This window comes from Acomys russatus, chromosome 30 (assembly GCF_903995435.1).
Source record: "Acomys russatus chromosome 30, mAcoRus1.1, whole genome shotgun sequence".
Classification (NCBI taxonomy): Eukaryota; Metazoa; Chordata; class Mammalia; order Rodentia; family Muridae; genus Acomys; species Acomys russatus.
The window spans coordinates 24,383,920-24,455,759 of record NC_067166.1 but is presented as its reverse complement, the minus strand read 5'-3'; the positions used below and the strand labels follow the sequence as shown (position 1 = coordinate 24,455,759).

Genomic DNA, 71,840 nt, shown 5'->3' with positions numbered 1-71,840 from the left:
GGTGGGAATGCAAACTAGTACAGCCACTTTGGAAATCTATCTGGTGCTACCTTAGAAAAATGGGAATAGGGCTTCCTCAAGACCCAGCTATTCCACTCCTTGGAATATACCCAGAAGATGCTCCAGCACACAACAAGAAAATTTGCTCAACCATGTTCATAGCAGCCTTATTCATAATAGCCAGAACATGGAAACAGCCTAAGTGTCCCTCAGTAGAAGAATGGATAAAGAAACTGTGGTACATTTACACTATGAAATACTACTCAGGTATTAAAAACAAGGAATTGCTGAAATTTGTGGACAAATGGATTGAACTAGAAATGATCATAATGAGTGAGCTAACCCAAAAGGAGAGAGACTCAAATGGTATATACTCACTTATAACTGGACACTAGCTCAAGGGGCAGGTCTCATGAAATTCTGCACCTACCAGGAAAGTGGGATAGAGGTGAGAACATCCTATTGAGACTCTAGGTGAGAAAAATATAGGGGATAGTGAAGTAGGTGGATCCAAAGAGTCCTAGAAACCTACAAGAGGAACATTATGATGGGTGGATCTGAGCCCAGGGGTTCTGCTTGATCAAAGGCACTAACCAAGGACAAAACATGCAGCCATCATCAAACCCCTACCCAGATCTAACCAAGGGACAGAACATTCTCCACAGTTAAGTGGAGACTGGGGACTGACTTTCACAGGATCTCTGGTGCCCCATATTTGGCCATGTCCCTTTTTTGGGGAGGCCCAATGGCACTTGGAGGAAGGATAGCGGACTACCAAGAAGAGACTTGATAACCTAGCACCATATTCAGGGGGAGGAGGTCCCCCTCGGTCACAGTCATAAGGAAGGGGGATTGGGGTGAAAGTGGGAGGGAGAGCGGGATGGGAGGATGTATGGGATGGGATAGAAAATGAGATGTAATATGAATTATTTTATTTTTCACTAAAAATGTGTTTAAAAAAAGACACTGGGCAAAATCAATTTCTGTTGAAACTAAGGAGGGAAGGTTCCACTAAGTTAGTACATTAGGAAAACTAGATACTAATTTATTATTTGACCTTGATAATGAGCAGATAGCTTTCTGTTTTGCTCAGTAACAAAACTAAAAAAAAATTCCTACATTCTAAAAAATCTTAAAGAAGTTTTATAAAATAAAAAATATTCCATATATTTAAAACTAGACATATTTTAAATCCAGTGTTGTCTAGATTGTTTTAAACTCTAGTAAGTGTAAAAAAAGATAAGGTGAGATGTATGTTAGAATTTTGGCTTGTTTTCTTTTTAACCTTTGTGGTTGTAGGGATCGAACCCAGGGCCTGGGTGTGCTCAAGAGGCATTCCTCCATCTACCACTGAGCTACATAACTAGCCTAGAATATTGACATTTGACCTGGCTATAACCAGAGGGAAAGGAAGGATTTCTGTTGTCTTTATGTCTTGCAAAGTTATTTTAGTCTTCAGTCCTTGGCAGTACTGTATTTAAAAGCTCTCAAACCGGTAGCCTCACAAACAGGTCATGATAAGAGAATAATGAGATATTTGATCTGTTGCATAAACATTCTCAGTGGAAATTAGGTAAGTAAAGAGACAATATAGAACAATGCTTGTGGAAAAACAAGGTCAAGTGGAAACAGCATTTTGTTTGCTTGTTCTTTGTGTGTTAATGCTGTGTTTCTGTTGGCAAGGGTGGTGGTGGGTTATGCATGACACAGCATACCTGTGGGAGGCAAAGGGCGACCTTGGGTGTCAGGCCTCTTCCGTGCACCAGGCTAGCTGGCCCTTTCACCTCAAGACTCTCTTGTTTCTATCTCCCATTTCACCAGAGGATCTCTGGAGTTGTTTCTGAATCCATCTTTTTGTGGGCTCTGTAGATGCGAGCCCAGCGCCCTGTGCTTACTTAGCAAGTGCTTTACCCACGGGGGAGTCTCTGCAGCCTGAAACCAGCACTTTATACAAATATAGGTGCGTCTCTCTCTCTCTCTCTCTCTCTCTCTCTCTCTCTCTCTCTCTCTCTCTCTCTCTCTCTCCCTACCCCAACCCCACAGGGTCTTCGTATATGCTCTAGATTAGCTTCAAACTCATGAGCTTTCTGTATCAGTCTCCCAAGTGTTGGGATTACAGGTGTGCACCACCATGCCAGGCTCCAAATCTTTTCTAAAGGTCGCGCTTTCTAAATGTTGAGGGGGGGAAAGTAATCTTAAACACAGTCATTCTTGAAAATGATAGCAGATATTTATGCACCAGCAACTACTAGGGAAGTATACTTTTTCAAACACAGATAGTTCCTGTCTCTCTTTCCAACCTTCTACCATAGGTGTTGCAAGTACTGCGCTCAGGTCATTGAGCAAGGCAGCAGGAGCCTTTACCTGCTGAGCTCTCTTGCTGGCCCCAGCAGAAACGTTTAGATGCAGACATTGGGTATAACTCAAAACCAAGTAAGACATTTAAAAAGCTTGACGTATCCTATAAACACACCTCTGAACTCACTACACCTCAGTTATTTTTTTCATAGTAAATGGTTTCACTTGATTTTGCCAGTCCTATATTTTTACTTTGTCAGCAGGCCTATCCATGTATCTAGTCTGGAATTTAACACTCTGTGATGCATAAGGTGCCCTTCAGTCTCTTGCAGTCTAATTGGAAGCCTGAGGGGGCTTGCCATATGCCACTGCAGAGTTGTTTCTCCTTTCATTTCTGTGAGCTCCAGAGGCCAGTGATCTGACGGTTAAGGATAACATGCTATGGGGAAGTTTCTAAGCAGAAGGTTAATCATGTTTCCACAGGACTATATAGCATAGCCAAACACTGAGCCATGGACTAAACTCTGAAAAGGCTCAAGTTAACAGCTTTTGTGTCAGGGTACAATGTGGCACTGTTCCATTTCTTCATACTGAGCTCAGCACTGTGCACAATGACCGTGACCTTCACAGGTATGGTGGGGACATGGAGTCTGTTTCCATTTCGATTAATGTCAATAGTAAGAGAGACGGTGACCACTTCCTGTATAATAATGGCAGAGACAGTTTCTGGTCTTTTCTTACCTATAGGTGCAATAGATGATTTCCAAGTCTAGCAAACTTTCCTTTGAGAAAAGGTTTTCCAACAAATGTACTGAAATTGGTTAAGTCATGATCACAAAAGGGGAAATTACTAAATGGCGAGTGCCTTGAGATTAGAGAGTTAACTTACTTTCTGTTATTTCTTGACAGAAGCGATTAATAACCCTAACTTGGGGTATGTCTTTGAGAAAGGTTTCGTTCCTCAAGGGTTATGTTCCTGGGGCTGGAAAGATGGCTTAGCAGTTGAGAGGGCTTGCTACTCTTGTGGAGGACCCAGGTTCAGTTCCCAGCACCTGTATCAGTGGCCCACAACTGCTTGTAACTCCAGCTCTAGGACATGTGACACAATGTTCTGGCTTCCTCAAACACCTGCACCCAACTGGCATATCCTCACTCACACATGTATGCATAAATAGAAAATTCTGAAGGCATGTTATTGTCTAGCTTGACACCCTTATGTAGGAATTACTGAAATTATGGACAAGTTCTTTGTGGCTGGAGAGTATCATAGCTGGCAGCTGCACGTGACAGTTGAAAATTGAAATGTTGCTAGTATGAGAAACTACATTTTAAAATGACATTCAATACGAATTCATTTGAATTTAAACAGTCCCATGAAGCTAGTGGTAACTATATTGACTAGCACAGATCTCATGAACGGAAGAGCTCTTCCAAGTGCTGAGTATGAGTGGGAAAACGCTGTATGGTGGTTTGAGTGAAAATGGCTCTGAAAGGCTCATATATTTGGATGGTTGGTCCCAGGCGATGGAACTGTTTGGGAAGAATTAGGCCTTCTTGGAGGAGGAGGTGGAAGTGAGCTTTGAGGTTTCCAAAGTGCATGCCATTCCTTGTTAGTTTTCTCTTTCTGCCTGGTGGTTATTGTCTTAAGATGTGAGCGAGAGCTCTCAGCTACCGTTCTGGCACCATGGCTGCCTGCCTTCTGCTATGCTCCCTACCATGATGGTCATGGACTCACCCTCTGAAACCGTAAGCAAGCCTCAATTAAATGCTGTCTCTTATAAGTTGCCTTGGTCATGGGGTCTCTTTACAGCAACAGAAAAGTAACTAAAACATGCTGTATGTCTCTTTCTGAAACATGGTTTTAGGATGTAGCTTGGTCCTTTATGTTTAAATTGGCATGTGGCCAACTCGAGCATCCAACCTACAAATATTTATCAGCAATTATGTGGTGTGCACTCTGCTGGAAATGAGAAGTACAGAAAACAAGCAGGTCTCTCTCGCACGCAATGTACATTCTAGTTGGTGGAGAAAGGTCTAGTAAATAAGTGCCGTAGAGATGGTGCTGGGCATTGCTCAGATGGCTGGAAAAGGAAAGAGCTGAGGAAACTCTGAAGGATCCAAGGGTGCCAGAGCTCCTGAAAAAATGAGTAAGCGTTTTCCAGATGAATAAATAATGGATTAAATCCTGCATCCCTCCCAATTTACATACTAGAGTCCTAACCCCCATCATGCCATAATGAGACCTTATTTGGAAATAAAGTCATTGAACATGTAATTGGGTGAGCTCATAAAAAGGGGATAATTTAGAAACACGCACACATACATACATGTCTATTCATATAGACACACACATATACATATGTATATCCAGAGAGAGGATGTCTTATGAAGACTGGGAGGCTCTCTGGAAGGTTCTCTGCCACAAGTCAAGGAACTAGCAGAAGCGCAGTGTGAGACCTGGAGCAGTCCCTTCTTTGGTGCCTTTATTGGCAGCGTGATCTGGCTGGCACTGCGTGCTCAAGAACTGGAGACAACAAGTCTCTGCTGTTTAAACTGGTTGATCCACAGCTCTTCATTACAGGCCTAAGCAACCTGAGACAGCATCCCAAACCAACAGAGCAGTGCTGGAAAAGCAAAGCAAAACCGCAAGGAAGATGATCTTCACCGAAGTCCTGTTTTATAAATTGTCTACCTCGGGAAACTAAAAGAAAGAAAATGAAGTGAGCCTCAGCCTACGTATAAAATTTTGCTTGACTTCAGATCAAAAGCTGGCCAGGTGCCCTGTCATATGCCTGTGATCCCAGGAGGCAGAGGCAGGGGAATCTCTGTGAGTTTGAGGCCAGCCTGGTCTACAAAGAAAGTCCCAGATGGCCAAGGCTACAAAGAGAAACCCTGTCTTGAAAAAAAGAAACAAAAGATTAAAAAAAAAAAAAGCACGGAAACTGTATTTTAGGGTCATATTGATGCAATTGTGGTAAAAGCCTATATCCCAGCATGCAGCAGCTTACACAGACATAATAATAAACAAATAATTGTGGGGCTGATAGATGAGTTGGGTACAGACCAATTTAAACACAGGAAAATGTTCTGCTTTTCCATTGATCATCACAATATCTGGGCTGCTGGAAGGTGCCACCCACATTCAGGGTTAGTCTTCCCCTTCAGCAAATGTAATCAAAAAAATCCCTCCCAGCTATGCCCAGAGGTTTAGTTAGTCTAGACAGTCCCTCTCAGATATGACCAAAGGCTTGTCTAATGGATCAAGTTGACAATCCGTATTGCCCATGACACTTATGTAGTACAGTCACTGGCCAACAAATATGACTAATAGCATAGCACTCTGGAGTAGCTAGCAACCTGACTAGGCTGGGGTACAGCATGCCCTGAAGATGAGGATTGAAGGAAGAGATGCAACTAGAGAACTGGCAAGGGCAACAGGCTTCATATGTGGATCAGGAAATGACAATAGATCTCTTTGGAGGTGTTTTGAATGTTAATAGCATGGGATATCTAGAGGAGGTGAGTAGGGGTGACTAGATATTCAAATCTGGGTCAGAAGCACTGATTGTGAGATGTTGGTATCAATGTCAAGACTGAAGAAATAGGAAATAGGTGAAATGGAAAGCAAAAAAGTGCCAACACAAGGAGAGAGCTAGAAAGGTAAAAGAAGAGAGAGAAGGGGGGAAGAGGAGGAGGGAAAGTAGTAAGATTTGTTGAGTGGGCCGGGCGTGGTGGCGCATGCCTTTAATCCCAGCACTCGGGAGGCAGAGGCAAGTGGATCACTGTGAGTTCGAGGCCAGCCTGGTCTACAAAGTGAGTCTAGGACAGCCAAAGCTATCACAGAGAAACCTTGTCTCGAAAAACAAAACAAAACAAAAAAAGATTTGTTGAGATCAGGAAACTAGACAAAGACAGTTCCCAATCCTGCAGAATAAGCATTGCTAATGTTATTTGAAAAGAGCTGTTAAGAGTCTGGGTGAGTAGGACCTTCCTTCTGTGACACATGGGAGCTGAAGTCCAATTGTAAAGGGAGAGGAAAAAAGTGGAGTTCAAAAACTCCAAATATCAGTGACTATGAGGAAATTGAAAACTGCCTAGTACAAACACTAAGAATAAGTCAGTGCAAGACATCAAAAATGGCAAATGCATAACTAAGATGCCATCCCTCTGTCCTTCAGTCTCTCCCATATAAACACACAGGAAATAGTAATTAACAACTTCCAGACGTAGAGAAGGAACTGAGAGTTGGAGAGAAAATAGAGCACATACTGCATTTGAGTAAGTGCTTGTCTCAAAGGCTAGGGCTTCAGAGACTAAGGGGAGGGACTCCAATATCCAGATTTAGGAAATCAACAATGCTGAGGGAGGAAAAGTTATAAGAAAATTACAGATAAACTCATCACAGTGAAGCTTCAAAAAGGAAAAAAACTGAAAAATTAAGATAAAAATCTTAAAAATATCTTTTTAAAAAGTTACCTTCGGGCTGGAGAGATGGCTCAGAAGTTAAGAACACTGATGGCTCTTCCAGAGGCCCTGAGTTCGATTCCCAGAAACCACATGGTGGCTCAGAAACATCTATAATGAGGTCTGGTGTCCTCTTCCGGGATGCAGGCATATATGCAGGCAGAGCACTAAATACACAATAAATCTTAAGAAAAAAGTTACCTTCAAAAGGAGCCATAGTTTGATGTACAACTGACTTTAAAACAAAACAAAACAATAAACTCATAGACAGTTGAGTCACAGCCAGACTGACACAAAACAAACAAAAATAAAAGCCTACAGAACTACAAGGAACAAACTGTCACTATACATAACCATATAGGTGAGTCTCAAATGCATTATACCAGGCTGTAAGCAGTCTCAACATGCCACGCACTACACGGGTTGATTGCCATGACGTCCTAGAGAAGATGGACCCGTACAGAGGGAAACAGATGAGAGAGTGTCAAGGACTAGAGAGGGGAGTCAGGAGTAGCTACAGATGGGTGCATGATGGATACAGATGGGGGCATGATGGATACAGATGGGTGCATGATGGATACAGATGGGAGCATGATGGGGGCATGATTGATACAGATGGGTGCATGATGGATACAGATGGGTGCATGATAGATACAGATTGGGGGCATGATGGGTGCATGATGGATACAGATGGGTGCATGATGGATACAGATGGGCGCGTGATGGATACAGGTGGGGGTATGATGGGGGCATGATGGATACAGAGGGGACAGGATGGATACCGATGGGTGCATGATGGATACAGATGGGCACATGATGGATACAGATGGATGCATGATGGAATATTTTCACACATTGGGTGGAATGGTGCCTCCATGAAACTCCCCATTTGTCAAAACTCTTTCGTGTCTATTCTAAAAAGACAAAGGCATCATAAGAAAACTATTAACCAGTATCATTATTAATATAGATGCAGAAAGCTCCAGAAAAAAAAATACTAGTACATTGAACCCAGAAGCATAGTAAAAGGATAATAATTATGAACCGCTCTTGTATTCCTGGAGTACCATTATGATTGATCTAGAAAAATCATTTGACAAAACCCAACAGAATTTTATGGTTTCCTGTGCTGTGCTTGTTTTACAGATGTAGGGTCACCCATCTGACACTGTCCATGTAACAGGTTCTGGCCAGCTACTGCAATCGGGTAGTGAGAGTCCCTTGGGATTCAACTTCCTGCTTCATCTGGTCAGGGAAAACCGTTTTCCCACTCTCACAGGACAATTTCACAGGTGGCAGGTTCACTCCGTTGGCTCCTCAGCCATGCACATACACCACATGTTTGGACCTGCAGCACTGAGGTCGATTGCCATGGTAACAACACACTATCACATCACCTCACTATGATCTAAATGAACTAAGGTCTGTACATGACTAATTGATCTCAGCCATCCCTAGGGTCTTGGGACCTGTACCAGCAACCCTGTATTTATTTCAGGAACAAAAGATAGTTCTCTTTCCGGCATTTTGTCTGACAGTTGGCTCACTGCCTTTTCAACACTGGTGACCTTCAGAAGGCTATCCTCTATACATACAAAACTCTAAGAAGATTTTCCAGTCTCAGGAGAGACCCGTGGAGAAATAGCACCACTTATAAAGCAGGTTAAAAATCACACCCTATACCAGCCCCTCTTTAATGTAAGGTGATGACAATCACAAGTTATATGACAGTTGTGTTTTGTTCTTGTTTTTAAAAGAAAAAGAGTAAAATAATCAACAATAAAGGGGAAAACAAATAACATTAAGATGTTTTTTTCCAGTTTTTCAAGTCAGGGTTTCTCTGTGTAGCTCTGGCTGCCTTGGCACTTTACTCTGCAGACCAGGCTGGCCTCGAACTCACAGAAATCTGCCTGCCTTTGCCTCCTGAGTGCTGGGATTAAAGGCGTGTGCATATGCCCATAAAGTGTGGAGTAGCAGAGCACTGCTTTGCTTCTCACTCTGAGTTCAGCCTTGATCCCTGCAAAGACCTTGGCCTTTGCTTACTTGTTAGTGAGTTCTTGCTTTTAGGTATCTGTCTCTCTATTTTATATTCAGTATATGCTAATGAGATATCAAGGACTCCTTGTCAGGCAGGCGTGGTGGCACACGCCTTTAATCCCAGCACTCAGAAGGCAGAGGCCAGTGGATCTCTGTGAGTTCGAGGCCAGCCTGGTCTACAAAGGGAGTCCAGGCTAGCCAGGGCTACACAGAGAAACCCTGTCTTGAAAAACCAAAAACAAACAAACAAACACTCATGAATTAGGTTATAGCCACACACTTCTTCAAAGGAAGTCACACAGTCACACAAGAAAGGGTTAGTATAAGGTAGGTTGGTTGTCTCAGATTTCTCTCGATTTCTGTTATTGTTTGACACGTGTTCCAGCTCTGATGCCACAAGCATCTCATGAGGCCTTCATTAGAGCTGAGCTGGTACCATGTCCTTGATCTCCCACAACCATGAGCTAAATAAACCTCTTTTCCCTGTAAAGTACACCATGTTAGTATGTACGTTATAGCAACACAAAACAAAGATGTTACTGAAGACGTTGTTTTCAAGAGATAGGGATTCCACATGAGGACACTGGACACTGGTACATATGTAAAGTCATGGTAAGAGGGTTGGAGAGATGGCTAAGTGGTTAAGAGCACCAACTGCTTCTCCAAAGGGCACAGGTTCAAGTCCCAGCACCCACATGGCAGCCCACAATTATCTGTAATTCCTATCCCAGGGAGTTTGACAGCCTCTTTTGGCTTCTGAGGTTACCAAGCATGCATCTGGTGCACAGACATACATGCAAGCAAAACACCCCTACATGCAAAATAAAATTTTAAAAAATTCAAAAACCAGTGTAAGACTAGATAGTATCAGGTGTCAAGACACATTTAGTGGGGCTGGAGAGATGGCTCAGAGGTTAAAAGCACTGACTGCTCTTCCAAAGGTCATGAGTTCAATTCCCAGCAACCACATTGTGGATCACAACCATCTATAATGAGATCTGGTGCTCTCTTCTGGTGTGCAGGCTGAATGCTGTATACATTAAAGAAAAAAAAAAAAAAAACTATCCACTGACCTCCACATGTGTCCTGACACAACAATAATAAAAATTAAAAAAAAAAAGACACATTTATTGGAATGGCTCTCAGAATGCTTATTTAAAAACAAAACAAAACAAGCCTATTCTACTTGAGGAAATTTTCTTTCTGTCATAATTTGCAGTAAGCTGTTGGACTTGGGAGTTGTTCCTGTAGGTTACGGTTCTGGAAATACATTGTCTTAACTGTGAGGCAGTATGGAATCTGCCAAGAGCACCGCAACAAACAGGGTTTCTGCATATGCGTATCTCCTATACACATACAGTCACGTATATGCTTATATAGACATGTGTATACACTGCAGTTATAATCAGGGATTGGAATGTGCTGCTGGAATATTAGTGGAGCCATTCTGCGTCTGTTGTATTGCGCTGATAACAATAGGTGCTCTGCGCCTTATTTCCTAGCAACCTGTAAGCCTAGTACTTGAGATTGGTCATGCAGCTGCATACACAAACAGCCCTGTGCTTATGCAGCCGTGCTTTTAACAGCGGCAGCAGAAAGATACAGGAACATGGGACATCTTCACCTCCGTCTTCCAAATCTGACAGTGTTCCTGCTCCGGGTCCTCTTCTCTTCTCTTCTCTCCTCTCTTCTCTCTCTTCTCCTCTTGTCCTCTCCTCTCTTCTCCTCTCCCCTCCCCTTCCTTCCTTCCTTTCTTTTCTTTCTTTTCCAGTATTGGGAATTGAAGCAAAGGCCTGGCACACACCAACTGACTATTCTACCACTGATCTATATCTCCAGTTATAATCATCTTTTTATTAGTCATAAGAATCAGAGATTCTGCTTCTTCCAGGCACTTAGCCAAGACCACATATGACATCTTATCACCAGTGTTCTTAAATATTGAGACTGGATATTATACAATACAACCAAACAGTTAAAAAAAAAAACTTATTAATTGCCAGGCACAGTGGTACATGCCCGTAATCCCTGCGTTCGGAGAGGCAGAGGCAGGTGGATCACTGTGAGTTTGAGGCCAGCCTGGTCTACAAAGTGAGTCCAGGACAGCCAAGGTTGCACAGAGAAACCCTGTCTCAGAAAAACAAAAACAAAACCAAAAAACTATGAATGTATTGTTGTTGTGTGTCTAATGTGAGGGGAAGGGGCACATGTGTGCTGTGGTGCATGTGTGGAAGTGAGAGAGCAACTTTAAAGGCTCAATTTTCTCTTTCCACCTTTGTGTGGGTTCCAGAGGCCAAATTCATGTCATCAGGATTAAAGAGCAGGTGTTTTTTTCCCATGGAACCGTCTCCCCCTCCCTCCATATATATGTACACGAATATCCAGGACAGCCAGGACAAGGAGAAACCTTTTCTTAAAAAACCAAAAACAGAAAAAAAGAACAAAGAAAGGCAACAAAGCAGAAAGAAGTACATCTTGAAAAATGAATGAGACTGCTTAGATCCTCTGTGAAATTGGGGAATAAAGAAAGAAGGTGGTACATGCCTGTAATCTCAGCATTCGGAGAGGCAGAGGCAGGTGGATCCCTGTGAGTTCAAAGCCAGCCTGGTCTACAAGGTGAGACCACCACAGATTTTTCTTTCTTTTTTAAATTTATTTAATTAATTCAGATTACAACTAAATTGTTATCCGATCACCTGTATCCTCCCGATCCTCCCTCCCTCCTGCTTTCACCCTTTTCCCCTCCCCTATGTCTGTGACTGAGGGGGACCTCGTCCCCCACTATATGGTCATAGGCTATCAAATCTCATCTTGGTAACCTGTTTATTCTTTCTTTGAGTGCCACCAGGCCTCCCCACCAAGGGGAAGTGGTCAACTATGGGGCATCAGAGTTCATGTCAGAGTCAGTCCCCGCTCTCCACATAACTGTGGAGAATGTCCTGTCCATTGGCTAGATCAGAGTAGAGACCACTACAGATCGTTCAAACAGAAAAATCATAAAGTTCTGATCTTGGTGCAGGCCTGTGTTGCTAGCAATTCTTGCAAGTTTGAGGCCAGCTTAGTTTACATAGGGAGATCCTATCTCAAAAGCCTAAGAAAGTAAAATGAGCCAGGCAGTGGTGGCTCATGCCTTAGTCCCAGCACTCGGGAGACACAGGTATGTGGCACTCCATGAGTTTGAGGCCAGCCTGGTCTACAGAAAGAGTTTGTGGTTAGGCAAGGATACACAGAGAAACCCTGTCTTGAAAAACCAAAAGCCAAGAAGAAAAATTGACAATATCATAAAATGGTTTTATGAAAAAGTTCATGTAAGGAAAAAGCGTGTTCAAATACTCATGTTTGGGCCTTCTGTTTTATTCCATTGATCTTCATGTCTGCTTTCCTGCTAGCAAGATATTGTTTTTATTACTATAGCTCTACAGTAGGTCTTGAAGTAATGGCAATACTGCCAGTATTGCTCTTTTTGCTCAGGATTGCTTTGACTATCTGCTCTTTTCTGGTTTCATATAACTTTTGGAACTTTTTCCTATTTATTTGAAGAATGTTTTAAGTGTTTTGTTGAGGTTGCATTGAGTCTATAAATCATTTTAGGTAAAATGCTCATTTCCTTTCTTTCCTTCTTTCTTTCTTTCTTTTTTCTCTTCCTCTTTCTCATCCTCCTTTTTTTTGTCCAAGACAGGGTTTCTCCTGTGTAGTCTTGATTGTCCTGAATTCGCTCTGTAGACCAGGCTGGCCTCAAACTCACAGAGCTATATCTGCCTGCCTCTGCCTCGCAAGTGCTGGGCTTAAAAGCATACACTGCCACCGCCACCACCTGGCGAAATAATCATTTTCACAGTATTAATTCTACCAATCCACGAACATGAATGTTTTTCTCAATTTCCTTTTTTGGAGAGTTGAAGTTTTCATTGTAGGTGTCTTTCACTTCCTGGTTAATTTATTTCAATAAATTGTATTGTCTTAGATGCTGCTGTAAGTAGCAATGTGTCCATGATCTCTTTATTAGTGTTTTTGTTGTTTTATAGAAAAACTACTGATTTTTGTAAGTTTATTTTGTACCCTGTCACTTCTGTGAATTTGTCGATTTTTTTTTCAAGAAGTTTTCTGGTGGGACTTTTGGGATCTTTTTATGTATAACAGCATATCATTACTAATAGCATGGTTTGACCTGCTATCATATTTGTATCCTTTTAGTTTTCTTCTTTTGCCTTATTGCTTCAGCTAGTGCTTTCAGCACATTATTGAAAAGAAGGAGGGATTGTGGCAGCCCCGTCTTATTCCCGATTTTAATGGGGTTGCTTTCTTTCTTTCTTTCTTTTTTCTTCTTTTTTCATTTAGGGCAATGTTGGCTATGAGTTTGTCATATAAAGCTCTTTTATATTGAGGTATGCTCCCTCTAGTTCTACTCTATATTATCATTCATCATCTAATATTTGATAAAAGGGAAAAATACATGAGAGAAAAGACAGCGTCTTCAATAAATGGTACTGTGAAAATTGCATGTCAATATGCCAAAGAATGAAACCGGACCTTTACCTGTCACCTTGTACAACAGTCAGCTCCAAGTGGACCAAAGATCTCAATTTGAAGCATAAAATGCTATAAGTGCCAGAAGAAAACATAGGCAGCAACTCTGCAAGATGTAGGTCTGAGAAAGGACTTTCTGTTTTGTTTTTTTCTCTGTGTAACAGCCTTGGCTGTCCTGGACTCACTTTGAAGACCAGGCTGGCCTCAAACTCATAGAGATCCACCTGCTTTTACTTTTTGAGTTCTGGGATTAAAGGCGAGCGCCACCACACCCAGCTTCCTTCAAGTACATTCTTACCTCCAAAGGTAGAGAAACTTAATTCCAATTTATAGAATAGTTTCTATTTCCTTAAGTTACAAAGGGAAAAGAGCACATGAAATTTGGTTTGCAGATTACTTTTTAAATTTATATTCTATACTTAAGAACCAAGTTACTAGTTAGGTCTAGTGCTAGACAGCAAGATCCCATCTCAAAAAGCAAAACAGGACTAGAAGTGGCACAGTGGTTGATTGCAGACTGGTGTTTAGTTCTGAGACCCCTCACAGCAGCTCCCAATCTGTAACTGTAGTTCCAGGGATTTAATGTCCTCTTCTCTACCGCCCCCCACCACACACCCCATACCCCTGCATGCATGTGGTGCACAAACACACACTCAGGCAAAATGCCTACGCATATAAAATAACAATTAAAAACATTTTAAAAGGCAATACAAAACAAATTCACACAGACAGCAGAGAAAAGGACCTAGAAGACCCATCTCAGTTGATAGAGAGGTCCCTCACCAAAGCTAGCATGCGTTTCGCATAAATCAAAGTATGCATATCTAAGAAGCTTGGCTTTTATTTTATTTGTATTTCCACACAATATATTTTGATCGTGTTCTATTACTTCTTCAGCTCCTTTCAGATGACCCTCCTCGATTCCCTACTGATCCAAATGTATGTTTTTTCCTCTCAAGTAAAAACCAAAAAGCAAGCAATAATGCAAAAAAAAAAAAAAAAAAAAAAAAAAAAAAAAAAAAAAGAAAGAAAGAAAATCCTCATGCCTCCCCCTCCCAAAAAGAATACAGGCTAGGTGTGACGGTGCATGCATGCCTTTAATCACTCTGGAGGCAGAGGCAGGAGGATTTCTGTGATTTTTGAAGCCAGACTGGTCTACAAAGACAGAGAAACCCTGTCTTGAAAAAGCCTAAAAAACCAAACCAAACCAAAAATACAGAATCCTTTTGGCGTTGGCAACTTACTCCTGGGCATGGGTACTGCCTTGGGTCATGGTTGATATACCCAGTGTCACTCCACTGGAGGAAATTCGTTTTCCCAGCAGAAAGCGTGACTTTTAATGAAATCACATCATGCAGTGATTTCTGATGTGTGTGACTTCTGACATACACCTCAGTTAATGTCCTTCTTGTAAACTGAAAATCATTTTTGGGGTGCAGCTCAGTGGTAAACACTAAGACATGAGAGAAGCCCTAAATTCAATCCCAAGCACCTGGGGGGTGGGAGGGAGACTCCCAGTATTAATTCATATTATTTTAAATTACTTTTTTTTTTGTCTTTAGGATAAACACAATATACCCAAATTAAACTGAACTGTTTTAAAACTAGGTATCCTCTGTGTGACGGTTAGTTTCAATGTACCGAGATATGAAATGACGCAGGGACACAGGCCTCTGGACATGGCTGTGGAGGATTCCCTTGGTTAGGTCACCTGACTCGGGAGGAGCTGCCTACTGTGGGTGGTGTCTTTCTTTGGGCTAGGATCCTGGACTGTATAAAAAAAGAGGAAAGTGAGCTGAGCAAAACCTCTCACCTCTTTCTGCTCCTGGACTGCAGGTGTAAGGAGACCAGCTGCTCAGACAGCTGCTCAGACAGCTGCTGCTGTGACCTCCCCGCAACTCCGAGCCAGAATGAGTCCTTCCGTCAAGGTTATCTGTCAAGAGTATTTTATCACAGCAACCTGGAGAAAACAGGACACTTTATCCTTGGCTTATGTTTTTATTGTGATTTTTATTATTTCCTTTTTGTTGTTGGGCTGGGAATGGAATGCAGTTCTGGCCTCTAGACACCAGGCATGCATGTGGTACATTCATTATATGCAGGCAAATAAACAAATAAAACCAAATCTTAAAAAAATAAAGTTACCCTTGGGACACACTTGAAAACTGCTTCAATTCCCAGGGTCTCATACAGTGAATACAGGCGTGGGCAAAGACCGATTGCACACCTGACTGCCTTGAGTTGTGTACTTTTTTTCTCAGTCCATTTCTCTACCATACTATGCAGACAGAGGGACAAATCCAAGAAGCAAGTTAACAAGTTGAATCAAGAACTTTATTTTTAAGACTTCTATATTTTTAAATGTGTGTAAGTAGGAGTGTACATGGGAGAAGGAAGCCCACGAGACCAGGGGAGCTGGATCATTCTGGAGTTGGAGCTGCAGGAGATTCTTCTGAGCAGCCTGCCGTGGGGGACGGGTGTCTAGCTTGGGTCCTCTGAAAGAGCAGCCTGTGCTCCTAACTGCTGAGACGTCTCTCCAGCCCCCTTGAGTAAGAGTTTTAAACAATTACAGAGAGAAATTTAATGACCACATATAGTAAAGGAGACAAATTTAGTTGCTTTTCATGGCCAAATTCACCCTTGATTTTCAGCAAAATGTAAAAAAAAAACAAAAACCCGAATACCTGGTGGTGCAATATCAAATATGGTCAGCAGAGGGCGCTAGAGAATCAATAAGGCAGGAAAGACCCCTCTCCCCCCACATCCCCGATTCTAGGGCACTCCTTTGTAACATAAGGTTTCATCAGAAACTGCAGTGTACACAGTTATGCACCAGCATGCTTTCACAGCATGGGTGGTGTCTTTGGTGTAGGGTCTTGTAGAACATGCCACACAAGGAAACAAGTCCTGAGCAATAGCATCAACCAGCTGGACTTAAATGATGGGATGGCTAGTTTTGGCTATCAACAGGACACATCTGGGAAAGGGACCCTTACTTGAGGAATTACTTCGATCACGTGGACCTGTGGGCATGCTTGTGCATAGTTTTTTGATTGGTAATTGGTACGGAAGGGCCCAGCCCACTGTGGGCATTTAAACAGTTAAACAATAACACAGTCAGCGTTTTTTTTTCTGGAGAAAACTACTTTACCTGAACAGAAGATTTTTGTCTTTGTTTTACACCGATATATATATTTTTTTAATGCATTATGTGGCCAAGTGTGGTGGCATAGACCTTTAATCCCAGAATTTGGGGGGACAGGTGGATCTCAATGAATCCAAGGCCAGTCTGGTTTTCTTAGTGAGTCCCAGGTCAACAACAACGTCTTACGAAACAAAACAAAACAAAAAAATAAAGATACACTGTGCATTTGATAATGCTGTACTCTAAGGGAATTACTTTAAATCTACATTTAGTGTAGTGTGAGTGGATACAGGCGAAGAACATAAAGCACAGCAACTCACTTTAAAAACCACTGCCTTGCGTCCTGGTCAGGTGTCAGCCCTTTCACCTGCCATTATAGTCACCCATCCATCCACTGGCAGAATCTCATGCAGCCGACCCAGTCTGGCCTTAACTTGCTTTATCGTCATGGATGTCCTTGAACGTCTGATTACCCTGTCTCTACCTCCCCAGTGCTGAGATTACAGGTTTATGGCAGTTTTAGGTTCACGGGATCAACACTGAGCTTTCACTTTTACCAACGGAACTACAACCTCGGCTCTACTATTGCTTTTTTCACCATTAATACAGATGTGAAAAGGGAAACAAAATCTTAATAATTGTATATGTCTTGATATTGTGGGCCCATAAACTTTGAATACAGGTGCTCTGGTTGAAAGCTATTGTGCCATACGGAGGTGCATAGACCGTCTGTGTCTTACCTGCCTTTGCCTAACAGTATAAATATTAAGGCCTGTTAGTGACTATACTGCATGTTTTAAACGACTGCAGAGTCTTCCATTCACTCATTTACTTTAATCGTAATCTCCATACTTGGTGTGAAAGTTTACAAGAAATCTCATAATCAGGGTGCTTGCCAATTTTAAAGATAGGTTAGGTGGGCAGCAGCCTGTATTTAATAATGAAACTATGGTTTGGTCATGTATTTATTTATAAAGTCCAGACGTTAGTCACCGCCCCTTCATCACGGCAGCCCGGGCCTCTGGATTCCTCCGCCGGATTCGGAGGCGACCAGAAAGAGCCGGTCTTCCTAAAACTGACAGAAGCACAGGGGAGTGATGGAGTCTTGAGGACACAAGCTCCGCAGCCACCGCCGCCGTAGCAGCGGGGTGAACACCTCTGAAGACCTAGCGAAGCCTAGCCACAGCCATGGCCCACCAGGCCGCCGGGACCCGCGGGAGCCGCCGCGTTGCCAGGGCGACGCTTCCGGCCGGCGCGCGCAGCCCCCGGAGCAGGAGAGTCGCGCGGCGGCGGGCGGGGCGGGGCGGGGCGGGGCGGGCTAGACGTGTCGGGCGCCGCGAATTAAGCTGGCTGGCGGGCGCGCGCGCGCGCTCTCTCTCCCGCGGGCGCGCGCGCCTTCGCTTCCCAGGCTCCGTCGCTGACGCGGTCGCGGACGACGTTGGGGGAGCGGGAAGGCAGCGGCAGCAGCGGGGCCGGGATGAACAGCGGCGGCGGCTTCGGTCTGGGCTTAGGCTTCGGCCTCTTCCCTACGGCGGTGATTCAGGTGACGAACCTCTCGTCGGCGGTGACCAGCGAGCAGATGCGGACGCTCTTTTCCTTCCTAGGAGAAATCGAGGAGCTGCGACTCTACCCCCCGGAGTGAGTGCTTGGAGCCCGGCGGGCGGGCGGGGGAGGGGCGCGCCGCCATCGAGACCTAGGGCGCCGAGGTGGGGGGGGGGGGGGGAGGAGAGGAGCGCGGCGCGGGCGTCATGTGACCGCGCGCTTTGCCTAAGGCGGCCATGTTTGATGAGGGCACCGGGCCCGCTGCCCTTCTCTCCTCGTAGGGCATTTCGTTTGATTAATCTCCGTGCGGAGTGCCTGCGAAGGATTTAGGGGCGGCTTCCCCTTTCGAGCCTCCAGGACTGTGGTTGATGCCCGGTTTTCGAATTGGGTGCCCCAGACCTTAGGTTAACCCCCCCCCCCCCCCCCCCCCGTCCCCCCACCCCCGAACCTAAGATGGCCGCAGGTGGGCCGGCTGTAGTCCTCATGGCAAATGCTCCTAACGTGTTTTTTTTTTTTTTTTTGCACTGGGAGCATCGAAGAGGACGCCAGCAACGCCAACGCCCCGGACCTCTAGTCTTTAGTGTCAGGGTGCTACTGTTGACGAGAGTACGGGTGACAGCGTGGAATCGGGGCTATTTTTGTTCACCCAGGTGATCTTAGACATTTACCATCCTTCTGGTTTTTCTAACCGAGCCCTTAATAGTCACGATCTTAAAAGATCACGTCAATTCCTCCTTTTGGCAACGGCCTGAATTTTCCCTCCAGAGAGGTCACACTGGCCTAGACGTTTCAAAAAGTATAGGTCAGTGCAGAATTACCGCTACTGTGTGCTGCACGTGTTTAAAATCCAGATCTTAATTGGCATTTGTAAGTTGACATCACTTGCCAGCCAGGGCACTTGAAGTGGTAAATTTCCATTAAGCAATATTGACTAATCAGCTAACTTGCAGAGAAGTTGAAATAATAACACTGAATGCCCATTAGTTTTCTTTTCACTCATTGCTACAGTTGATTATTAACATTTCATTTGTTCTAGCTAGGTGTGGTATCACACTTTTTTTTTTTTTTTTTTTTTTTGGGTATTTTGAGACAGGGTTTCTCTGTGTAGCCTTGGCTGTCCTGTACTCGTTTTGTAGACCAGGCTGGCCTCGAACTCACAGAGCTCCACCTGTCTCTGCCTCCCGAGTGCTGGGATTATAGGCGTGTGCCACCACGCCCGGCGGTACCACACTCTTTTAATCCAAGCACTCCCGGAGGCGGAGGCAGGTGGATCTCTTGAGTCAGAGGCCAGTCTGGTCTACAGAGCAAGTCCAGGGCTGCCAGGGCTCTTTGTGCAGAGAAACCCTGTTTTGAAACAACAACAATCAAATTCGTTGTCTACTAGTGCCCCTCTTCATCTAGTGTGTCCTCAGAGACTGCCATGACAGCTGTCTCCAATCTAGAACAGGCCCCGGCACTTAAAAAATATTTAATGAAGTCGACATTTAGTGGTGTAGTTTCTCTTGTAGAATGGCATACAGTCTCAGTTAATACAGGTTATTTCTAGATGCTGAGATTCAAGCAATATAATTTTGACAATACTGCATAAGTGCATGAGGTTTGACTTAACCATTACATTAAAATTTGTAGTACTTTTTTTTTTTTAACATTTGAAGATGCCCCCCCTTCTTTCTCTGTTTTGGAGGGGTTGTTTTTTTCCCCCCAACACGGGGTTTCTCTGTAGCCTTGCCTGTCCTGGACTTGCCTTGTAGACCAGGGCTGCCTCTGTGTCCCAGGGTGTTGGGATTAAAGGTGCCCGGCTGCGTTCAGCTGTCTCTTCAGTACTCAACACTTAGTAATTTGGAAGAGGGCAGCTGTGTCCTGGGAGGGTTAGAAGCCAGTCAGTGAAATAAATAATCCACCCATGAACTCATGTAAATGAACTGGGGACAGTAGAGTGTCTGAAGAAATACATACCATAGAATAGTCTTTACTCCCAATGAAATGCCGTCTGTATGGTTGAAACTTGGGTTTAGGTGGTAATACACTGCAAGTTGTTAGCTGGCACTTGGGAAGGTGCATCGTGAAAGTCTCCAGGCCTGGCCTTGAATAAACCCAGTTTCCTTCCTGCATGAGAAAATATGTGGGGTTTAAAGGTCAAAGAGAGTTAAAAAGCTCGGCTCTTTGTGTTAAAATAGAGTCAGTATGTCACAAACAAATTCTTTGGCAAAATTGTTACCAGATAAAAATTCTTACCTAGTTTTCCTAAGTGCAGTAGAGCCTCATTCTGGTATTGTAGTGACACTGATACACTTTATTAGCATAACTCCGTAATGCAGTAGTGCTAGTTGGTCCTTAAGGATATACTTGCAGTTTGATGCTGAGGTGTATAAAATGCAGTCAGTAGTACTTTTGTCAAAAATAATGATAGTTAGCTGGGTAGTGGTGGTGTAGGCCCTTAATCCAAGCAGAGGCAGAGGCAGGTGGATCTCTGTGAGTTCGAGGCCGTACTGGTCGACAGAGCAAGTTCCAGGACAGCCAAGGCTACACAGAGAACTCCCATCCCTGACTTAAAAAACAAAAACTGATAGTTGTTTTGATTATCATATAAACATTGTTTTGTGATTAATATTTAGATATTGAGTAGTTACTGATTTAAAATTGGAAATCTGTTTCTTTAGTGAAATGTGAAAATAGGTCCACATCGGGTGTCTCCCTTTTTTGCTCTTCACCTCATTTTTTGAGATTCTTTCACTGACATAAAGCTCTGGCAGCCTGGCTTAGCTGCCTCACTCTGGGGATCTGCTTGGAATTCGAGTGCCACAGATGCACATTCCACACTTTAGGCATTCATGTAAACAGGCCAGTAGCATGGCTCACCAGGTAGAAGGCTAGCCGCTCAAAGCAGTATTGAGCTCAGTCTCTAGACTAGAACCCACTGAGAGAGGAGAGAGTTGGGCTCCTGAGAGTTGTCTTCTGCCCTCCTTCTACAGGTGCACCCCATGAGTACACACTTGCACAAATAATACAGAAAGGGAAAAAAGAATTTATGTAGACACTCACTGAGCATACTAAGAATTATTTGTCATTCTTTTTTATATTGCCAGATAAATATCCAGAATTACTGTCCAACGTTTTGCACAAAAGAATTTCTAGCCAGGCGTGGTGGCGCACGCCTTTAATCCCAGCACTCGGGAGGCAGAGGCAGGGGGATCACTGTGAGTTCGAGGCCAGCCTGGTCTACAAAGTGAGTCCAGGACGGCCAAGGATACACAGAGAAACCCTGTCTCTAGAAACCAAAAAAAAAAAAAAAAAAAAAAGAATTTCTTATGAAAACCTATTTATACAATTTCTCGATGAAAATCTATTTTTATGAATTGGTTTTTTCAGTAAACTTTCCATTACGATGTAATGTTCACACAGAAAAATGAACAAAATGGTGTGTGGCTAATGAATTCTTACAGTTTAAACATGGCGGTGTAGCAGGCACACAGATGGAGAGTATCTGCCCCTACAAGTTCCCCTGTGCCCTCCTGCAGTTGGCTAACCACCCCCTAAGGGTAATTCTGTTTTCATTTCTAACACCAGAAAGATTTTCACCTGTGCAGTTTTTCTTGCTTGATCTGGTTTCCTACTTCTCTGATTTTCCAAGTTAAAAGAATTAAACTAAAAGTCTGTTAACTTTTTAAATTTAAAGTTAACTTAGTTAATTTAAGTAACTTAAAGTTAATTTAAAGTAACTTAGTTACTTAAAAAAAATGCTGTGTTGAAAGATCACACTACACTGTGTCTGGTATTTTTTGTTGCCATGGCAAAAACACCTAAGATCAAACGGGGAGTTGCTTTGGCTCAACATCTCAGAGGCTTCCATCTGTGTTGGCAGCTCTGATGATTCAGCCTATGGCCAGGCAGAAATATCATGGTGCCTAGGAAGTAGAGACAGCTCCCAAGGAGGAGCCAGGGATGAGGTAAAATGTCCAAGGTGCTCTGCCAGCCTCAGCTCCTAAGAGTGCATTCAGCTGTATAACCTCAGAAACACCAGCCCCTGAGGACCAAGTCTTCAACACACCGGGGCCTTTTGGGGGCTACTTCATAATCTAATTATAACAGCCATTTTATATAGAGTAGCAAACAAGAAAGTTCACCCCACCAAACTCGTTTCATTAGCATGTTTTTTCTTCTAGTCCCCTATATGTGCTTAATAACACAGTGTAATCAAAGGAGTTATATACTGTGATTATAAGCTTTTTTCCTTAATCTGTAATAAGCACTTTTAATATTGCTGTGCTTTAAAGTAATATTTAAAGATGTGTGCTGTGTTGAGTGTTTTTGAAATTCTCCCACCCCTTCCCCAAGACAGGGATTTCTTTTCTTTTTTCTTTTTTGAGACAGGGTTTCTCTTGTAGTCCTGTCTGTTCTGGACTTGCTTTGTAGACCAGGCTGGCCTTGAACTCAGAGCTCCACCTGCCTCTGCTTCCTGAGCACGGGGATTACAGGTATGTGCAACTGCGCCCTAGACAGGGTTTTTCTGTGTAGCCTTGGCTATCCTGGACTTTGTAGACCAGGCTGGCCTTGAACTTACAAAGATCCGAAATTCTGTCATTATGTGTTGGTTATCTTTAAAATGTTTAGTTACAAATGAATGCGTTTAAACTAGTTGCATTTGGAAGTGTTGATCATCAGCAATGATTGGTAGGTCTGCAGGCAGTGTCAGCACTTGATAAGAAAGGCTTGGAGAACTGTGCCATCCAGAGGACCAATGGAGTCCTTAGTAAGTGTTGTGTTGACTAATAATAATTTTATGAGTAAAGCTACTTGTTCATGTTTTGGATTGTGTAATTTTGATAGGTCTTCTACAGCAGCTGTTTGCAACTGTGGGTTGAGACTCCCTTGGGGATGGAATGACTCTTCCCGAGGGTCACCTAAGACCACTGGGAAACATCTACATTATGATTCATAGTAGGATCAAAGTGACAATTATAAAGTAGCAACAAAAACAATTTTCTGGTTGGAGTCACCATAACATGAGGAACTGTATTAAAGGGTTGAAGCATCAGAAAGGTTGAAAGCCACTTTACATCTTTAGATACACTTTTAGAGTCTAAAGGATGTATCTTGATGTACTAATAAAATATTGGCAGTAGTGATAACCACATTGACATTTGAATATTGTAATGTGCCATCACCATGTTTAATGAAAAAATGGCCAATTAGAGCACCAGAAATTTAACCTGTTCCCAGAGGTAGGGTTTTGTTTATTTTGTTTTTAAATGTCACTACTTAAAACCTGATTTTTGGTTTATTTTTATTTTTATTTTTTAAGAACAGTAAGATTTTATATTCTAAAAAACCCTAAAACTTGCTTCCACAAATGAGATCAAACTACATCTACTACTTATAGGCAGGGCTACTTTTGGTTGTTTGTTGTTTTTACTTTTGTTTTTTTAAGACAGGGTTTCTCTGTGTAACAAACAGCTATGGCTGTTCTGGAACTTGCTTTGTTGACCAAGCTGGCTTTGAACTCACAGAGATCTGTCTGCCTTTGTCTCCAGAGTGCTGGGATTAAAGGTGTGCCCTACCACGCCCAGTAGGCAGTGCTGCTTTGTACAGAGGATTACTTTTAGACAAAACGGAGTATATAACTTTCTGAAAAAATTTTTTTTTTGTTTTGTTTTTCAAGACAATGTTTCTCTGTGTAGCCTTGCCTGTCCTGGACTCACTTTATAGACTAGACTAGCCTCGAACTCACAGAGATCCTCTGCCTCCAGAATGCTGGGATTACAGGCATGTACCACCTGGGCCAACTCTTTGACAATGAAAACTGTGGCCATTGAGTTTTGGTCCCAGCTAACTGTAAGTTTGAGGAAGGAGGATTTCAAATTCAGATCCTGTGAAACATAGTGGACCCTGTCGACCAAAATTAGATTTTAAAGTGCCAGGAGCTAGAGGTGTGTTTCATAGTTAAAGAACTTGTCTGGCATGTGAGAGAGGCTCTGGGTGTAGTTCCTAGTATCATAGACTATTTAAACTGTGATAAAGAGAAATAGTTCTGTTAGATAGTTTAGACATACTATACGATCTAAGCATATGATTTATAAGTGTAATTAATTTATAGTGTTGATGCCCAGCAGTGGTGGTACATGCCTTTATTAATCCTAGCACTCAGGACGCAGAGTCAGGCAGATTTTTGTGTGAGGCCAATCTGGTCTATAGAGTGAGTTTCAGGACAGCTAGGGCTACACAGATAAACTTTGTCTCAAAAATAATATAATAATACAATAATAATAATAAGTTTTATTTGTCAGTTATCTATATGCATCTGTAGTGTTCAATGCAAAACTTCTCAAAACTGAAATATTTATGTGTTTATAAAATATTGTGAAGTTGGCCTTTATTTCAGGAAAAGTAGTGGGAGATATAAAATTGCTTAAGGGCTGAGGGTGAATTAGATCAGTGGCAGATGCCTGTGTGGCATGCACAAGTGTACCACAGAAAGGAAAATGCCTGAACACCAAGGCACTGTATCAGCGGTCCTCAACCTATGGGTTGGAGTCAGACAACCACTTCACAGAGGCCGTAAGAAAACACAAGTATTTATTTTATTTTTTTAACACAAGTATTTATATTATGATTCATAACACTAGTGAGATTACAGTTAAGTAGCAACAAAAATAGTTTTATGGTTGGAGGAAACCCAACATAAGGAAGTACATTAAATAAAGGGCTGCCTGAGAACCACTGAACTATACCTTTCGTCTATGATAGTGCTCTTCAAAGGAGACCACCTTTTCTTTTTCTTTCTTTCTTTTTTTTTTTTTTTTTTCTTTTCTGAAATAGGGTCCCTCTGTGTAGCCCTGGCTCTCCTGGACTCACTTGTACACCAGGCTGACCTTGAACTTGCCTGCCTTTGCCTCTGGAGTGCTGGGATTAAAGGTGTGTGCCACCATGCCTGGCTCAGAGTAGACCACTTTTAAATTTGTTGCCAGGATCCTCAAGTCTTACTGGTGCATCTTCCTATCTAGGTTCTTTATAAACCTGTCTGGCTGCTGGGTGTGGTGGAGAACGTCTTTAATTCTAGCACTAGGGAGGCAGAGGCAGGCAAGTTCAAGGCAGCCTGGCCTACAAGTGAGTCCAGGACAGTCAGGGCTACACACAGAGAAACCTTGTCTTGAAAAACAAACAAACAAACAAACAGATAAGTAAGTAAGGCTGGTTTGCTATGCTCATGAATACTTAAAGTGAAGTGTGTTTTAACTAGAGGTATCTATGATACCCTTTAAATTTCAGTAGTAACTATTTAGGTTTGCATTTTTTCACATGAGCACTGACATTGTTCATTTAAAAAGATCCCTGTTAAATTGAAGAAAAGAAGCTGTGATGGTCATAGAACAACCAGGACTCCTGGTAACAGCAAAGTGACTGTCTTTTTTTTTTATCCCAAGAGGCTGTTTTGTGTATCTTCTGTCTCTTTGTGGTCCTGTTCTATACTCCCTCATCTGATACAAGTTGCTTTCCAGCCCAGCAGAAAGAATCGGTTTTGAGCTCATTTATTTGGTCAAGCTTGACTACCCAAATTTCATGTTGTTCGTCAGCCAGTGAATTAGCCAGGTGACTAATCACTTAGGGGTAGAGAAGCTTAAGGAATGTGTTGGGAGGTTCAAATACATGGTACTACTGCCTGCACTGAAGCTGTGTACAGTGCTCAGGCCGAGGGGTGCCTGCGGTCTGTGAGAGCTTTGAATGGTCTACAGAGGACTTGAAACTCGTCTTGGGGAAAAAAAATGGAATTAGTTTAAAGGGGAGATAGGGAAAACACCTGATTCGCTGAGTGAAACTGTGTACAGGGTCCACTGGTTCAGACTGTTCTTATTCAGGATGTGTTCTTGGACCCATGAGACTTGTGTGTCTGGTGTTTTGGATAGATAAAAAGGTTCCTCTTAGGAAACTTCATCTTAAGTGATGTGATGCAATTTAGGGTTTAGGATCACACTGGTAGTTTTTTGGAAGACCATTACCGAGGGATTAAAGAGTGATTGACCAGAAGTCTGTAATCTCAGTGAGCAGTGCTGAGGTTCTGAACTAAGGCATCAGTAGTGAGAGAGAGGGAAGCCATTGTGTGACAGGGGTTGGGAGATGAGCTCAGGGTTGATTAAGGTAAGGATTAGGATCAGGAGCCACAGCCCAAGGCTCAGTTTGACAAAAGAGATTATGGCTCATCACTCTCTTGGTAGGCTTGAGACCTGAGGTGGCCTGAGATAAAGTGGACAGTCAGCTTTCTGTCTCTTGATCATTGCTGGTGGCTGTGGCAGAGGACAGAGTCAGGTAGTGGCTCCCAAAGCTTCTGCAGAACTGAGACGTTCTGGCTCTATTTCACCTCCCAAAGCAAGTTATTCAGGCCCAGCTAAGTTCAGGAAGCAGAAAAGTGGAATTTCACCATGCAGTTAAAAGGAGCATTGGAAGTTTTGGTGAATGGGCCAATTCCTGTCACGCTGGTGACTCCCAGATACCAGAGCAGAGAAAGGTGACTATCTTTTTTTCTTTTCGTTTTTTAAGGTTTTTTGAGATAGGGTTTCTCTGAGTACCCTTGGCTGTCCTAGACTCGCTTTGTAGACCAGGCTGGCCTTGAACTCACAGAGATCACCTGCGTCAGCCTCCCAAGTGCTAGGGTTAAAGGTGTGTGCCACCACGCCCAGCTGTGATGTTACTTTTAAGTAAGATAGAGAATACAGGGTACAGGGCAGAGCTGGAAAGAGAAGAAGGTAGTGAATGGATTTTGAGTTTACTGAGGTAGGGTGCATCAAAGTGTAATTAAATGCCAGGAATGGTGGCGCACGCCTTTAATCCCAGCACTCAGGAGGCAGAGGCAGGCGGATCTCTGAGTTCGAGGCCAGCCTGGTCTACAAAGCGAGTCCAGGACTACCAAGGCTACACAGAGAGCCTGTCTCAACAAACAAACAAAAGTGTAATTAAGTTCAGAGGCAGGCACTTGGATCTGGTTGTTCAGATCCCAGGACAGATGTAAGTTGGAGATTTGGTAGGTGTAAGAGGTAGGGTGGAGGGTTAAGTCTGAGGGACTGTATTTATGTGACACACTGTGTAAAGGCTTTGGCTGGCTTGGATGGTGGCTGAGGAGGGTTTTGATGAGAGCTACTGTGAATTGGTGACCTTAAGTGAGGGAAATAAGTCAAATAGGAATGAATTAGTATTTTTTAAAACAACATAAGTAGCCCCACTACATATTTATAACATTGTTTAAGTTCTAGATGCAAATCAGTTTTCTTTTTTACAGTATTTAGCTATACCTTTTTTTTTTTTTTTTTTTTTCTTTTTCTGTTGCCATGGTAAAGGCGGCTTAAGGAAGGCGGGATATAGTTTGCTTATAGTTTGAGGCATAGAGTCCACCATGAGAAGACGTGGCAGCAGGAGCAGGCGGCAGCTGGTCACAGCAAGTCCACTGTAAGGGAGCAGAGTCCTCACGACAGTGCTCACACAGCTTCCTCTTTTTTATGAAGTATAGGACCCGAGCCCAGGGAATGGTGCTGACACATGTAGTGTGGGTCTTCCCATTTTAATTAATCTCAATATTGTCTCATAGAATTGTCTCGGGTGAGTGTGGATCCAGTCAGTTTTACTAGCAATAATACATTACAGGTTGTTGGTGTAGCTGTAACTTTAGCCATTTAATGTTATTCTGCATTGTTTTAAAGACGGATGTGTTGTGGGATCATACATGTGAGGGATCACAGAGAACAAATTTACTAATAAAAATGACTGTGGAGGGGCTGGAAAGATGGCTGAGTGGTCAGAGTATGTATTAGTGTTAGGTCCTCACCATCCGCCCCAGGCAGCTTACTTGTAATGACAGTAAGGGGTCTGATACCTTCTGTATTTGGACTTCATGACCACCAGCATTCACACTACTTTTGCTTAAAAAAAAGAATAAAGTTTCCCCCCCCCCCCCTTAAGACAAGGTTTTTCTGTGTAGCCTTGGTTGTCCTGGACTCACTCTATTGACCAGGCCAGCAATCTGCCTGCCTCTGTCTCCCTGAATGCATAGGCCACCGAGCCTGACTACAAAATAAAACTTTTTAAAAGGTGGCTTTGTAATTACTAGTTATCGAGTTACTGTGCAATTTAGTGAGAAATAGTATAGATAATGACACAGTGCCCATGAAGTAGTATGTTTTTTAAAATATAATGAGGTAAGACCATATTATAGACAAACTCTTTTCGGCCAGTGCTGGTTCCTATTTTCTGTAGGTCTATCTAGTTAAGTCAAATGGACTAGGGTGTCTACTATTCTGCAAAATAAGTTACATAACATTTTGTTTGTAAAAACCTTTCATTTTTGTCCTGAAAAGCACATTACTCTGTAACTTGAAGCCATCTGGTATATGCAAAAGCTCCTTGTTTAATTCTACATTACCTAATTGTGTGATTATTGAGAAGTTTTCAGGGCCTCCACGGTACCACTAGCTATGGATCTAGCACTGTTTTTAGTGATAGAAGTGTTGGGTAATCAGGTGGGGTGGGAGAGGCGACAGTGTCAAGTCTTGAGGACTGGTACATCTGTAAAGGGACTTTGATGTTAGTTAGCTGTTTTGAATTTTGCTCAAGTACTGATTGATTTGTAGACAACTGTAGATTGACTTCTGTGTTGTCCGACAAGTCAGCATTAAATCACTAAAATTCATTGTTTCAACATGTTAATAATCTTTAGCAACAAAATTACCTAACTCTGGTGTAAGAAGTTTCAAATGAAATTACAAATCCATGCAAATGTTCATTAATGCATTTGTTTTCTTTTTATCTTGCAGCAACACACCTCTTGCTTTTTCCTCCAAAGTATGTTATATTAAGTTTCGTGACCCATCAAGTGTTGGTGTGGCCCAGCATCTAACTAACACGGTTTTTATTGACAGAGCTCTGATAGTAGTTCCTTGTGCAGAAGGTTAGTATCTCATGTTTTTTTCTTCTTGTTTAATATATGTTCTGTCTGTTACTATAGCCTTTAACTTCCTAGAAATTGGCCAGTACTCTATGTGTGAGCCTGTTTGTGCACACTCACATTTTTATGTGTGAAAATGAGAATGAGATTGGAGAAGAAAAAAACCACCTGATAGAAAACTATACTGAAGTGGTTGGTTTATTACTTATGGATATTTGAGATTTTACAACTGAACATTTGGAAAATTTGTCAAACATTTGCCTTTTATAGCTGGCTTTGGCTTTTTTGTAGCCAATATGCAGATTATAAAAAGGGCTTTTTAGAATTTAAACACTTAAGTTGGTATGAAAAAATAATTTAAAATGCATATATTCATGAGGACAGAGTTAAAAATTTTCCAAGTAAAACACTAAATGCTCAGCCAAATTTGGGTTGTGATGTTTTTATATTCATTTGAAAAATACTCAGTTTATTCTTTCAAATATCCTCTTAACATAGTGTCTCTCATTATTATGAGACTGTTATTTCATATTTTGTATAATTTTTTTTATACATCTGGGACATTTTCTTTGATTGGCTTTTATTGGGGAGGGTAACTAGGAAGTAATTTTTAAATCCTCCATCAAGGAGTGATGTCAAAGATGGGGAAAAGCCAAAGGATTTCTAGTTACTTGCTAAATTTTATGTCTTGTATTGCATTAAGAACTAATTGTTATTAAAATTTTTATGTTTTTCCACAGTCATCCATATATAATTGGCTGCTGGTTTTGACAGTTTTAATGTACAGTTAACTTAGAGTACTGACTGGCTTATGTACATAGATTTTAAAATTTGGTTATTTTCCACATTTAAATGTCCTTAGAAGTAAACTTTTTTTTTTTTTTTGCAAGCTGATAGTAACTTTTATAGCACAAAAGTATGTTAGGTACAATTTCATGGGCTTTTTGTATGTAATTTAAAAAACCTGTTGTAGTTAGTAGGCTAAGATTAAAATCACTTAGTGCATCAGGAGTTTACTGCACCTTGGGAGGTTTATGCTTGTTTCAGAATACCTAGTTTGGAATGTTAAGAGCCCTTTAAGATACAGCTCCTCCCAAACTGTTAATTTTTGGGAAGTTCTGTGTTTTTTTCCCCTAGACAAAATTGAAAGCATATTTCTCAAGTGTAAGGGGTTAGAATAGATAGGAAAGATAAATGTAGATTAAACTAAATTATTTGGCAAAAATATTCTTATCTGATAGTCTTTAAGAGCACAGTGAGCCTCAAGTTTGGCAGGAAGATGAGAGAGGAAGAAGTTTTAATTTTACAAAGTTCCATGCTATGAAACTGCACGGGGGAAACAAAAATCCCAAGTAGCTTTCTTAAATTGGAAATACCAGAAAAGTATAACATAGGCTTTTATCATTACTGATTTTGAATGAAGAGTTTAAAAAGTCATTGTAGGAACTTGGCTGTAATCCCATACGATCAGAGAGACTCTGATTTGTAAGAAACTTTCAAGGTTATGGGGATATGGAGGTGACTATTGTACTTTGTTTTATTTGGTAGAAATTGATAAAGAAACAGGTATAACTCAAATATTTTTAATGCTACCATTTTGAGAGGAAATTTTACTATTTTTGGACATGCAAATCTAAATATACTGCATTTCTAAAATTTTGACACTAGTAACTGAGCTCAGGAAGAAACTGATAGACTTTTTTAGTAGTTTTATCAAATATAACTGATGAATTTCACAGCTCTTAAGTCTGATTATATACTTCCAGCAAAGAGGTGCTGCATTGTTGTCTTTACGAGAGCAGAGTGAGAGAGGCAGATGAAGGGAAGGCTGCAGGGGAGGGGTCTCAGCGAGGAGGTGTGGACGGCGCCTCAGTGCCGCACAAAACATTTTACCAGATTTTTCAGTTTCTTTCATTTTGCTGGTTTTTAGTTTGGATAGTAATATGAGAAGAGGGTGGAAAAGTGGCATTGATACATACCTGCTGAGCAGGGGCTAGTGTTAATAAAACACGCCATTTTCATTATGCTTATCTAAATATGACCTCTTTGTTGTTGCGTGCATTTCAGATTTCTTTTTATAAATGTTAACACTTAGAACAAATAAGATCAACATATCAGGTGTGAACCTAATCATCAGTCATAACTTTATGTCCACATTTTCTGGTAGATGGATTTTGACTATTAATTTGGTTTTGTATGTTTTCTCTATGTGATATTTGTGCATTATTAGATGACTAGACTGGCCAAGGCAGACCTGTTACACTTGCCTGAGTTAGGCATTGTTTGCCATGCCACTAAACCTGCCGCCAAGTGAAACCTTCATTGGGGAAATGAGATCGGAGTCTGAACCGCAGAAGATGGACGCCCTGTCTCTGTTTTTATTGTTTTACTTTAATTTCATTTCTTTTTATTTTGTCCCTTTTTTTTTTTGTTTTTGTTTTTGTTTTTGTTTTTGTTTTGTTGAATCTTTCACTTTTAACTTGTGAGCTGGTTTTCCAGTTCTTTGTAAATGGTATTCCATTAAGAGTTCATAACGTGTTGCAAATTTATGGGGAATGATGAACAGAACTCAACTGTTAGATGAACTAAATCCCATGCAGTAAGTTGGAGTGTAGCTGGGAAGATGCTTGTGCCTTTTAATTGGTCTTTGTGGGTTGATGAGGTGCATTTTGATCTTTAAACATTAAAACACTTTATGAGAATCTTAGGAACATTTTCTAATGGGCTCAGTGCTTAATATTTTTCCCCAAATCTACATCTTTCATAAAAACCAACTGATGGCTTATAATTTGTATCCTTCCCCTAGAACTTTAGGCATATAAAACCATCAAGGAAAATAAGTGCATTTCTTTTACCATCCTGAAGGTAGGGGGAGGCTTTTGTGTTTTATTACCTTGGTCGTATGAAGCCTTTTGTTGCCTCTGGGGAGTGATACTGGAGAAAACTCTGATTATTTATTTGCATGCATGATTTTTTCTTTGCTTGAATTTTTTTTAAGTTCTTCAGAGGTTACCAGCTTTTAAAGTGGACTCTGAAGTCAGGACTCACAGGAGATGATGCTTGCCTCAGTTTTCTTTGAAGTGTAGTTTGGGGAAAATGCTAAATACTTACTTGTTTTATACTTTTATATACCCTGGTAGAGTTTTAGAGGATTAATTTTATAGAATTTTATTTTGGAAATAGAACAATGGAATTTTTCTTAAAGTATCTTTAGAATAAGACAAATAATACTGAGCTTAAAGTTACTGATTTATAACAATTTATTGTCATGAGGTAGGGAGAATCTGTTATCTGCTGATACTTAACACAGAACCGAGGCCTTGAAGTACTAAGTAATGAGCTTGGTTCATGTTGAATATCTTACTATCTGTGTAGTCTCTACTATATGCATAGCTGGGTTTGATTATTGACAAATACTAAATTTGACACGTTACTATATTGGAACTCCTTCAGGTGAACAAATTAGAGTACTAAAGCATAGAGTGTACACCTTAGGGTATAGTTATTTATTAAAGACGTTCAGGTTTTAAGCTAGAAATACTATATCTTTCTAATAGGTAAAATGGATGTGACAATATAAATAGTGTAGTGGGGCACATGTGGACACATGGCAATAGTAGGAGCTAGTTCCTTGATAATCTGCAGTAAGGCTAGCCCTGTCATCATTCTGCATGTTAAGAAATCTGTTCTCCAGGACTTAAAGTAATATCCTTGTTTTTTAAATTAGTTAAATTTACATGCTGTAAAATTAGAAAGTATGAATTTGCCAAAAGCACTGACTGTAACTGTATTTTTTCAAAGATAAGATATAACCAACATCTAAAGCTGTAAATGCCAGCTTGAGTCCCTCCATGCTTAGAGGCCTTTCAGGATCATTGTTTGGAGATTTTCTCTGCGTCTGGTGGTTCTGAATAGGATTTACCACTGAAACCAGGCACCACGCTTCTGAACATTTGCCACGTGTTTGAGCTTGTGTGATTTTTTTTTTTTTTTTTTTTTTTTTTAAGAATGGTTTCAAGACAGTCTTAATGAAAAAAAAAAAGACAGTCTTGAATTAATAGAAATGGTAACGTATATGCAATCAAGTTTAAGAAATACACCTCTTTTACTTGCTAAGGAGATAGGGAAAATGTGAAAGTTTTAGACTTCATAAACCAAATATGACAGATCATTAACTTCAAAATAAATTTTTCATTTTTAAAGTTGCAAGCATTTTTCTTAACCCTAAAGTGATTTGAGTATTACTTTTGTTAGACAATTACAGGTTTCTTAAACAAAGCATTCATAAGCAGAGTTACTATTATTCAGATAAGTATACATAAATTGCACCTAAAATTAGTATTTTAAAAAGTTTCCTGAGACTGGGGAATCCCATACACTTTTTATTAATTGCCTAAAAGGCATCTTTGGGATTGGATTCTTTGTAGGCATTAGTTGTTGCCTTATTGATGAACGGATATGGACCTTTTTAAATTCAAGCTGATTATGTGTTGTAGTTTTCTGTTTTCTTGTGTGTGTTTGCGCTTGAGTGGAGTCTCTTGGAGGGTTATCAGCATCGCTTGTCTCACAAGTAGTCAGCCTCAGAGCAGAATAGAGACACTCATTATGGAACAGATTTCAATTCGCACATGTTTGTTTTTTTTTCTTTTTCTTTTTCTTTTCTTTTTTTGACTAATTTGGTTATTTGCCATTTCTGGGGATTAAACTTTAAAAAATGTTCTTCTTTTCTGTATCTGATGTTCTGTGTGCTATTAGTGACGCAGCCAACACGAACGGTTGTCATGTGTAACACAACTTTCGATCACCGCGAAAACAGCGTCCTGGGAAAGCGTCCATGCTTGATATCGTTTGGTTCATGAACATTAAGTTTCCAGTACAGGTGACCCATAGCTCAAAGTGTTAAATAATTGTCTACATTATTCAGTTTTTAAAATAATATTCCATTAATGAGATTGTTAGTCTTTGAAGTTTTGCTCACTTTTATTTTTCCTAATAGAGCAGGATAAAAGGAAAGACTTATGTTCTTATTTGTTTCTTTGTACGGATCTGATAGATAGATTCATTTATTATTATTATTTTTAAGTGCAAGGGTAATTGTAAAATCGTAGTGTTAAAGTTGGTGTGGTGCTTCCGCATTCCATAATATTTGACACTTGCCTCTGCAGGTAAAATCCCAGAGGAAGCCAAAGCCCTATCTTTACTGGCTCCTGCTCCAACCATGACAAGCCTGGTCCCTGGTGCAGGATTGCTTCCCATCCCGACTTCCAGTCCCCTGACGGCCGTGAGTAGTGTAAGTCCTCTTAGTGCTGTGAGCATGGACCTTTGCACACAGTTGAGTAAGGAGTAAGAAATTATTTTCACTTTGTTTTGTTTTGTTGGAAAGCATCCAAAGTCCATAGTTAAAAATTTACCTCATGTTGGCCAGGCATGGTGGTGTACATCTTTAATCCCAGCACTTGGGAGGCAGAGGCAGACAGATTGCTGTGAGTTTGAGGCCAGCCTGGTCTACAAAGTGAGACTAGGACAGCCAAGGCTACACAGAGAAACCCTGCTTTGAAAAAAAAAAAACAAAAAAAATGTGCCCCATGTCATTTCACTTGAGGTTGCTTTGGGCATTATCTGAAATGATTGGGGACTTGTTCAAATTTGAGAATTCAAGTAGGAAACTTGGTAACACAGACTTGGAGGCCCTAGGTCACTTTCCGGTTTAGGAGGACCAGAAGGGGATGAGCATTGGTGGTGGAAAAAAGCATTTCAGAGAAACAGTTGCCTGATGACTGAGAAGATGGAATAAGGTGAAAAAATGACAAGAACCTTAGCTTAAACTTATCTTGTGATTTCTTAGTAAAAGGAGGATACAGCCATCTTTTAGGCTTTTTAGGTTTTGTGTGAAAGAGTCTGGCATCCTGCTTTTAAAGGAGGGCCGTTCGTCAGGTGACTGACTACCTTGCTAGTGTTCTGTAGGGACAGACTTCATAGCTGTGGTGGTCAGTTTGTCCTGGTTAGACAAGTGGCTTCTCAAGTTTTGAATCTTGCACAGCATTCTCCTGCTGGAGCCCTTCACTGAGACTCATGGAGCAAGATGGTTTTTAAGTGAACTTGTATGTTTGAGGAACCAATGCAGTAGATACATACTTGAGAGTAATGACAAAATTTGAGTCACATGATGCGATATTTCCGGATGAAACCAAGCATCTTCTGCCTTGTTTTATTACTCATGCAGCCAAATGGGTGTGAGTGTAGTCTGCTTAGTGCCATATTATTTGAAAAAAAATATTTTTTTAATGTTTTTCGAGACAGGGTTTCTCTGTGTAGCCTTGGCTGTCCTGGACTCCTAGACCAGGCTGGCCTCGAACTCACAGCGATCCACCTGCCTCTGCCTCCTGAGTGCTGGGATTAAAGGCGTGTGCCACCATACCTGGCTATTCTTTGAAATTCTGCTCTTTAGTTCATTTAAAACAAAACAAAACAAAACAAAACAAACTCAGTCCTTAGGATGAAACTGTAGAAAAGCTTCCGAGTTGTTGTTTTGCTGAGCATGAATTCAGTGTTGATGAATCATCATGTATTGACTGAGGGACCATCGGACAGAAAGGCATATAAGAAAGTTCTGTACTGAACACATGATGGGCAGGAATACTGTCATGGCAGGCTCTGGGGAGTGTAGCCTGACCTCTTCCTAGGCATTAGCATTAGCCTAGTGTACAATAATGCTGTTTATGGAGATCACAGAATATAGCCATGGTGAACATTGAAAAGTAGTATCAGTTTAAAGGTAGTTAAATAAATGCCCAGGCAGCTAAAATACTGTTGTGTTAAAAACTAATGTGATCTTACTCTTAATAATTCAGATACATGTATTTTAAAGCAAAGAGTCCTTTTTCTTCTTTCATTCGTGTTGCAAATAACTTATCAGTATGGCATAGGATGCAAATAACCAACACAGTGAGATTATAGTGTATTTTAAAGCTGCAACTACTATGCTGGGCAGATTCTAAACTACTCTAATCCTATGGCCTCAAAACCTACATATACACAAATAACCTGCCAATCTGATGAGTCCTGGGGCGGCTTCTTTTCCAAATGTCAGCTGTCTAGCTACCAGCTCCTCCAACCACCTCTTGGGAGGTCCGCCCTCTGCTTCTGTCCTTCTGCCCAGCTGATTGGCCAAACAGTGCTTTATTGACAACTGCTACATCCACTCAAGGCATTTTCCCACACATTCAAATATACTGGTAGGAAGATTAGAGAACAACATTTTGGACACTAATGAAAACTGGGCCTCATAGTTTGCTTTTGTCTTTTTATAGCTTGGTGTTTCACTTAGCAGTTTGGGAGCCATACCAGCAGCAGCACTGGACCCAAATATTACAACACTTGGAGAGATCCCACAGCCACCACTTATGGGAAATGTGGATCCTTCCAAAATTGATGAAATTAGGAGAACAGTTTACGTTGGAAATTTGAATTCACAGGTAACTAAGAAGAAACCGGGTGACAGTAGCCACTTATTCTTTCTTTTTAAAAATTCTGTTAATAGAGTATTGTTTACTTTATTTAAACTTTGTTATTAGCATGTTTATACGATGGTTCCATTGTGGTGTCTCACAAGTGTGTATTTTGATCTTGTTCATTTCCCTCATTACTCCCTTGTGGCCCTTCCCACTCCCATACCCCCTTTCTCCTCCCAGGTAGTCCCCCTTCTGCTCTCACGTCTCTCTTGGGACTCAGTAGGTTTAATCAGGATTGCATATTAGCGAGCATAGGTAAGAGGTTCTTTCCAGGAGTGTGGGGACCTTGCCAGTTGCCCTGTCTCTAAAGGAAATGCACTCCCCTCCCCCTGCAAGCATTGATTGGTTTATTTACCTGACTTAAAAAAGAATATACTGTATTAAAGTGTTGCTCTGCTTCCTCAGACAACGACAGCTGATCAGCTACTTGAATTTTTTAAACAAGTTGGAGAAGTGAAGTTTGTTCGGATGGCAGGTGATGAGACTCAGCCAACTCGGTTTGCTTTTGTGGAATTTGCAGACCAAAATTCTGTACCAAGGGCCCTTGCTTTTAATGGAGTTATGTTTGGAGACAGGCCACTGAAGTAAGAAATCTTCAACCAAGAAATTTTAATGGTTTTGAAAAAGTTGTAAAGTGTTTGATTTAATTAAGACCTTTTTAAAAATAGTAATCAGCAGTTTGTGGAAAGGAAGTTAAGTATAAGTGAAATGCATGACAGTAGCATTTACATTTCTAGTTATATTTAAAGACCTGTCTCTCTTTTTCTATTTTTAACTTTGCATATGATACATGTGGTTTCAGGCATTTTTCTGTACATTACTATAATTCAGTTTTGTTTTGTGTTGATTGCAGATTAAGGGCAGCTTAATTTATACTTGAACTGTAGAACTTTTTATAGTAAAAATTTTGGTAAATTCCAAGTGCTAGGAAGAAAATAATATTAAGTATCTAGAAGTGTTTTAAATGAGACATTTTGACTTGATATGCTCATGTTTATCCTTGTTTGTATAAGTTTCATAGCACCTTTCAGATACTCAAGGCCAGAAATTGTATTTCATGCAGATTAAGTTGAATATGGTTTTGAGTTTTATAGGTGGATCTCGTAATTAATAGAGATTTTACTCTTAAGTGATGAGTCGTTGTTATTGGGTCCTCAGTCTTGTCTGTGGAATGTGTAAGATAGACACAGCAGATGTGTGTGTGTGTGTGTGTGTGTGTGTATGTGTGTGTGTGTGTGTGTGTGTGTCTCCCAGAAGCCACCCTACCTACTAGGGGAGGCATACCAGATGTTGTTCACCTCTGAGGCTATGTCTGACTCAGACGTGGGTCAGTATTGAATAAAATGGCCATGTAGTCAACTTCCTCTTCATCCTGCCAGGATGTACAAGTTATTAGCAGAATCTAATAAAGAATAAAAGTGGTCCATTTTAATCCTAATATCAGTATTTTTATTTTCTCTAAGGTATGTGCAAAAGCACTTTTAATGCTCTATTTAGTTGTTGAAGAAGTAAGGCAGACTTCAGTTTTTCCTCACCTTTTCCTTTGTTTAGCAGGAGATGGTAGGTGGGGATGAGAGATTTATCATGGTTTTCTGGGATTACTTTTGGCTATCCTGTATTTTAGTTATTTTATTTCCTTATGTGCTGTTGAGATACCCTCAGAACTTTTATATATATAAATATATCTTACTAATATTTAATTGCTTCATGTTTTACAAACTATGGTGTGTGTTTGTGATATACTAATATTTTTAATTTAGAATAAATCACTCCAACAATGCAATAGTAAAGCCTCCTGAGATGACACCTCAGGCTGCAGCTAAGGAGTTAGAAGAAGTAATGAAGCGAGTACGGGAGGCTCAGTCATTTATCTCAGCAGCTATTGAACCAGGTAAGGCCGCAGTGCTGTTGAATAGGACGTAGTCTAAAGACCATAGACTCTTAGAACTGGAAGGAATTTTAGGATTACACTGCCCAGTGCCTTTATTGTACACATAAGAAGACTGAAACTCAAGACATAGTAAGTGGCTTACTCAGAAGAACTCAGCACAAACCCACTTTTCCTTAATACTGAACTGACACACTTTAGCCTTAGTGAGTGAGTTCTCAATGACAACAAGGCAGTGTTGAGGTTGGTTTGAGAAACGCAGAATGTGTGTTACTGTGAGGCTAAGAAGGAAAGAATAAATACTCAGTATGTTAAATACAGGCAGGTTGCCTTTCCCTCCAAGTTTTAGTTTTAAGAGAAAGGACATATCATTTAGAAGAACATAGATTCTCAGTTTTGCCACATTAAAGAAAAACTTACTCAAATTTTTGTGTTGCTAAATACTTTAAAATTTACTCTATGCAGTTTATCTTTAATTAGGTTTTCTAAATTAATACTTGGAATTTAGGTTCAATTCTAACAAAAATCAATGCAGAAAGGTCTTAGCCTCACTGTTATAGGAATTGCAGACATGTTTTAATCTTACGTTATGGCAGCAACAAAATACTACGAACAGCTGTTTATAATTATCTGGTTTATATGTACTGCTGCAGGGTGGCTGCACTCAACGAGTTTATGCAATGACTTTCTTGGATGTTTCTGAAGGATAATTGCACAGGAGGAGGATGTACAGAGAGTAGGCCCCTTGCACTATATGTGGTATATTCCACTTGTGCCTAATTATTAACTGGGATCTTTAATTGTTCTGAGCTTACGCTGCAAAGTGGTTTTTTCCTCCCAGAGTCTGGAAAGAGCAATGAAAGGAAAGGCGGTCGGTCTCGTTCCCACACTCGCTCAAAGTCCAGGTCTAGCTCAAAATCCCATTCTAGAAGGAAGAGATCACAGTCAAAGCACAGGTGAGACTCTTGTCGATCCTAATGTTCTTTCAGGTTTGTATTTCAAATAGTTACAATGTCAAAGGATCAGAAGTCAGAAATGTCCTTAGCGTTTGCTTACCTGGTGGCGTGCTTACTGTTAACTGTTGCCCTAAGGGGAATGGTGTAGCCGAGGGTTACACCAGCTGCTGCCCAGCCCATGCTTCTCTTTCTGTGTGCTCAGAATATAGGATTTTTCCTGGCTGGTACTTAATTTTTAATATTTTAAATAACACTTACTTCTAGAAATGCTTTTCCTATTTGCTATTTTTCTTTTTTCTTTTTCTATTTGCCATGTTTTATACTAGCCATTTACACATGAAAGTGTTTTAGTCTGCTTTGAGAAGAGCTAACCCTGAAAACAGTAGTGTTCAAGTTGTGGTCCTTCTCCCAGCCCACTCTACGGCCCAAGGGCCAGTGCTGTTTTTAGGGTGGGTGGGTTGGTTGGTTGGTTGGTTTTGAGACAGGGTTTCTCTGTGTAGCCTTGGCTGTCCTGGACTCACTTTGTAGACCAGGCTGGCCGTGAACTCATCGAGATCTGCCTACCTCTGTCTTGCCAGAGCTGGGATTAAAGGTGTGCACCACCACACCCAGATTTTTGTCCTATTTTATTTTAATCATAACTTCAGTATTTTAATTTTTTTTATCTTATGTTATTGCTTTGTGTTTGGTGCATGCATGTGCAAGGTGGGCAGCTAAAGGAGGAGAGGCTGGAGGAGAAGCCTCACCAGCACCCTCAGTCGAGTTTGCTTTTCTGTGGTGATCAAGGAGATTCAAAGATGAGATAGGAGAATAGAATGCTTTTTCTTTGACTTTGGTAAACTGTACTTTTTGCCCCTTTAATGGTATGGTTCATACATAATGGTTCATAGCAAATCTCCCTTGGGGACTTTACTGTCACTAGGCTCTTCGTTAGGCAGGCTCAAAGTCAAGTGCCTCTAATTTAAGCCAGTGTGGTGTACATAGCCAATAAATACCAGATTCAGCCAGACCTACGTAGCAAGGCGTTGTCTCAAAAACATCCAGAATAGAAGTGCAGTAGGAACCAGAGTTGGAGCAGAAAAGTAGAACAGATACAGCAGTGAGAGACCAAGATGGATGGTGGATTGCCACATGGTGACAGGATAATGAAGATCAAGGAAAGCAGGAAACTGCCCAAGAGTAATAAAGACTGGTTTCCTGAATCTCATTTTGAATGGTTATAAGGAGAGTCAAGCTCTTAGGCTGAGAAAAACTAAAACTTGTCTATTAACATCAGTTTCTTTGATAATCTGTGAAACTTTAGTGCTTTTAAAAGAAGGGTGCTAACTCTCACTGGCTTTGATCACTATACTTCGTATATGTGCTAATTTAAAAGGCAGTGATGATAGCTGTGCCCACCAGTCCCTTTCCCTTCTTCCTAGTCTCCTTTGATGGTAAGAGGGAGAAAGGAGTGACTGTCCTTAGCTAGGATTTGAGGAGTATGCTTCTGTTTTGTCCAGAGTTTAGTATTCGTTTTATTCACAGAGTTAAGGTTGGAAAAGAAGGGCAGCTTTATAATTAACTGTATTTTAGGTTACATAGACTTTACAGGCCAGGATAGGAACTATAGGGCAGTGTTTTAACGGCTTTGATACAATGTGATGTAAATTGCTAGTAGCCATTCAGTGTAAAAATAGTTTTAACTCATAGTAGACAGTTAACAGTTAGCTCTATGGAAGCAAATTTTGGCTAAGTAAAAATGTGCTTAATAATAAGATTTTATTAGCAATTGAAGGGAGCCTAGAGATGCTTCTGGCCTGAAAGTCTACCGCAAACGTTTAAAAAATCCTTTTTGTGTAATTTGTTTTAATTTATTGTATTAAAACATGACTGTCAGTGGGGCTGGTGAGATGGCTCAGCAGGTAAAGGTGATTTCTACCAAGCCTGGCAACCCGAATTCCATCCTTGGGACCCACATGGTAGAAGAGGAGAAGCCACTCTCTACAGATTGCTCTCTGACCTCCACACATGTGCTCTGGTTCTCACATATATGCACACATGCACACACTAAGTAAATAATGAAATTAAAACTATAGCCATGAAGATGAGCTTTGGTTATATAAAACACTGGAAAATCTGCATGTCCCTGGCCTCTTTGCTATGCTAACTTTAAACATTTACTCTGTGCCTGAGGCTACAAGCCATTTTGTATTCATCATTGATAACCTCGGGAACTGTAGGTGGGATTCAGACTGAGAGAAACATGGGCTTCTGGTACAGAACAGGAACTTAGCCGGAGTTCACAGCCACTGGTGCAGAGATGCCTTTTGGAGCCACACGATCAGACTCAAAGCCAGTGGGCCTCCCTACTTCTTTATTTAAGCTATGTACATTGATTTTGCTACACCTTAAAGGAAATACGTCCTTTTGTTTTGGTCTAGTGTTGGGAATCAAATTCAGGGCAGCACATATTTTAGCAACTACCATTGAGCTACTTGGCAACCCTATTTTATATTTTAGTAAATAGTGCCTTGGATATTTTATTATGAAAAAATAACATTAAAAATATACCCAGTTATTTCAGTGGGGCCACCTCAGAATTGAATTGTTATTTTTCCTGGGGGATTATAGAGTAATAAAGGTTTCTTTTAGTAGATGACTATAATTAGAGTTATAAGATCAAGACATCACAAATCTGACACTTGAATCTCTCTGGTTTTAACCTCTCATGTTTCATTATCACTATCATCAGGACTACTCTTCATATATATTCTTTTGAAATATTTTTTATTAATGTATTCTTTGACAACTTTATACATGTTTATAATGCATTCTGGTGTTCACTCTGCCCTCTTATCTCTCTTTCATCCCTTATAAATTTTTCCTAATATTTGTTGTGACAAACAGTGCATGGCCATTTATAGAAATTGTTGAAGCATATAACCTGCTCCTCTCAGGATGAATCACAGCCAGCTTACAAGGAAGCCAGGAATTAGAGACAATTCGTGATGTGAAAACTTGGGCCAAGGGAACAGTCTCCAAATTTGAGGCATGTAATGTTCTGATGAAAAGGAAAACTATTCCTGAAAAAACTCTGACATAGGAAATAACTATTAAATTATTTTTGTTTTGGGTTCTGCATAATAATATAGCTGGTAAATCTTCCAATAAGTAAATTTAATTTCTGCCATTATAAGTGAAAACATTATAGAAGGGTCACTTAAAATATTAAGAAATAGATTTTCTAAACACTCTTATTTGAAAATAAGAATTCTTAACTTTTTTGCAGTTGAAATTTTAAGAAAAAAAATTGATCTCCTTACAATTTTTTTTTCTTCAGGAGTAGATCCCATAACAGGTCACGCTCAAGACAGAAAGATAGACGTAGATCCAAGAGCCCACATAAGAAACGCTCCAAGTCTCGGGAGAGGCGGAAGTCAAGGAGCCGATCACGGTCACGGTGAGTTCTGGATTGGTCACAGGAGAATTTAAATGATGTCACTGTTTTTACTCGTGAAATTGTGGTTCAGGTTTATATGAGAGAACTAAGGCTCTCTCCTTGTTTTAGTGCCTAGGATTACTATGGATGCCTCTGATACAAATAAGATCAGTGTGACTCAGCTCAGCCTCTTAATTGCTCCACTTAGCAGCCTGGGGTACATTTCTAATATCTATAGTCAGTACAGATGATTTTTATTACTAATTGTGGAAAAAGAGAGGTCTCTTCTTTTTGAGGTAGAATTATTTTGGCTAAGAATTTATTTGTTTGTTTTTCAAGGGACAAGAGAAAAGATAACCGAGAAAAGGTGAAGGAAAAGGAAAGAGCAAAGGAGAGAGAGAAGGAAAAGGAGCGTGAAAAAGACAAGGAGCGGGGTAAAAACAAAGACCGCGAGAAGGAAAAGGAACCAGATAAAGACAAGGAGCGGGAAAGAGACAAATCGAAAGAGACAGATGAAAAACGCAAGAAGGATAAAAAGTCCAGAACACCACCCCGAAGTTACAATGCTTCAAGAAGATCTCGTAGTACCAGCAGGTTTGATGATACTTCTGTGTGTGTCAGGTGCACCTGCCTGTGGGTGCTTGTGTGTGGAGGTCATAGGGAGGACACGGTAGGCTAGGCTGGTTGGCCAGTTATCCCTGGGGTTCTGCTTGGCTCTGCCTCCTCAGTGCTGGCATTACAGATGTGTGCTACCAAGCCTGTTTGTGTGAGTCCACGTGGGTTCTGGAGGCAGGACTCGGGGCCTATGCTTGCATGACAAGCACTTGACTGACTGAGCCATCGCTGCACCCTGCTTATACTTTGTACCAACGGTTTGCTGGTGATGGATGAGTACGTTTTTAACTGAGGGGGAAGATTACTGTATGCAAGCATAGCAGTAGCATTTCCCCAGCATAGGGATTACTACTTCAGTGAACCTCCTGGGCAAGACACTTGGACAGACTTAGCTGTCTTTCATAATACAGTATTTAGATCTGGTTAATTTTTACTAGTTTCTTAGAGGATGGCATGTGATGGGAAAAATGCTTTAAAAACACCTATGTAAAAATTCCTGTTTGCTAGTTGACTTTTGAGGTTTTGGAGTGTCTCTTGAGTGATGTGGTAAATCTTTGCATGTTCATGATTTCTGAAGTTGTGTGTGAGTACTGTCTGTCAGCTCAGTTTACTTTTACTTTCATTGTGCTTTGTGTATGCCATTTAAATATTATTCTCCTTCCTTTTAAGGATTAAATCTTTTCCTCTTAGGACTATTGTTTCCACTTATTAGTAGAAATGCTGCCACCAGGTGGCAGCATGTTGCTGTAGTAACAGCTATAAAATGAGACTTTTCCTCAGGGTTGTTTAGCTCCCTTATTCCAGATGATTCTACGATGATTAAGTTAAGCTTAGTCTTTTAAAAATATTTAAAAATAAATGTTTCAACAAAATTAAAAGTTGGCTTTTCATTGCAAACAAGTTGGTGAATGAATATATTTCCTATTTTTAAAAATGTTATTTTATAGCTTATTTTTCATGCTAGCTACGGAAAGATAAAAGCTTAATTACAGTGTTCATTTGTGTAACAGTCCAGGTCTTGTTCTCAGCTGACTTTGATGTCTTGCCTTACTCAGTCCTCCCAGCCAGCTTGTGAGACTGAACTGTGGTAAGGCCAGGCCTTTCCATTGCCTGCTTCTCTGCTGTCACAAGTGTAGTGCCTTGTTTTTTTCTTTTTGGAAAGTATGACATTTTTGTAACTAGTATTTGGTTCCTGCTTTTTAAAACTGCCTCAGAGCCATGAAGTTGAAAATGATAATACTGGTCACAATGGGCTCACCTTAGAAACACTAAAACACAATTACAGCCTTTGTCCTGGATATCAGCTTAACCTGTGACCACACTTTGCTTCCAAGTGATTTTGTTGGTCATGTTGTGGGTCCCTTCATGTTATTGTGCCATCCAGATACTGTGCCTCACACCATCAAACATAAGCTTATTTTTCTGTTGACTCTGAAATGTTTGTTGGCTTTCTTCTGTTGCATGTGTGTGTTCTCTGTGTCTCTCTGTCTCTGTCTCCAAGATCTCTATGTGTAGACCTAGCTGGCCTCAAACATAGAAAGATGATGTGAGTCTCTGAAGTCCTGGAGTTGAAAGGCGTTACCACCATGCCCAGCTCCTTTTTCAGTCCTGAACATAGTCTTAAGCCCTGGGACCTAGAGGCCAAAAGACAAGGGGTGAGCTGTGAAGAGTTTAGTACGTGACTGCATGGAGTACCGCCTGTGTGAGCAGCAGCTGCGGCCTCTTGGGCTTTACTAGGCCCCTCCTTTTCTAATGCTCTGATTTGTTTATTGTATGGGAAACACTAACTGCTTTCCGTTAGAACTCAGTAGAGAAGTCTACTTCAGACTTTATTTTTAACACTGTCTCCTAATCTGTTTAATATTTATTTCATGTGCATTTAGGGTGTCAGAGCCTCTGAAACTGGAGTAATAGACAGTTGTGAGCTGCCATGTGAGTGCTGGGGCTTGAACCCTGGTCCTCTAGAAGAGCAATCAATGCTCTTAACCACTGAGCCATCTCTCCAGCCCCTAATCTGTATTTTCAAAAAAAAAAAAAAAAAAAATTTAATATTTAAAAAATGTTTAATGTTTAAACTTAAGTGTCCAGAAAGGGAAAGAAAGGCAGAGAGTGTGGACCGGTGCTTTGCTGCCATGTGTGAGTAGAAATGGGTTGATTTCCCTAGTATTCCTTTGCTGCTCCCCACAAAAACATAAAATCTTTATGTGTGGAGCACCTGCTGTGTGTCAGGCGCTGCTCCTGATGTGTTTCAGCTGGTATCCTCTAGCTCCCACACAGCCCTGTAAGCCGTGAGTTATTCTGTGGGGTTTTTTTGTCTTGTTTCTAGTTGAAAAAGTAGATCCAGTTTAAATAGTATTTGTGTGCTTAAATTTCATGAAAGAAAACTAAAAGCAAGAGTAAGGAGAACTTGAGTTTCAAAATATTGATATTTTGGTTGTGTGGTCAGTGGTTCTCAGAGCTGCTGCTCCGCGTGTGATTGTAGGACGTGCTTGCATTTATGTTTACATGTGTTGTGTTTAGAGGGCATGTCTGTGTTGCCCTCTATGTCCACCTTATTTTTTGAGACAAAGTCTCATTGAACCCAAAACTCCCTGGTTGCCCAGGCTGGCTAGCAAGTCTGCTGGAGCCCCTTGTTTCTGCCTCCTGGTGCAGGGTTACAGGTATGGGCCACCCTGCCTGGCCTGCCTTTTACATGGGGGCTTAGGCAGCAGTGTTTTATCCGTTAAGCAGTTGCCCAGCCCTTACCAGAACTTCCTATATAATTGCTATATTAATCTGTTTGATAATGTGTCCTCATTCCTCATCTCTTGAGTTGTAGACATGGTGAAGTTCATTGATTCTAAGTTAACCACTCTTAAGTATAGTTTAAAATACGTGTTATTTGTTAATATTAAAATGCTGGTTTTTTTCTTTAATTATTTCTTTATCTAAATTTCAGATATTAACTACCTGTATAAATTTGTGCACTCAATTTTGAAATACTGGGCCAACAGTAATGATAGCAAGCTAGAGGGGAAAGCAGTTTCTCAATAAGTTATTTAGATGCTTTATTACTCTTGAAACATCAGGCCTTAGCAAGATAGCTTATCTTTCAGTTTTGGCAGACTTGCTATTTTGTTAGAAAGTCTTTGCAGTGGGGCAGGAGGAGCCAGAATCATGATGATGGAAAAGATTTTAGTCATTAAAAAGGAAGATACTAGCTGGGTGGTGGTGGTGCACACCTTTAATCCCAGCCCCCGGGAGGCAGAGGCAGAGGCAGGTGGATCTCTGTGAGTTCAAGGCCAGCCTGGTCTACAAAGCGAGTCCAGGACAGTCAGGGGTGCACAGAAGAGACCTTGTCTTGAAAAACAGCAACAGCAACAACAAAGAAGAGGGAAGATACTTAAATCTGGAACATCCTTGCTATCTTCTCCACTTGTACGATTGTTCTAGTGAAGCCCATTACTGTGTATACTAACGTGAAATAAAAAAGAATTTAAAGATATCAAGTGAAAAGGAGGATGTCCTCTATTTTCTGAAAATTCAGATGACGGTTTTGTCAACAATGAAATGTATGGTCAATAGTTTGATGTGCACTAAAATCAGGTAATAAAACAAGCCTTTATAAAGAGTTTAATGGACTCTTAAGGGTTAGGGGAGTGGCTCAGGGGAAAGCACTTGTCTGTCATGTGCGAGGGCCTGGATTTGCTCTCCAGGGTCCTTTAACCTTCTCCCAATAAAACGAGCTAAGCTGGTGGTATAAGCTACAACCTAAGCACAAGGGACCTGAGGCTGGTGTGAGGGTCTGAAAAACATTAAAAAACAAAAAACAAAGACCCAAAACCAAACTTTATAGTGTGAACTGTCCTTAATTTCATTTGCTGACTTTAGAGAGTGATGTGTTCTGTCTTTCAGAGAGAGGCGGCGGCGGAGGAGCAGGAGTTCTTCCAGATCACCAAGAACGTCAAAGACCATAAAAAGAAAATCTTCACGGTCCCCGTCTCCCAGGGGGTAGGTGGACACGTCCTGTAAAACAGAGAGAGGGAGCAGGAAATGAAAAAGAAGTTCTTCTTCAGCCTGTTTCTAAGTTTTGGTTTTTGAACAGCTGCTATATTTGTATTCTTCAGAATTGATAAAAGACATTAGTGTTTAAAACTATCAGCTTCTTACTATCCATCCTGTCTGTATAGGAATTGACCATTGAGCTTCCTTCCCCAATTTTGTATAATTATAAGATGGAAATGTAGAATTTTTCCTTAGATTAAAAAGTAGCATGAAATAGATGGGGGTTGTGCCTTTTTGCCACTCTTAACTATAAGAAATGTCTCCCAAGGTAGGGGGGGTGGTGCACGCCTTTAATCCTAGCACTCAGGAGGCAGAGGCAGGCTGTGAGTTTGAGGCCAGGCTGGTCTACAAAGTGAGTCAAAGACAGCCAAGGCTACACAGAGAGACCCTGTCTGGTGGTGGTGGGGCAGGCAGTGTCTCCCCACTGGTGAGAGAGAGAATCTCCTTTCCTCTTGATGATGCTGGGACTCTGGTTCTGGGACAGTACTCTGTTTTCTGTCTGCCTGCTTCTTATTTGCTGTTTTAGCTTTTGTCTGTTTCTTTTTGCAAAATCAGGCAAATAGATATTTTCCAGTTTTTCCTTTCTTCACCCAGAGGATAGCATCCTCTTGTATATTCGTGTGGTCAGTGACTGTGCCCAGGTCTGGTGGTATTTACACACCAGTAGACTAGACTTCCCTTGAACTTGTGAACTATTATTATGTCTGTTCGCTTACTTTTGTTCTTTACAGTTCCAGAAATCGAATTTGAGGTTCAGGTCATGCAGCACATGCTGTTACTCTGAGCCTTTTAGACAACCTTTTGTGTATTTTGAGGTAATTTTTGTAGAGGTAGGATTCCAACTACATTCTTTGGCATTTGGATTTAAAATTTTTCCAGCACCATTGTTTAAAACAGCCATTTACCATTGAGTATTGGTCTCGGCACCTATTTTGAAAATCGTTTGACCCAGTATGTAGAAATGTATTCTAGGCTATTCCATGGCTTTCCATGTTTGTCCTTAGGCAAGTGCCATGTTGTCAGTTAGTCTAGTTTTGTGGTCATTTTGCAGTCAGAAATTCTGAGTCATCTGTGTTTTTTCTTCTGCTTTAAAAATATTTACGTATCTAGTTTATGTGTATGCTTGAGTGTATATATGTTTACAACGTTTACCCAGGAGCCCATGGAGGTGAGAAGATAATGTCAGATTCCCTAGAGCTGGAGGGTATGAGCTGCTGTGAGTGCTGGAGACCAAACCACAGAGTCTCAACATGGAGTGCTCTTAGCAGTGTGCCATCTCTCCAGTTTCAACTCTGTCCTTTTTTCAAAAGATCATTTTGGCTATATGGAAAGCCTTCAAGATAGCACATGAGTTTTAGGACAGAGTTTTCCTGTATCTGCTGCTGATGCAGTTAATGGTCTTGTAGGGGACACATTGAGTATGTGTATTCTTTCTGCTCGTCTTAATGGCATTCAGTCTTGCCTTCCAGTGTGTCTTCTGTACGCTCTTACTGTGTTGTGGTGGTCAGTATTTGAATTGGTGTTTTGCTTTTTGTTATCTTTAGTTAAATTGATTGTATTTTTTTTTAAATGTTGCTTTTATTTTATTTGTAATTACATGCAAGTGAGCCCAATGTCTGCAGAAGGCGGGGAGTTAGAAGCAGTTGTGACCTGCCTGAAGTGGGTGCTGGGAACAGGGCTTCAGCCCTCCATGTTAGTCCTCAGCCGCCTCTCCAGCTCTTGTATTAATGCTTGTTATGGTCCTTTGCATTGTTCCTTTGGTTTTGAAGCCGTACATAAAGAAACATAACACACAAAAAGATGCTTTGTTTTGAGGTACTTGAGATTTTTTTTTTCTTTGCCTTGTCAAGTTTCTTGCAAACACATTTACAATTTTAATGTTTGTTTTATGTATTTGGAGTTTTTGCTGTGGCTAGAAATTTCCTTTCACCTAGAATTCGCCCATATTTATTTCTAGTATGTAGTCATTTCATTTAAAAGTAAATTGGGTCTCTAAGTCAATTTTGTTTATTTCTGTTACTCAGAATGGCATGTGCATCCTGTTTTATCACCTTTCAAATGGTTAGACAGTTATCCCCAAACCTCTTACTATAAAATACCATTTTCCCCCAGTGATTGGAATGGTATCTCTGCTGCAACACATTTTCCTTTGTTTTTGGATCTGCTTCATAGTGTCTTCATTTGTTCTATTAGTCTTGTGTCTATTTTTTAAACTCCTCGCTATTTTGGCCAGATCATGAGCAGTTATGTTTTTCAAGTGATATGCATAATTCTTCCCGTATAATCTTAAGAATTTTTGATTTTTTTTTCTTTTACCTTTTTTTTTAAAGTAGTACATTCTGTGTGTTTTAGGTTTGGATTTGGATTGGTGGTTCTTGTTTTCAAATAGTAGATGAGATGGAAAAGGACATAGTAGGCTATTTGATTTGTTTGTTTTGTTTTTTGGAGATAGGGTTTCTCTGTGTAGCCTTGGCTGTTCTGGACTCACTTTGTAGACCAGGCTGGCCTCAAACTCACAGCGATCTGCCTGACTCTTCCTCCCCAGCGCTGGTTTTTCAGGCGTGCAACACTGCACTCGGCTATAGTAGGTTATTTGAAATTCTAAATTTTGCTAGTAGCTATTCTCTCACATCTGAATCTCTGTCCTTTTTATTCTCTTTTTAATTTTTTTTCTATTTTGTAAATGTAGGAGTCACGATAATTTGGTGGGAGTTGGTTCTATTATCTTATAAGGTCCCAGGCAGTCATGTTTGATGTCAACTAAGCCATCTTACTGACCTCTTTTTATTCCTTTTTGAATGTTCATATATTGAGAACATACATATGAAAACATTATACAGTGGTATATGGATGTTCGTAGAATTATGAAAAGAAAATATCCTGTAGGGCTTACGGATTCAGTGGAAGAGTTTGTGTTACTAGAAAACAAATGTGTTTAGCTTAGGTGCAACATTTTCCTACATACTTTAGATTTGTGGTTGGGCAACTCTACGGAGAAGGAGCCATTGTAGTATAGGCTGACTATAGTTGGTTTTTATCTCATCCTTATTTCAGGAGACAAGTATATCTTGAGCATTTAAAAAGTAGGAAATTGATAATACCAAGTTGGGTCTTAAAGGGACACATGTAGCTGCTGCAGAATGACTTTAACCTTGACTAAAGCAAAGGGTGGAATAGGTCAGGCTGCAGGGCTGGTTTTTATTACTTTGCCAACCTGTTAGTGTGCTTATTTACAGGGCCTTGTTTTAGATAGCCTCTGTTAGAGAAGGACTGCTTGCTGTCAAGAGTGTAGAGTAGCTCTTCACATTCTTAGAAGATGCCTCTTGCATTTTCAATGTAGTCGAAATAAGAAGGATAAAAAGAGAGAGAAAGAACGGGACCACATCAGTGACAGGAGAGAAAGAGAGCGGTCCACCTCCACAAAAAAGAGTTCTGGTGACCGAGATGCGAAGGAGAAGGTAGAGAAGACCAACACCCCAGTGAAGGTAAGCTGCCCAGCCAGGGCTGTGCGCGCCCTCCCGCGCATACGCACCAATTAAAACATAAGCAGCCTGCTTCCTTCCTGGAGGATTAAAAATAACATACAAGGAGAAAAATTGTGAAGAACCTCTGGGTAACAAACATGTTTGGTATGTTTATGATAGTGAGCAATTTTGAGGAGACTTTGTGTCATTGGTTTTGTAGTATCCAGTTAAAATTAGATTTGTTGGTATGTAATACATAATTGAAAACAAAATTCAGGGGCTGGAGAGATGGCTCAGAGGTTAAAAGCACTGGCTGCTCTTCCAAAGGTCCTGAGCTTAATTCCCAGCAACCACATGGTGGCTCCCAAGTGTCTATAATGTGATCTGATGCCCTCTTCTGACCTGCATGCATGCATGCAGGGAGATCACTGTATACATAATAAATAAATATATCTTTAAAGAAAAGAAAACCAAGTTTCCTAATACAGAATTAAAAACTAAATTCCCCAATTAAGCTTTTTCTTTTGAGAAGTTCTAAGTATTTGTGAATTGTGTCAGTTCTCTTTGCTATGCTGTCATGTATAATTCTTACCTGGTAATAAGGTTCTGGATCTTTGACGCTGCTGGATTTTGTCAGCATCACTGACATGAACATTATTTATTGAGCATGTATTACATCTTAGGTATTCTTTGTTTTCATGAAATCCTTCCTTAGCCTGAGGGTAGAATTTGGACTGCTTTTCAAGGCATTTCTAAGAGGAATAGTGACTTTTTTGTACATGTTCACACTTATTTTTTGTGGTGTATTGGAAAACTATTTGGCTTTTTTGTTTTGTTTTGTTTTGCAAGTCTGTTTTGGAGAGCTAGAATTTCTGTTCACCTGTTGTATTCTGATTTTGTTCCTACGAGCTACCCATCTTTTGTGGGAAATCACATACAAAGGGCCAGTTGATACATACGCTTGCATGGGGTTTTAAGGACAAAAACAATACAGTTTTACTCACAAAAGACAGTTGCACTCAGCCACAGTTACAGACAGTTCCTCTGCATAATAGTAAATGTGCCCTTGATGTCTGCTGTAGGAGAAGCAGCACAGTAAAGAGACAGAGTCCAGTGTGAGCAAAGATACAGAGGACAAGGACTCGGCGCGGACTGAGGAAGAGAACAAGCTGCAGCAGAACGGGAGCTGCCAGCCGAGTGAAGAGAGCCTCTGCAGCAAGGCCGATGCTGTGTAGGCCGCCAGCCGCGCCCCCCCTCCGCTGTGGGGTCAAACCCAAAGCTTTCAGTTCACAACAAGGTGTAAACAGGGAAGAAACCCATGTGTGGGAACTAACAACTTTTCCGGCTAGGAGGTGACATGTGGACGTCTTGTTACTGAGCGTGGACATCATGAAGTACCAGATGTTACCCAAACTCACCATCTTCTGAAGTCTGCATTTCCATGATGGCCGCCACACTTGTCATGCGGTGCGTTAGTGTTTGCCAGGAGCATGGCAAATAACTTGGACATCAGAGATGCAGGATGGAACTATCCCTTAAGACCAGAGATGAGCATTGGAGGCTCTAAAAAATGCTAGTACTGAATTTTGTATTGTTTTACTTTTTTAAAAAATATTTCAATATATACAGTTTGATGATGTGCTTGAAATTTGTGCAAATATACACACACTCTTGTAAAGTGCAAAGTATGTAAGAAGTTTTAACATTTACTTCACAGGGCTTACAGTGATTGGTAAATTCTCACCATTGTGTTTTCTTTTGCTCATTGTTTTGGATATCAGTTTTTCTTTAAAACACTTTTATAGATTAAAATTGCCTAAATAAGTGGATTAAGAACCAACTGACAATGCATGCTATTGTTCTTTCAGAAGAAGAGCAACTGTGTCGAATACTAATACATGTTAGTATTCGGTGTTTAGAATCATTGGGTCTGCCACAAAATGAGCATTTCTTCTTAAACTTTGTTGACATTTCCAAGCTCATGAAAAATGTTGCGGTGTGTCTTGTCAGCTGTAGGTGGCAAAGATGCCCTTATGAAAAAGGAAACTGAGCTTTCAAAGTGGGCGATGGGAGCACAAGCTGAGGCTTCAGTGCCTTCTGCAGTGCGTGGTGTACGGTTCGCGAGGGTTTTATGTGTTCTAGTCACTCTTACTCATATGGAATCTACATGGCTGTGCTCTATTCCACCCATTGGCAAGTGTGCAAGTGGTGTGTCAGAAGCACTTCTTAGTTCAGTTAAGAAAAGGAAGTCCTGTTTACAATACTTGTGGAGTTTCAAACAACAATGCAGTTTCGGGACCACCAGTTTTATACTGTGATAATTAAAAAGGAGACATGCTCTTTATCAGATCAGAGGAAACCTACTGGTTGACTTCATTGGATGGCCTTAATATTATCTCGCAGTCATTTTCTTCTAATGATGCAGAATTTATTCTTAAAGGAAGGACTAGGATCATATGGAGGGAGTTTTGTGTTAAATGATATGCTTATGCGAGTTTAAGACACAAGGTCATCCATCAGTCTTAGGCTCAACCTTTTGCAGAAGGTGTGCAGGTAGTAAAATGACATCTGTGTTAATATTTTCTCCAAAACTATAAATTCTAGTAAATGCACTATTCATTATTGTTACATTTCCAAAACAAAAACACACTTTTAATTTGCAGAAGTTATTTGAAAATCAAGTGTAATTATTTTAATTTAACACAATCAAATTACTCAGTTGCCTTACCTCATGGGAAGAGTTCCTTTCACAGATTTAAAAGGCCAAGTAGTGCTTTAGTTATTTGGTTTCAGCTTGAGTCTTGTGTTCACATTGAAACTGTTCCTGGTTGAAACTAATTTGAAGAGTAGAAAGGCCCTTTCTGCAAATCATAAGCCTGGTTCTGTTATGAAGCTGCTTAACTGTCTTCAGGTGTGGAATTACCGTGTGTATGTGTGTGTGTGCTTTCTTTTTTGTCACTGTGTACATTAAACTTTTGGGAAATACTTTACTATGTAAAGTATAGATGGCCATTAGATCATTTAGCCACATACAGTTGGCTGCAAACAGCTTATTCTGATACGGAAATCCCCAGGCACCTGTGGAAAGATTGTGAAGGCCTGTGTCTTGCTTCAGCCGCTGTCTTATTTATGATATGTAAGTAGAATAGAGAAAATGTTTGAATCTTTGTTATTTTTAGTACCATTTCTCTAATAAAGTTCAGTATTTTAGAGGAAAGACTCTTTAGTTTCATCCCGCTCTTGTTTTGTTTGGTATATGGAGGGTGCTGACATGGCTTTTGCATTGTTTTTCTCTAATCCAGCCCTTTAAAGGTCGGGAGTTTTCCTGTCCCTTGGACCATTCAGATGTTTTCATGGTAGAAATTGACACTTTTAATTCCTACTGCTAATTACTCTTCATGCAGATGTTTATTTTGCTCAGATAATCACTAATGTAGAAAATGGTTTTAAAAGCTCAGAATGAGTGGGATACAAGAGAAAGAAGTCAGATGCTGTGGGGAAGTTTGCCTTTTTCTTAGAAGCAACTCTCACTGGCCTGGCAGGCACAAGTGAGGGAGGCAGGCACACGTGTTCTTTGTTTTGACTCGAATACTTTTTTCTATTACGGTATTTAATTTCTTTCAAGAATGTTGCTTTGCACCCAAGACAGATGCCGTCAGGAAAACGTGAGGTAAGACACTGATGGCGAGTGTGGTTTTCTTTTCCTCTTTCTGGACAGGGTCTGGTGCTGTTGATCGCTTCTGTGTGCTGATATAAGCACCAACCTGGCAGCTAACAGTCACGTGCACAGCAGGTCGTTAATGAACTTTGATGACGTTCGCCGCAGTTGCTGTTCCCCATCGTTATCTAGTTAGCTTAGACTAAAGACACTACTCCGCCTGGAATCCTTTCCCTGTTTAGAATTCTGTTTCTGAACATATTCAGTGTCAGCTATGGATTTATCCTTGTGTTAGAGGCTTAAGTTTTGATATACTCAAGTACAAATAAAAACCAATGTTTGTAAGCAAAATGGTTTATTATTATTCTGATCAAGAAAGTTTTAAGATGCTAATACTGTTCTTTTGTCTGTGTGGCTTTTACTTTGAAAAAAAAAAATCCAACCTTTTATCTACACCTGTCTTAACCTGTGAGATTATTTAACTTTAAGGGTTGTGAAGCTCACTAATAAGTTTTTAAACTTTTTTCAGTTTAGTTCAGTTAGCAGCTAGACTCTGTCTTTTTGAAGGAACGTGTCGAGTCATAGAGCATCTCTGAGTCCCTGGAAAGAGGATTTGGTCATGTGGGTTATGAAGTTGAGGCAACCCTGTGATGTACAGATGCAGTGACTGCTGGCTGTGTGTTTATGTTTCCCCCACCTTAGTGCTTTCTCATGTTTACTTGTAGTCACTTGAATTATTTTCAAACTCCCAGATTTAGTGCTCTTCAAAGGGCTCCATTCTGTTTCTGGAAACAATCTAATCTAATCTCAATGTAATAATCTTTTAGAATAAAACTTGCTTCCTATTTAATTTGTAGGTCAGCCTTTCAATTTCTTTTGTCTTTTATTGGATGCTTAGTGATTTCACCTGAGGAGTGAGTGACACATAAATTAAAAATTAAAAACTAAAGCCATTTATGACTTCAGGTTAGATTTAGTAGTTTTTTTTTTATATCCCAGGCCAAGATACGTTAATAGTTTCCTCAATTGATTTGTTTATAGATTTTTTTTTTTCTTCCTGTTAAGGATTGAACCCAGGGCTTCACACCGGAAGTATGCTGTCACTGAGCTGCAGCCCAACTCTTAGCAATGTATTTTAAAAGTGGGTTTTTAATCTGTTCAGGCTTACTGATGTTTAGGTTTACTGGCGGGTAACATTTTAATTTGGAAATTTGCCAGTTTGGGAGAGGTGATGTTTAAATTCCAGGATCAGGATGGAGTATCTGTCTCTGTTCTTGATTCATTTTTATTTGCCAATGGAGACATTCCTGGCTCTGTAAGTTCAGATTTCATCAAATTCATACTGAGAGTTATAGAAGTCTATCAATAAATGGTACCAGTAGGCAACACATGATTGGGGACCAACCCCCGAGAACTGACTTCCATACAAGATTAAATATACTGTGTAACTGTATAGGTCAGTTTTGTAGTTAAAAATTCCTTTTTGGTCTCAAGTAGTTTAATAGAACAGTGTTCTAGATCATCAAGGGAAAAGTTACTGTAAGCATCAAGATACTGCCTAGGTGTGAGTCTCTGAGTAGAACTACCTTTACATAGCATTAGTAAAGTGCTATCAAATGATGCTGCTATCATGTTGCTATATTTTTAATAAAATGACAATCTCGAAATCCTTCCATTGTTGAGTAGTAATTTCTTCTTCTGAGACAGAGATTTGCATATTATAGCTGAAATGTGATTTGCTTCCCCAGGCTTCAGAAGTGACCACCCAGACCGAGTTTTGTATGTTGGGTAGTCCTGTCATGGGTGGTGGCTGGTAATAGGCTTTCCATTCCAAATGTTGCTCAGTACTTTTCGTTCATGGCACCAGCTTCCTGGGGATTTTCGTGTAGTGACAGTTGCCACCATGTCTTCATAGCAACCGAAACGCTTTCTCTACTTTTCGGGGGAAGTACAGTTCTCTCTGAAGTGTGCTCAGGGTGGCCAACTAAAGTGGCATTAACCAGTAAATCAAAATCCATCCTTAGAAATTAGGGCTTGTGGGATGGTTCAGCAACTTTGGTCACCAGTTGACTCCTGAAAGTCATTTTCTAATGTGTATTGTGGTATGTGTGCAAGCTGTGTAGAGTTAGGCTTGGTTAGCTGGCCCATCCGTGATGACTGAGGCCCCTGTCTTAGCTTCCAAAGGCTTATGCTGCATATGCTGGGCTGGAGAGGCCTTCCAGGAGACCTGCTGAAAGCAGATGCAGACCACAATGTGTGGCCTTTTTCCACAGATACCAGTTGGAGCAGCACTTTGACAGACCTGCAGTCTTAGGTTGAGTCATCTTTGGAAAAAAATCATTGGATCATAAGTATAATTGTATTATAATAAGCATTTTATAATACAACTTTTTTTTTTTTTTTTTTAAACATTGGGAAAGCCAGCCTAAAAGCAAATGATTAGTTCTCTGGAGTATGCCCCTGTGTTTAATGTATCAGCCACAATAACAATATGGCCGCTGGAGGTGGTGAGTGGAGCCAGTTGCTCCTGAGCTGCAGTCGGTTATTATTTGATACAAAGAACTCACTGAATATTAATTTGTTTTGGGTTTTTGCTTGTTTTTTGTTTTCCTTGAGACAAGGTTTCTCTGTGTAGCCTTAGCTGTCCTAGAACTCACTCTGTAGGCAAGGCTGGCCTCTTACCCGCTCCCCCCAATCCCCTCTGAGTCCTGGGACTAAAGGCGTGCACCACCACCGCCCAGCTAAGTATTAGTTCTTAGAATACTGGATAGTTTACCAGTGTTATAAACTGTGCCTTCTAGTTTCTGATCCTAAGTGTGTGCCTTGGCTCTTCAGCTCACCAGCACCAGCAACCATTCTAGTTCTGGTTGCCATCGCAATTTCTGACTACTCTACCCTCATGTACCTTCGCTAAGTCAAATCTGGTTTCCTCTGAAGGGTCCTTATTAACCGTTGCTTTGAGGCTGAGTCTTGTTTACTCCAACTGGACTTGAACTCCTGATCTTCTGCCTTAGCTACCTACCCAAGTGTTGCACCATCGGTCCTGTGCCAAGCTGCCCCACCCCGCCCTGCCCCGCCCCTAGTATCTCAACTTGCCCTTTATCAGGAATGATTGTCCATATATGGGATAAATTCCTTTGGCAGAAAGATTACAATACTGGAGTTACAGTTCTTTTCATTTTAATCTTGTTTCTGTAGACATTTAATTGGTCTGACCACGGGTTATTTCAGTATATGTTGCTACTTAATTAACCTTCTTTAAACTGGTCAGGCTTTCTCATTTTGGTAAAATCGTCATGCTAATCTAATTGCCTAAATTAAAAGTGTTGTTCTTTAATTTTCTGAGGGACTTTGTACTACATTGTTAGGAGTAATTCCCCAGTGCAGCCAATGTGAGCGTGTGTGTGCGTGTGTGTGTGTGTGTGTGTGTGTGTGTGTGTGTGTGTGTGTGTGTGTGTGTGTGTGTGTGTGTAGGTTAGAGATATGTTCTCCCATTATGTGGGTTCTGGGGGGTTGAATTTAGGTTGTCAGGTACCTTTATAAGCTGAGCCATCTGAATGACCCTGGGGTGGGGGTGAGGGTATATTGTAAATGCAGTATTAGCACATAGATTTAGGGTTACTTGTGTTTTTAAATAAGCTGTTGTGTGATTGTTCATATTTCCTTTAAATGTGTAAGGTCTATAGTAGTGTCCTATCATTTTAAAACCTGTTTTCCTATTTTTGGGGTCAGTTTAGTAGGACACTTGTTAGTTTATTTTTCTCAGATCAGATATGAATTCATTTTGTGTGTTACAGGTTTAGGTGTTGTGCTATTTTTATCTTTATTTTCTCCCTCTAAAGTATGAATGGAACCTTTGACTTGAGGTCTTTTCTTACATTTTAATGCTCTGTATCCCCCAAAATCCCGATATGTTGTGGTTTTGTTTTTCATCCAATTTTTAACTCATGAGTTATTTAAATGTGTGTTATTTAGTGTCCAAATGTTTGGAAATTTCCAAAACTTGCTCCCCCCCCCTTTTTTTTTCTATTTTAATTCTTTGTAGTTAGGAGACACCTGTATGATTTTATTCCTTTTAATTATTCTTGTTTAATGGTCCATAAACTCCATTTGGTAAGTGTTCCTTGTGCACCTGTGAAAAGGAATGGAACTTGTGGCTTCTTTTCTTTTATAGTCTTGTGAATTTTGCTTGCTTTCTGTCCATAAGAGGCCTTAAATTTCATTTTTGCTATGTGATTTGAAGTTCTGTTATTTGGTTCATAAATGCTTAGTACTGTTAAATCACATTAAGTTGACCCTTTTATCATTATTAAGTTGCCTTTTTTTATTCCTATTAATGTTCTTCGCTTTGAAGTCTTTCCCTGATACTCACAGTTTAAAATTTTTGTCTGTGAAGATATTTTTGCATTCTTATGATATCTTTCACCATCATTTTGCTTCAGACTTTTAACATGTTGATATTTAAATGATTCATTCCTGAGAAGCATATAGTTTGTTCTTTTTTCTTTTTCTTTTTTTTTTCCCCCAGCACTTGGGAGACAGAGATACGTGGATTCGAGGCCAGCCTGGTCTACAAAGCAAGTTCCAGGACAGCCAGGGCTGTTACACAGATAAACCCTGTCTTGAAAAACAAACTCTAATATGGCTTTTAATATCTCTTGGAGAGTTACATTGTTCTGTCTCTGAGTTTGCTATGATTAACAAGGCTGATGAGAGTGTGGCTTTTCTTGCTGATGTGTAGACATGAAAGGAACGTGTTCTCAGTAGCTCCAGTCCTAGGCAGTTCACTCTCAAGCAAGACACACCATATACGTGGTGCATCATGGTGGACCAATGTCATGGACTGACACATGCTTAACGCTTTTTGTCTTTCACTGTTTGTTTCCAATACCGGGGCTTGAACACTGAGCCCTGTGCATGCTGGGTAAGCACTCTACCACTAACCTACATCCTGAGCCCTTGATTATAGTTTCTTGTTGGCTACTCATCTAATGCACCTGAAAACTAAAGACTGAAACCTCGAATCCTGTGTTTCGCAAATGCAGCTCAGCCTTCCGTCTCCTTTATCTCTTACAGGCTTAAATGTAAAATGCAGTTAACGAATACTTTTGTAAGATTTGCTGAATGTTTATCTTGTGGATATTCTTGAATTGTGTGCCCCCACCCCCACTCTTACCCCCTCGAGGCACCAAAATTCCCCAGGGACTTTCTTTGGATGCTTGGTTTTGAGAGTTTTGTTAGGAAGGCCCTGACCAGCGTTTTCTCTAGGGCTCACTTTAATCCCGCAACTGAAGTGGTAACTCCTCCCAAGCACCCGCTCTGCTGGGAATTGTCTTCCCTGCCTCCCCAGCTCCCAGGGATACAATTATCAGCCCTATTCCAGCCCTGGGGAGACTCTGTGATTGTTCAGAGGGCCCCCTCACCCCCACCCTAGGGGAAGGTGCAGAAGTTTGTGCATGTTCATACTGAAGTGCATGGCTGCAGGCGTGTTCATGTGTACGGAGCTCAGAGGTTAACTTCATGTATGCTTTCTCAGGAAATGCCCACTTTGTTCTTTGAGACGTGGTCTCCCACGGGGACCTGCTGATTCAGGTGGGGTGACTGGCCAGTGAGCCCTGGGGGTTTTCTTGTGCCTGCCTCCCAGTGCTAGGATGACAGGCACACCACCACACCAGAGTTTTCCATTTGAGCTCTGGGACTTCTTCAACTCTGGGCTACATGCTTACAGTGCACACACCTAACTGACTAAGGCTTCCTCCCCCGTTTGAGCCTTGGCTAACATCTTGGCTGTCCCTCAGCTGACAATGCCAATGACGCTATGGTCTACAGATCTTCTGTGCCACTCTCTTCTCCACATTCTGTTCTAAACCTCTGGCCACCTTGACCTTTGTGGACTTTTCCCCCCCACCCTCCACCCCCCACCCCACTCCCTTGCCGAGACAGGGTTTCTCTGTGTAGCCTTGGCTGTCCCAGACTCACCTTGTAGACCAGGCTGGCCTCGAACTCACAGCGATCTGCCTGTCTTCGCCTCCTGAGTGCTGGGATTACAGGCGTGCACCACCATGCCTAGCACTCCTTCATGGAGTCTTAGTGCCTCCTAACTTCATCTTCTTACTGCGGACCCCGTGGTTGGGCCTGGGTTGCCCTTCTTTAGCAGTAACCTGGGGGCAGGCAGTGCCTACCTTGTTTCTTGATAACAGGCTTACCGACCTGCAGTGGCTGATGTTCAGTTTCTAAGGGTCTTCTGTCTGTCTCTATTTCTACTTACCTACCTACCTATAGTGTCGCAATAGTTGTAAATTGTAGTAGATGTACACATTTTTGTTCTGATCCCCAGTGTGGGATGGGAAACAGACTTGTGAGAGAACAGGTGATGTTTATCCACTAGAAGATGAACCACCTTGTGCAGGGGCTTGGTTTTTGCCAGCTAAAACACATCTTAGTACAGACTCTGAGAGGAGATATATGTATATTCATACACACACACACACACACACACACACACACACACACACACACACACGTGTGTGTGTGTGTGTGTGTGTGTGTGTGTGTGTGTGTGTGTGTGTGTGTGTGTGTACATGAGCCCAAAACAGGAGGCAGGGGCTTTGTGGGTCTTGGAATTGTTTGGTTATTCTTCGCTCCACTTTGTGACACTCCTAGAGAGAACCACTCCAGAGAAAGCTTCGGGGCTCTGGGTTCCGGCTGCTGTTGCAGGTTCCAGCAGCAACTTTGGTTGAATTGCTGGTCTGCTGAAATCCAGCTGACTATGCCAGGGGAATCGCTCCCAGGAACAGAGTTCAAAAAGGTCTACTCCTTTTCCCATTAACCTCTCTTCTCTCCTATTTATGGTAGGTGGGGTGGAATATATGGTGGGGGGGGGATATAAGCATTAAAGAACCTCAGATAAAGTAGGTTTGGGAAAGGTTGAAGCCTTTTGTAAGTATTTTTTTTTCTAGAACAAACAGCAAATGTGATCTAGAATTCCTGTTACTCAATTCTAGCCGTAGAAATCTTCTGTCATAATTTGTAGTCTATGGTTTCAGGCTGTATGCTGAGTGTATGTATGTATGGTTACATTATGTATGGTGTGCAAGTGTGCAGGTGTATGCCTTTTCAGGTGCATGTACTGTCCAGAGCAAGATGGCAGGCATCTTCCTCTATTGCTGTCAGCCTTACTGCTTCCAAGACAAGCTCTCTCACTGAGCTGGAAGCTCACTGGTTTAGCAAGATTATCTGGCCAATGAGCTCTCTGCGTTCACCCTTTTCTGCTCCTCACTGCTGGGGTTACAGGCATGTGAAGCCCATTCTGGCTTTTTATGTGGGTACTGAGGATTTGAACTCCTGTCCTCAGTGTCACCCTCTGGGGCACACACCCCCTCCCCAACTGCATACTTTTTTTTTTAATAAAAAAATTACTTTTACATAAAACAAAAAAAACCAAGGCATGTATGGAGGTGTATCTGTGATTCCAACACACAGGAAATTAAAGCAGAGGATTGCAACGAGTCCAAGGCCATCTTCTGCTACATAGCAAGAAGCAGGGCAGTCAGTGCCGCACAGCACAACCCTGTCTAAAAACAAACAACGACAGCAAAAATGGACTGTGTGGACATATTGGAAAGTACCAGAACAAATCAGGCTCGAATGGTGCAGGCGTCACCGTGAGGAAGCAGCAGGTACAGGCAGGGTTGATGTCCCAGCCCAGTCCCTTGAGACTCTTCTTGTCTTTGCTCCACGGAGAAGCTGGGTTTACAAGGATTGGCTTCTGGGCAGAACACGAAACCTCTCTTCCTAAGAGATTCAGGGAATTGGCTCGACCAGAGGCCGGTCTCACGGGCAGCAACTTAGATTCCAGATGGCTCCGGAGCATATGGAAGCAGGCATTCTTATTTTATGTATGACTGCTCTGTCTGCATATGCGCTTGCCTGCCAGAAGAGGGCAGCAGATTCCAGTATAGAGGTGCCTGTGAGCTGGGAATTGAACCTCGGGACCTCTTGAAGAGGAGCCGGTGCTCTTAATCGCCGAGCCTTCTCTTCAGCCCAGAAGTAGGCACTCTTGATGCAAGCTATGAAACTGCAGATGCTGAGTAGAGGTTAAGTGGATGACGGGACAACTGTGAAACTAGCCGCTTAAGCTGAACAATTTAAATGCCAGCTATCGGTTTAGATTGTCCTGTGATAAAGAGTTGTCAGTTCCCATCAGAAGTGTGTTTGTGTGGTGTGTATATACATATGTATATATGTAGCAGAGGGGTGTAGTTGCCCTAGTGCACATGTAGATTTCAAAGGAAGATGCTGGGGGTGCGGCGGCGGGGGAGGGATCCAGGTGTCTGGATCTGCATCTTATTCCCTTGAGACAGACTATCACTGAATAGCCCCAGCCATCCCATGGCCTCTGCCCGCCCCACCCAGCAGGTGTGGTAGGGACTTTTTGTGTGAGTACCGAGGGTTTGAACCCAGGTCCTCATGCTTGTGCTCCAAGCCGTCTCCCCCAGTGCAGTCCACTAGAATTTTGGTATAGCTGGTCCACTTGGCCTTCAGGTCCCCTACACTCATATGCTTGTAAGTTGTTCATGGACCCTATAGTGATAACCTAGGCCCACGATGGCATACACCTTTAGTCTCAGCACTGAGGGGCAGAGGCAGGTGTAGGCAGCCTGGCCTACAGAGCAAGTTCCAGGACAGCCAGGCAGCCAGGGCTGTTACACAGAGAAACTCTATCTCCACCGCCCCCCCCAAAAAAAAACCAAAAACCAAAAACCAAAAAAAACAAAACAAAACAAAACAAAACAAAACAAAACAAAAACCCAAGAAAAAGAAAAGAAAAAAAAAGTAAGAATATATATTTTCCTGTCGTCTCACAAAAATAAGTATATTTTTGTACAGTCTTCTTGGAAATGAAGGAGAAACCTGAGGGATTCCCATGATCTGAGGCTGAGGACAGTTAAGAGGGAAGCTCCCACTCCCTCCTCTAGCATCCTGTGCAGACAGGAAGCAGTGCTGCCTTGGGGAGCTGGGCTTCTGTGGTACATGGTATGGCAAGTGGAGCTCAGCTCCGAGCACACACCGGCCTCCCTTGTCTCCTGCATTATGCAGCCGTGCACTGTGCAGACTTGCACTGTACGGGCACCTGTGGCAGGAGTCGGCTTCGGGAATCTTTCCTCCAGGTAGTCTGTTGAGCATGCCGAAGGGCGGAGAAATTTTGGAGAAGATGTAATGGCTCAAAAAAGACTAAAGACTGAGCCGGGTGTGGTGGTGTATGACTGTAATCCCAGAATTTGGGATGGAGGCAGGGGGATCAGGAGTTCAAGACCAGTTTCAACTATTAATACAGAATTCGAGGCCATTCTGGGCTATATGACACCCTGTCTTAAAAATCCTAGCAAAGCTGGAGAGATGGCTCAGCGGTTAAGAGCACTCACTGTCTGTTCTTCCAGAGGTCCTGAGTTCAATTCCCAGAAACCACATGGTGGCTCATGACCATCTGTAATGGGATTTGATGCCCTCTTCTGTCACACACGCAAACATAACATTCATATAAATAAATAAATGTTTTTAAAAAAATCCTAGCAAAACCAAGTATGAGACGGAGCCCATGCAAATATACTGCAGATAGCGAGAGCGAATGACCTCTCCATGGGCAACAGAATTTTAAGGCATGAGAGGATCATGGGAATAGCCCCATTCCCCACTTCCGACTCTTACTTTATGGGCAAGGAATTCCCCAGTGTGAGGAGGAAGTGAGCCAGCCCAGTGTCTCACTTCAGCTGAGGAGGAGAATCTGAGCATAGGACTCAAACATTCCAGGCTGTGTTCCACCTACAATGCGCTATTCTCTGCTCTAAGAAATTAAAATTCGGATAATTTTTCTTTTCAAAGTGCTGCTTGACTTAAAACCCACGTAAAAATTACTCATAAAAATGTAAATTCCCTGGTGCCATGTTACAGGCCTTGCGAGTATCATTGTTGATAGCATTTGGTAATCTTCATTTCCTACGCAGCCAGGGCTTCTGGTGGCTGCGGTTCCATTAATCTCGGTAAACCAATGGAGATGTCTGAGTTAATGCAATTTATGTTCAAAGATGTCCTAAAAGGCTGAGGTAACTTCATTACCAATCCTTGACTTTTAGAAGCGTTACAGACACTAAAATAAACAATGAGAACATTTTCTGACTTTCTGTAATGTGATTTTTTTTTTCTAATCCCAGCTGAGGCAGCAAAGGTTTAATGAGGAATTTCATTGCTTGATGGAACATATAGGTCTGATGTTTGCTCCGAGTGTCGGCGTGAACTTGATTTAAATGAAACCTGGGCATTTTTGCCTTCACTGACTAAGACCTGCTTTAGATGTGTCCTGGCGCCCTGGGTCCTTCACTGTGCTTCCCTTTACTCTAACAACCCGTAAACCACAGATCTTAGAGGTAGATCCTCTTGTTTTCTCTTTTTACCCAAGCAGTGGACAGTAGGGCTTCCGGAACAGAGCATTGTGGGAGAGAGGGCTTGAAATGACAGGAATTCCTTCCCTGCCAACCCCCAGTCCAAGTTAGGGGTCAGAAGTCAAAGTTCATCAGGGCCCTGCCCTCTCTGTGGACTTTCACTGTAGCTTGTCTCACAAGCACAGGATTCTAGTCCCTGCCTCCAAGTAGCCTTTTCCTTTTGTCTCTTCTCTTTGTATTTATTGTGCATGTGCGTGTATCTGTGTGTCTATGTGTCTATGTGTGTGTGTCTGTGTGTGTATCTACATGTCTGTGTGTGTCTGTGTGTGTGCATGTGTGTGTCTGTGTGTGTGTCTATGTGCATGTGTCTGTGTGTCTATGTGTCTATGTGTGTGTGTCTGTGTGTGTCTATGTGTCTGTGTCTGTGTTTGTCTCTGTGTATGTGTGAGTGTGCATGTATGTGTGTGTGTGTGTGTGTGTGTGTGTTTGTACAGGGGCATTGCCCTGTGACTGCATGTATAGAAGTCAGAGGTCAATTCATAGCATCTTTGTCTATCGCTCTGCACATTATTCTCTGAGACAGGGTTTTGGGTGAATCTGGAGTTTACCAGTTGACTAGACTGGATGGCTAGACTGATGAGTCCCTGGAATCTTCTTGTCTCCACAGTGCTGGGGTTACAGGCATGCACACATACACACTCAGCTTTTAGGTGGGTGCTGGGATCTGAACACAGGTCCTCAGGTTTGTTCAGCAGGCACTAGACACCCACTGTACTATCTAGCTCCACCCCTGCAAATGCTTGCGCTTCTATTTACAGATGAGTCGTACTAACTTCAGTGAAGTCACTAAAGTGACGTCATCTGAACTGATTGCATGCGCACATCTGCAATGACTGTTTCCAGTAAGACCCCTAATCATTAACAGTGATTAGGAGTCAGAGTTTCTTAAGGACATTTACCCATTGTAGCGTGCAACCTTGCCACTTCTGCACCACTGCTGTACCACCAATCAGCACAGTTTTCTGTGGGCCTCTAGGAGCAGGGAGTAAGATGTGCCACACACAACATTGGGTCCTGTCTTCAGCATATACTCCTTTGGAAAATTAATGATACACCAGTCAACACACAGGTTTTCGTTAGAAAAAAATAGCATATGTAATATGTACTATCTTTATTTGAACTGCTATAATGAAATAACCCTAGGCTGGGTTACTTATAAATAACAGAAATTTGTGGCTCATGGTTCTAGAAGCTGAGGAGCTCAAGAATTAGAGGCCCAGCAGATCTAGTGTGTGTTGAGAACCCACTTCCTCATAGACATTGTCTTCTATGAGGTCTAACTTGCTGGGATGGGCTAACAAGCTTCCTCGGGCCCCATTCATAAGGGCACTAATCCCATTTATAAGGCTCCCTCCCACCCCCAAGACTGACCACTCCTAAGGGCTCCAGTCTCAATAACCTGAGAGACAATGAATGACTTCCAAACATTTTTGAGTGCTGTACCCAAAATATTTTCAAAATACTTCCTAATCCACATACGCCAATATATTCGGTGCACAACACAAGTGAAGATGGCGAGTTTTGGTTAGCTTTGGAGGTGGCATGTCAGAATATCAAAATGGCTTAAATGTGAGAAAGTAAGAGATGATTTGCACTGGGGCCTGAGCAGTTGGATTGAGGGCGGTACCAACATGTGAAAAGGCAGAGCCTGGGACAGTAAAAGGATTTTGTTGAAAGACTGTAAAAAATAAATTTTAGTGTTTGACACAGTAAGTTGGGAATGTCTGCCCAGCAGGAGTGGAACAGACAGAGTATTTTCTCCTGTGTTCTCAATACTCAGCATAACCCTTCACCTGGATGTTAAGGGATTTTACCACCAACAATCCATCATCCCCTGCAGACGCCACACGAGGCTCCTGTAAGTCGATCTGGCATGCTCTTCTGAGAGAGTCAAGGCTCACGGCTAAGAGTGCAGTCCCACACTGCTTACTGCGGATCTCAGAGGGTGGCTTTTGCTCCTGCAAAAATGGTACAGATTAAGGGTTCCCATGATCCCCCTCCTCGAGCGTGGTCATTTGTTGGATGGAGCATCTCCAAGAACTTAGGAAAGCACTTAACAGTTTCAGAGCTATTGTAAAGGGCATCACAAGAGACCTAGAGATGCTGAAGATGCAAGGATGCTGAAGATGCTGAAGAAGATACACAGTGGCATGTGAGGGAGGCTTTTGGAACCTCTGTGTTTTCGCTGGATGGTCTTCCTTCTACACGGTTTGCAACCCAGAAGCTCTCAGCATCCTGTTCATTTGAGTTGGCTCTTTTTCTTTTCTTTTTCTTCCAGACAGGGTTTCTCTTTGTAGTCCTGGCTATCCTGGAACTTGCTCTATAGAACAGGCTGGCCTCAAACTCTCAGAGCTCTGCCTGCCTCTGGCTCCCAAGTGCTGGGATTAAAAGTGTGCACCACCACCCTGGCTCATTTGAGTTTCTGTGGTGGCCTCTTTACTATACCCCTGGCAGACTGAATGATTATTGATGATTTGTGGCTTCTATATATACCTTCAAAGACTTGAATAGTAATGGGTCGTGTCTAGCCAATACCTCTGCTGAGAGGTTGTGAAGCCTTTGTGAAGTGGGAGTAAGGTAAGTCTTTGGGGGTTGGGAACCCATCCCCTTCCTCTCTGTCTTTCTTGGCCCCCACAAGGCGAGCAGCTTTACTCTACCATGCAGTCACTGCCATCTGTGCTGCCTGGACACAGGCCCCAGAGCAATGGTCATCCCCAAGAGATGGCGACTTCAGAAACTGTGAGTGAAAATAAATCTTCCTCCCTATAAAGTTTTTATCTGAAAACTGATGGCAGTCAGCTCAATGTTCAGGCCCTCTTTTTTTTTTTTCCTCTGAGGAGGGTAAGGGTTGAGAGTTCTCACCTCTTTATCAAACGGTTGGTTCCCAGGCATCTTCACACTATTGAGGAAACCTAGCCACCAATCCATGTTCTCTCCAGCACCCGAAAGATACTCAGTATTTGGGATGGCCAGTCTTGGTTGTCGACTTGGCACTTGAGGGAAGAGGGAATCTCAGCTGAGGAATTGCATCCATCTGACTGGACTGTGGGCACATCTGTGATCACTTTCTGAATTTCTAATTGATGTGTTAAGGTGTAGCCCACTGTGGGTGGTACCATCCCCTATGTGGGTGGGCGGACCTGTGTAGGAAATGTAGCTGAGTGTGGGCCTGGGAGCAAGCCATTAAGCAGAGTTCCTCCATGGCTTCTGCTTCAGTTCCTGCCCTGATTTCCCTCAATGATAGACTAACTTGGAAGTGTAAGATGAAACAAACCCTTTCTTCCACATGTTCTTTTTGTTCATGGTATTTATTATAGAAAACCCAAAACCCAAAACCAAACCAAACCGAAACAGAACAGTGCTCAACAGATTCCAAAGTCTTAAGAACGTGTGTCACGAGACTGGACAAAATCCCAGGAGATATATTTCTTTAACATTTTAAAATTACATTTATTTCTGTAGGGGGATGGGAGAGAGATGTGTCCCAGCACCTTCAAGGAGGTCAAAGCACAACTTACAGGAGTCAGGCCTCGTCTTCCACCATACGGTGTCCAAGGACTGAACCCAGGCCATCAGGCTTGGCAGCAAGTACCTTTTAACCCGCTGAGCCATCTTGGTGGCCCACAAAAAGATATAGTTCTTATTATGTGTCATATTATCAGTTGCTGAGGTTGAACCCACAGATAACATCATTTCAATAAAAGGAAGGAAGCTTCCTTTGCTGCTTTCATGTTGAATGGCCCTGAAACCCAGTCTCCTGCTTCATGTGCGCACACACACACACACACACACACACACACACACACACACACACACACACAGAGAGAGAGAGAGAGAGAGAGAGAGGAGAGACACCCCGAGCCTGCCCAGTGTGCTGAAAGGCTTTTCTAAGGCAAAGTGAAGTTCATGAGGCAAGACTGAGCTGAGCTGTCCAAATTGGTTTCGGCTGACGGCCTCTGTTAGCAGCGACTGCACTCCGGCTATCTGTCTTGTTATGGTTTTCATTTTCTTTCTCAATTCATTTCTGGAGCTCTGGGCCTCAAAAATAACAAGCTTTGAAAATGGCTTAGTGTGCTCTCTGGCCTCACAGAGCCTAGCTTCCACCACAGTGTGTTCTAAGCAGGACTCTGGGTGGGAGGAGGCCAGGGCTATTCCAGCTTCTTAGTTGGTGCAGCAGAGAGGGGGGGGGGATGAGGTGTGGGGGGAGGGAGATATCAGAGATGCTACAAATACTGGCTGAGTCCCAGCATTCCCTAGTGATCTAAGACTGAACCAAAGTCAGGAACTGCCAAGCAAATGCCTTTGTTAGCAGACAGCTCTTTGCTCTGCCTCATGTTTGCACAGCCCCACTGGACAGTGGTAGTGCACATAGTTCCAGCACTGAGGAAACAGAGGCAGTTGCACCTTTGAGCCTGGTCTACAGAGTGAGTTCCAGGACATCCAGGAGGTACACAGAGAAACCCTGTCTCAAAAAAACCAAAATCATCCAACCAAACAAAAGCCTGAATGCAAGCCTCACAAGATGACATTTGTTTCCTCCAAGAGTTGTCTGCAGGTCTAAACTGGATTTGGCTGAAGTTCAGGCCTGTGCAGGTATGAAATACTGCCTCTAGAGAAGAGACTTCAAGATCTAAGTAAGATGGGTCAGCAAACCATGGTGGGGGAGGGAGTGAAGGTGGTTGGAGAGTCTGCACTTGGGGCCAGGTAGGGGCAGAAATAAAGCTAGGAAGAGAACAATTGACCTAGATGCTCTCCCAGCACAGACACCTGGCGTAGACTAGTGGGCTTCCAGGCTGCATTCTGCGGCATGGATAGGGAGAGAGCCTCAGTATTTTGGAGGTGGACGTCATAGTGCTCTGAGCTCAGAGTCAAGGAAGTTAAGTGTGCTGGCAGCACTAGAATGGATTTATTTGGTGAGGCCAGAGAGCCTTCGTGAAAGAATGGGAGGGCACGCCCTTCACCAGGAACCCAGCATGTGCTGGCAAGAGGATGGACAGTTTCCAGAAGCTCAGGGACAGCTGGAGGTTGAGGTTGACAAGAGACAAGCTGCCACCGAATGGGCTTTTTTTTAAGTGTCATTGAGACTGATAGAATGAAGCACTGGCAGGCAAGGGTGTGAACAGGGTCAAAATCAGCATCTTTAGTGGTAAAGAGCTATTACTTTAGATGTAACCTTCAAAAAGCCCCCTTCCCACTCCTCATTGAACAGGGTTACCATCCAGCAGTGGCTGAAAACCAGCCAGAACCCTCTCTATGCATCCCCTCCTGCTCCCGCTTCCGCCTCTGCTGGTGGAGAATGTGTCTGAATTCTCTTTGCTCTAGACTACGGCTGTGGTCCAGGTTGTGTAGAGTAGTTTGAACTCAGAACCTGTCTGCTCTGGCAAGAGATTACATCCAAAGACCTTCTAGATCTATGTGATGTATCTGGAATACAGACATGCCTTTAATCCCAGGAAACAGAGGAGGCCAGCTGATTTCTGAGTTCAAGGCCAGTCTGGTATAGAGCAAATTTCAGGGAAAGAAAAGCCTAGGCCCAGGTGTGGTGGCACACACCTTAATCCCAGAACTCAAGAGACAGGGCCTTGCGGATCCTTGAGTTCTACTTCCATTCTGTTCAGTCAGTTCAGTGGAGTCAGTGAGTGGAGAGGCAGTGCAGTGGAGTTGAGTTCCTGCCAGTTCAGTTCGTGGAATTCAGAGGCAGGTTTTTTTTGTTGTTGTTGTTTTGTTTTGTTTTGTTTTAAAACCGGGAGAGTTTTACAGAGAGAGAGATTGAAGAGAGAACAAGCTAGTTACAGGTGAAGACAGAGTGAGCGAGAGAATGAGAAGCAGACAAAGGATTAGAACAGACTGCTAGGGCTAGTTTGAGGCCAAGCAGAGCAATTCAATGAGAAACTGAGAGAGGCCAGGTTGAATCAGTCAGCTTGGAGAAGAGTTTGAGCCAGAACAGCTGAGTTGAACCAGCCAGCCAGAGTACAGAAAGAACTGGAAAAGGTGAGCTTATTCAGCAGTAAGTGTCAGAAGCTGAAAACATTCTTGGCCTAGGTTAGATTGTATGGAGGCTAGAAGCTTCCAGGACTAGGCCTAGATTAGCAGATGAGGCAGAAAAAGCCTCTGAGACAACAATTACATCAGGTAAATAAAAGTTCCTTTCACACCAGGTCCTGTGAATAGGTCTCTTGCCCACCTGCGTCTTTCTTACTTGCTTAGTGACCTTTCTAAACCCAAGGTGACTCACCCTGCGTATGATCTAATGGCTTTCCAGTGTCTGCAGCACAAAGCCCCCAAGGGATGGCATGCCAGGGGACATGACTAAGAGCATCTTTGAACTTTGGTTTCTGACCTATCCGGGTCACCTGGAGGAAAGAGAGCAAAGATGAAAATGTCTAAGACCTGCATGCAAAGTGCAGGTGGCCTGTGGCATCCCTTGACATCCAGTTGAATGGGAAATAAAGCCCCCACCTCTCCTTTGATGCACCTAATTTGAATTGCATTGTGCTTATCTCCACAGAACAGGCCTGTGTACTTCAGGCCAGTGCTCCCAGCCTTTAGCCTCCTTTAATCCTGTCTCTATGCTCCAAGTCAGCTTCACTTGTCTGTCCCCCTTTCCTTCCATGTCTCCACCACCCGGAATACTTTCTGCCCTCCTTCCTCCCAATTTCATTTTTTCTTTCACAGCCCAGCAGAGTGGCTTTCCCATTAAAAGCTCCCTGGGATGTTGTAACCAGCTGGGCAGACATGGTATCTTTCTCTGCATGTTGCAGGGTAGCCAGGGAGCACTGCCTTTCAGGAACGGATGTGCCGTGCTCCTCTGTGGCTGCCAACAGTGCCCTAGGACTGGACAGGAGCC

The 71,840-nt window shown here is 41.8% G+C and overlaps 1 protein-coding gene across 2 annotated transcripts; it reads left to right on the top strand.

Moving 5' to 3' along the window:
* Positions 1 to 17,855: 17,855 nt before the first annotated feature.
* Srek1 (splicing regulatory glutamic acid and lysine rich protein 1) lies at positions 17,856 to 52,611 on the top strand. 2 transcript variants are annotated; one of them, XM_051172574.1, is made up of 12 exons: positions 17,856 to 18,109; positions 28,810 to 28,943; positions 34,106 to 34,230; positions 36,251 to 36,415; positions 36,857 to 37,035; positions 38,212 to 38,342; positions 39,181 to 39,295; positions 42,615 to 42,734; positions 43,053 to 43,307; positions 47,223 to 47,318; positions 50,713 to 50,857; positions 51,919 to 52,611. In XM_051172574.1, the coding sequence occupies exons 1-12, from the start codon at positions 17,949 to 17,951 to the stop codon at positions 52,069 to 52,071; spliced, it is 1,779 nt and encodes a 592-aa protein (XP_051028531.1). In that variant the 5' UTR covers positions 17,856 to 17,948; the 3' UTR covers positions 52,072 to 52,611. The 2 variants fall into 2 exon arrangements, with proteins under 2 accessions (XP_051028531.1, XP_051028532.1); XM_051172575.1 differs by lacking the exons at positions 17,856 to 18,109; positions 28,810 to 28,943 and adding an exon at positions 33,382 to 33,819.
* The last annotated feature ends 19,229 nt before the right edge of the window (positions 52,612 to 71,840 follow it).

Excerpts from the sequence above, each read along its gene's own strand:
- Srek1 (XM_051172574.1), top strand. The coding sequence starts at position 17,949 with ATGAACAGCGGCGGCGGCTTCGGTCTGGGCTTAGGCTTCGGCCTCTTC. Across the intron at positions 38,343-39,180 it reads CTCAGCAGCTATTGAACCAG|AGTCTGGAAAGAGCAATGAA; the intron begins GTAAGGCCGCAG and ends TTTTCCTCCCAG. Across the intron at positions 43,308-47,222 it reads AGATCTCGTAGTACCAGCAG|AGAGAGGCGGCGGCGGAGGA; the intron begins GTTTGATGATAC and ends TCTGTCTTTCAG.